We start from the raw sequence: 60,948 nt of genomic DNA on the forward strand, positions 1-60,948 counted from the left end.
ACTCAACGATTACTTTAATTGGATCAGCAAGTCCCATGCCACACATTTTCACTTAGATCTAGTCACTGTTCAGTGGAAAAGAGAGGAGAAGAGAAAGGTAGGAAAAGAGAGAGAGGAGAGGAGAAAGGGAGAAAAAGAGGGAGAGAGAAGAAAAGAAGTATCACCACCTGTGGATCTAGTGATGTCTCATTGGTCCTCTTCACCCAGGAGTATTGGTGGTGGTGGGAGCTCTCCCTCTGACCTGAGCCCTGCACTTTCATGTTCATGTTCTTTTGGGGTGTTATCCATGATCTGTATATGAAGAGTAGAGGGGCATTACTCTGATAATAATGCACATAGCTTAGTGAGCACATGTGCGGTTCCAAAGCTGGGCTTCCTCGAGGGTCCTCTGGGTGGTCCATGTCCCTCATATCCTGGTGTCTGCCTTTCCAACTCCATCCTCTGAGTCAGCTCATCCTTGAGTCATCCTTTCACGTATCTGTGGAGGCTCATCAGCTTCCAATAAAGGGGCAGAACAATCCTATCTACACTGTTGAGAGCCAACATCCTTGTTATTTGCTTCATTTATGCTCAGGGTCTCCATGGCCAAATGCAAACTGTGCTGGAGACAAGCTCAGTTTCCTGTCTCTGACTCACACTATGGAATGAGACAAGCTCAATGTCCAGTATTTCACAAGTGGCAAGAATAATCAAGAGATTGTAGGGTTGTAGTTTTGGTCTATCACATGCTGAGTTTGCTACACTCATTCAAAACTAGACTTACAGTTGTGAACTGAAACCTGAACTAAAATCCACTAAGAAATAGCAACTATCACTACAAACTCCTCCTTAAACTGCATTTTTGGGGAAAGAATTGTGTTGTACATTTGCTCTTTTGCACAGGCTACTAATTAGATTTTTAGATGAAGACATGCTTGCCTTTGATTTTAATCCCTAAACTGCCTTTGGACCTACCTGGAAATGAGTGAGATGGCTCAACCAAACAGTATTAAAAAACAATGTGTGACAGAAACCTTTGATGAAAGGGAGGATGACAGGGATGCTAAGTCTACCATTCCCACAAGGGAACAGGAAACAATAGGAAGCTGCAGTCCTCATACAGCCTCTAGTAGCAACGATGTCTGAAGCCTTATTGGGATGGAAGTGAGCAGTAGGGTCTGCAATCTCTCAGGGTTATACAGGGTTTCTGTAGGCCCCATGTCTCTGCCTGGAGGCAGTGACAGCAGGCACCAGGCTACATCCTTGGGCCTGGTCCAAACCTTCTATTTCACGTAGAGACTCTTGGATGATGCAGATAGCCACTAGGGCAGGAGATGGAAGTGCATGTCATGCTGTCACATCAAACTGCTTCTATTACTACTTCAAGACCTATCTGAGCTGCCAGTCTTTAGTTATCAGCTCTCCAGGACTTGGGAGCAATTCAGAGCAACCAGGTCTCTCAGCAACAGTAGGAGAGGGGGAAGCCATAGGTCTCCAACAGATGTCACCCACGTACACATGCAGGTGGCAGAGACTCCTTCAGTGTGTTAAAGTACAGTGCTGGCGGTGTTTCTGCAATTAGAGACCTTTTAATCCTTTTAACATTAACCACGGCAAGTGAGACTGGGCAGGTCTCGTGTCTTTCCGAGTCCAAGCAGTGCTTCACCACCTGGTGAAGTGTTTGCTCCAGATGTGAGGAACGCTCCAGATCGCAGTCTCACTGCTGGTGGTTTGTGCTTAACCGCCACTCCCGCAGAGCTGCAAGTCACACCCCACAAGCCTCAATCCCACAGGTAGCACAGAAACCCACCGGTGTAGCCTAGCCCTGCTCCACAGAAACGGGAGTCCCTGCAGACTCCTGATCCCTTCCCCACCCGCAGAGCAGTCGGGCTTCTTACCCCTGAGCCAGGAGCCCCCCTTGGCTAGGGGTGGCTCGCAGCAGGGTTCGGGCTGCCGCCGGAGTAACTGGCACAGCCCGCAACGAACACAAGCGGCGCCCCCGTATTTTACTCACACCCCAGCCCACCACCGACGGCCCTTCCGGAGCGCAGGGGGGCGGTGAAGGCATCTCATGCTTCCGCCTCTGCGGTCGCACAGCCTCTGCCGCTCCGGCCGCCGCCTCTCTGCCTGGGGCTGCCCCGCCCCGCCGGCTTTCAGGCTTCGCATGTAATCGGGGCAGAGGTGGAAGTCGGCAGGCAGACAGGCGGAGTTGGTTGAGGCTGCGTGGGTCTGTTCGGCTTAAGGTAAGCGGCGGTCCGCGGGGCGAACAGCGATCTCCGTCGGTCTCTTTCATCGGGGGTGCGCGGCGGTGGGGCTGACGGCTGTGCGGACGGCTCGGCTGTCTCCTTACTTCCGTCCCCCTGGGCCTCTCTGGGGCAGCTGCGCGGTGTGGGCCCTGGTAAGCAACGCTGCGGCGCGGTGGTGGCCCCGGCCGGGTTCGGTCTAGTCGCTCGCGGGCCGTTCTTCTGCCGGGCGGGGATCGCTGGGGTAGGAGAGGTGGGTCTGAGGGGACTGGCGGGTTGCGTGATGGCGGCCGCGGTGTGGATGATTCCCCCTTAGCCACCGATCGCGGTTGGCGGGTGTTCCAGGGCCGGCTGGCTGGCTTGTAGTCGGGAAACAAGGCGACGGGCCTTGAGTTTGTTAATCTCGGCATACGCGGGCAAAGGTCATAGTTTTCCCCTGTTGTGTGTGTACCTCTTGTGACTTCAGGCCAGCAAGAACCGCTTGATCCTGGTTTTGTCATGGGACGCTTCCACGGGTTTTTCACCGTGGAAATGGCTAGGGGGCAGGGGGAGACTGTGGGGAGATACATCGTCTCATTCAGGCTTCCTTAATGGTCTGTTGATGTCGTGCTGCAGATCTACATCATGCAGAAGCAAGTCCTTGAATCCTCTGAGGAGCGAACATTTCAGTACCAAGATTTTCTGCCTTCCCTGCCAGTACCTCCTCTTGATGAGTCTTTAAGTAAATACCTTGATTCAGGTAATGACTTAATATTGTAATAGTAGTGTGGTGTGTGCTGTTATAACCAGGCTAATCTGAAGGTGTTTGTGATTTGTAGCTGCAGGTTTTATCAACTGATGTGATTGGGGTGGGGGATCTGGACAAGTTTTAAGTGCCAAAGGTCTTTTTCAGGTTCAAAATGGGAAATGAAGTGTCCAGAGCAACCTGAGGAAGAGTTGCCATTTAATGCCTATTTGCCTTTCTTCAAGGGAATTGGTTGTCTAGGAAAGTTAATTTTTTGGTTTGATGGTTTTGGGTGTTTTTTAGGGTTTTGCATTTTGGTGTGGGTCCCATCCGTCCCATCCCCCCAGCTATATCAGCAGGTGTAATAAGAGATATTTATCCATCTGAAAATCATAATTTGCATAATAACTGCTTTGCTTGTCTATCAATGTGTTTGCCCAGGATCTCTGTAAAAAAAAAACAAAACCAAAAAAACCCCCAACAAAACAACAACCCCCAAAAAATTATTTAAAACTTTTTCATACTTACATGTTCTTATTTCTCACCAGTACTATTAACTATACAGTAGTAGGAGGAGGCAGTGGTGGGCTTTTTTGGATAATTTAACTTGAATATAATTTCTGCTTTAAAATGTTTGCTGTCTAAAGGTCAAAGTTTTGAAAACAGTATCACTGCACATGCGTCTAACTTTGTTTATAAAGCAGACATGACTGGTTAGTCCTTAATATCTTATCAGGCTTTGATATATTGGGATTGACAAAGATATATTACCTTTACTTTCCCATGTTTCTTTAATAGTCTTAAGAGTTTGTAGACATTGAGCTTTTTTCTGGAACGTGTTCTTCATATCTTACCTGTAACGCTAATAGAGTAAGACCTGGAGTTCTTTCCTTAGCAGAAATATATTGCAGCAAAATTTCCCTTTCTCAAAGTAGAAGCGAAGTTCACTCTTGAGTTCCCTTTTTCTTTTTTCTGAGTGTAATAGAAATGGCCCAGTAGACGGTAATAGGTTTTCTTTGGTGTTCCTTACGTCATCACTTTTTGATGTAATATGTCGAAATGGTGGTTTTAGAGGAAAAAAAATGCTGTGTGTGTCTGCACGTCAAAAAATATTTTCTTTTTGTTGTAATGCAGATTAACTAAAATTGTGCTGTGGTAGTGAACCTGCAATAACAGAATTTCTGTTTTTAACTTAGTTTTGTAAATCCTCACTCTCCAAGTTAAAAAATAACTCTCTCATGGAGTGATAAAGCCTAATAGTGAATTTGTTTTCTCATTCTGAGCTGTGTTTTCATAAATACCTTATCACACATCCTTTTTTTACCTGAGTTACTTAGTTGTACATAAGTCATTTTATAACTTCAGTGTTGATCTCCTTTAGTCTTGCTGGAGGTTGGAGGAAAGTTAGTCTGGTATTTGTTGTTCTGCCCCGTCTTCCCTTGTATAAATCACTTATAGCCAGAACATGTACAGTTTACTCTGTGATTCTCATTGCTTAAGCTTGTAATGTGTTTAGTCTGTGAAGGTGAGCGGAGGAAAGCAGATGCTTCTGAAGAACAGTTCAGAACCTCCAAATGACCCTTCATAGGTGCTGTGAATCATTCCCTGGAAGCTGCTGTCTTTCACTGGTGGAATGAGCACACCAGGCACTTAACATTAGTTAGTATACTTGTTGGTAAAGCACTTGTCCGTTTAAAGCTAATCAACTGGAAAAGCTGGACAGAATATGCTTCAGAAGGCACCTTGTTTAGGACTTTACAGTAGCTACCTCTGCATTGGATTCAGAATGACTAATCTTGTTTTAAAGGTAGGCCTTGAGCAGAGAAGTGGCCATAACCAAGTTATTTAGCCTTTCAGCTCACCCCAGAAGTTAAGACTTGGAAGCCTGGACTTGACTGAAGAGTATGAAACCCCAAAGTTCTAGCTTTTGAGAGGGTTCCTTAACTATGCAACTGAAGGTGTCTTTCATGGAATGCTTCCTGTTCATGGAGCTGATCTCTTATGCAGAAAGGAAGGCAAGGTCTGTGGAGGGGTCTGGAGAAAGTGGCAAGACAGAAGTTTCACTGAACTCTAGTGGGAAAAGGGCTGAGGTCTGCTCCTTCCTAATAGTGTTGCTGATCACGTAGTTGTTAAATGGAAAAGAGGCCCTGTAGTCATATAATCATGTAAATCATCTAAGCAGCCTTCCAGTATCTGAAGGCGGACCTACAAGGATGCTCTTCATGAGGGACTGCAGTGATAGAACAAGGGGCAATGGGGGCAAGTATAAACAGGTTTTCAGCAATTGCTTTCATCTGCTGTCATCTGTATTTATTTGAAAATATGTATTTGTTTCATTAGAAGACACTGATCTATTTGCAGATATTTGAAAAGGTGTTCTTCCTTCAGATACTTGTTTCAGAAAAATAAATTTTGAGTATTTTTATCCATTCTATAACCTGTGGATATCTGAATTTTGGAATAAATCTCAGTGTAAATGCAGCTTAAACCACAACATGTCTTTAAAATAAAAAACATTTCCTTCTTACAGTGAAGCCATTTCTTAATCAAGAAGAATATCAAAGAACTGAAGCTATAGTTAAAAAATTTAAAAATGGGATTGGGAAAGAGTTGCATGAAAAATTACTGGAAAGAGCTAAAACAAGAAGGAATTGGGTATGTATCTGGATAAGTAGGAAATCATAATTCAACTTTTGAAAGTTGGTTGTTCAGAATATAATTTAGGAAGTTCACTTTGCCTATGGATATGAACACATTCACTCGTATGTGTGATTTGTTTTTCCCAAAGTTGAGTGGCTAAGAGAACTCACTAACTGGAATGTTAAGTTACCTGCCAGCTTTTGAATGCTCTGTCTGTCAGTCTCCTTCTATCACTTCCATCCCTCTTCCCTCTACCCTGCCTCCCCACCCAAAAATAAAAAAAAATGGAATTTGGAGTTTGGTCCCTATCCATTTCTTTCTCAAAGAAAGCTACATGATAGCATTTTTAAAGTTGTCTTTCAACAAAGAAGGGGATACAAGGGGGATGTTGCCAATTCATGAATTGGTATTCATGAGAACTTTGTAAATCTTAACATGACACAGTCCAGAGTGGGGGTTTTCAGATAAAGATAGAAAAAAATACATTAGGAATTATCTGTCCCGAATCCTCTCAACACAAATCTCCTTTTGTTCTGTTCTTCATGGAGTAATCTCTCTGATGTGAATATCAGCCACAGCTGACATCTGCAAGAGTTTAATATTGGGCAAGAACTCTTTATCATAACTTACAGTTTAATAGTTTTAAGCCATACTTAATTTTATTTTAAGCTTGAAAATAGAGCAGCTAGATATGTTGTTACCCTCAGCAGTTAGTTTTGAACCACTATCCTCCCTTCTATTTTATAGAAACTACTATTGAAAATTAAAAAAAAAAAGTTAAAAAAGCACACAGTTGAATAATGAGGTGATTATTAAAGAATTAATGACTAAAACTTAATTCTGATGCTAGACATTTTTCACTTTTCAGCTGGAGGATTGGTGGCTGAATGTGGCTTATCTTGACCTTCGCATATCAACGCAAATACACTGTAATATGGGAGGCCCTTGTCCCTATATTGAACACTGCTGGCCACCAAAAGAGGGCACTCAGATAGAAAGAGCATGCATATATACATGGCACATCCTGAAATTCTGGGATCTGTTGCGAACGTAAGACTTTAAGAAAAAATAATTATTAGAATGCTAATGGTCTATGTGTGCTTTAGTTGCAAAAATGTTTATGTTCATGTTTTGAAGTAAAAGATGGGGTTTGCTTGCCTTGGTTTACTTGCATAATCTTTCTTGTTTAATTTTGGTTGGTTTGTTTACTACAGAGAGAAGGTGCCTGTCGAGAGATCTCTGGATGAGGTTCTGGACATGAGCCAATTCCGAATGCTCTTCTGCACTTGCAAAATTCCCGGAGTTACCAGGGACTCAATCAGCCATTATTTTAAAACTGGTAAACAAATGCTTTTGTATTAATAGGCTAATGGAGTGGTCATTTTAACCATAAAATACTCACTTCCTAACATCTAAGTGAGATATTCATGAGTGCTTATCTAAGGAAGCGAAGAAAATGTGCAATCTGTGGATGCCGTTTTTGGTCAATATTTAGTCCTTATACAATAGATTAAAAGAAAACTCTGCTTCAAATTGTATGTTACCAGTCTGACGCCTATAATAATTAAGCCAGCATTAAGAATTGAAAAAGGACAAATTCCATGGGTTTATAAATGCGGATGGGTTCCTTGTATTATATGGGCAGAATTTCAGCATCATTGCTAGTTGCATCTTTTTCCACAGAATGCATTCTTGAGTATGCTTTTTATACATCCTGTTGGAATAATTCTGATTTTCTGTCATTGTGATATTTCTTGACTTGGCCAGCTTCTTCTATTTTCAGTCTTGAAAGTACTCCTTAGTGCTTCTTGAAGTCATTCTCTTAAACTCCAGGTTTTCTGGGGTGTAGGCTCAAGAGCTAAAGTCTACTGTTATTATTCATCCTCCACTAACAAGTACTGTAGTATTGGTAATCAGCTAACTAAATCATAAGACCTCTCCCACATGCAGTCTGATGCGTCTGGAGTTGTTCAGCATTGTCACTCTAGATACGCATAGGAGATTTAAATTCCTATAGGACTCGGGAATTCAAGAAGGAGGTATTGTCTTGTTCCATTAGAAAATTTGAAAAGAAATCTCCATGCTGCAGGATATGATGAGAAAAAAATGCAAAGTTTAAATACCAAAACATAGAAACATTCAGATGGTGGAAATTCAGTTTGTTCTGTTACGATCACACTTAATACGCAAAGCTATTATCCTGTGGAGATACCATTTATGTCACTTGTGCCTTTTCTGGGTCGTTAAGGTGTGTGTGTGTCTTAACATAGACAGAAGGAATTGCCATCTGGAGAGGGATCTTGTTTTTCTTCTTTCGCTGTGGAGGGAGCTGATAAGGTCTAAACACTTGAAGTAGTATGCAGATTGCAGAATAGAGCACCTATTGACAGGTAGCATCAACTGGAGTCAGAGACCACACTGAAAGCCAAGAGAGCCTAATCGGTGGAACCTGGAGAGCTATTTGGTTCAGCCTGCAGCAGATGCTTTAACAAGAGCACGTGGAGAGGTCATTAGATGTTAAGTCTGTTTGGTAGATCTCTGCCAACTGTAGTGATCTCAGGCATTTAATTCAGCTATGTTAAGTTTCAAACTTAATTCTGTCTCTTGCTTCAGAGAGCTCGGGTTAGGAGGATGCTACCAAAAGTAACTGAATTTGATGTCATCCCTTCTGATTTATGTTAGAAATTAATTTAATGACCTATGATGATAAGGTTTGTATGAAATGACAAATCCTCACTCTAGAATGTCTTTAATACAGTGTCTATTGAATTGTGGTATCTCTTTAGACAGTAGGACCATAAAGATAAGTGTAAAAGCTTTATAGATTAAGACTTGTGTGGATGCCCATTCAGTTACATACTTGTGGGTAAAGTAGCATGTATTTCTTTGGTTTGGTTTGGTTTGGTTTTTTCCCCAGGGCAGACTCCTGGACTGGAAGAGCTGTACCACAGTGGCTCAATTTGAGAAAATGTAGCCACATTTCTTGGGGGTTTTAGTATCTGGACTTTGTCAGAATCATTTCCAGCTTTAGTCTTGTTTCCAGATAGATGGTGATGCTATGCAAATGTACCTGGCTAGTATGGGCTGGTGCTGTCTGCATTTTTGTATAGTGGTCAAATTGGTCTGTCAGTGTTCCCTTTTTACAGATTTGCATTTGCCCACCAGGTCTGATTGACATGGTAGTGCACCTTGGATCTTGAGACGGTTGCTCAAGATAACTGAAATTGATTGCATAAGCACTAACAACTGAAGGACCCAATCATTTGCAAAGTGTCTTAGCAGCAGGCTTGCTGCATTGTATTCACCCCTTTAAAAAAACACATAAACAAAACTCATGCAAGAGAGAAATGTTACTCCATCAGCTGTCATCAAGCAATGCTCATGTTGGCAGAGAGCATTCCTGCCTATGAGATACACAAATAAATGGCACTTGCTGCTAGGTAATGACAGTGACTTGAAGTAGTTAATAACAGTGAAAGTTGTTTTCTGTGTTTTCTCAGCTGGTTTTAAAAATGTCTTCAGATTTGCAGTTGAACTTCCGAAGTTACACTTTTCTTCTTTCCTGTTTTTAACTGTATGAAGTTTGCCTCCTTTTGAATGAAAAAAAAAAAAGTGGGTCTGCAGGACTTGCTTGTTTTTCCTGCCTCTCACTTTATCCCTGCAGGTGGATTTTCATGTTTTGGTTTTTGTTTATTTCAGAGACTGAAGGTGAATGCCCATCTCACTTAATAGTCCTGTGTCGAGGTCGAGTGTTTGCATTTGATGCTATACATGAAGGCAGTATGCTGACGCCTCCAGAAATTTTCAGGTTTTTGAACTACCTTGTTTCAAATGAGCTATCCTATTTAAGTTACTTAACAAAAGAGAGTCTTTCTGTTCCTTTTGCCCCGAAGAATTAAGTGTGAGAGAGGCTATAGCTTCTCTGAGGGTTCAGATTTGAGTAAATTTTTGTTTCATGGATGGCAACCTCTTGCCATGAGCCATGATGGTTATGTACTGTTATACACTCGTAGAACATCATGCAGAAAGTATGAATTGAGATATTTCAGCAGGAAACATCACTTATATGTGAAGTGTCTTGACATGGAATTCTTAGGATTGTAAGTAACATTATTCCTTTCAGGACCAATTCACAGTGATGATTGTCTCGTTGCTTTATTGCATTATTAACCAGGAAGTGCCACTATCAGATTAAAATCTGATACATGTGAGGTCAGTTTTCTGTAGAATAGAGGGGCTGGTGTTCCTGTTGGTGAGTGTAGCAGAGTCCAGAATCATAGTATACACTGACTGACTTCCTGCTAGCTACACAGCAGTACAGCAGCATTTCACTTACATTTCTTGTCTTTGCACCAGACCTGTGACAACCAGCCATGGTTGTGGCTCTTATCATGCTCCTGAGCTGTTGCAAAGGAACCGAGAGAAAGAATTTGATTCCTTAAATACTAAATTTCAGTACTAATTCAACTGGCAATGTTTAAAGCTTTTCCATGCTGTCCTTACATCCCAGCAGCATATGGAGGTGCTGGCTTTTCAAATTCTCAGTGCAGCTGAGGCCACAGGAGTTCGTATTCACATACAGAGGTAGTTTCAGCATAAGTCTCTTGTGATCAGTTTTAGCTTGGGATTTTGTGTGTTGGGTTATTTTGTTTTGGGGTTTGTTTGGGTTTTTTTTGTTTGTTTTTTTTCTCCTTATATCTCATTGTGGCTGTCTTATATTTTTGGTAACTGTAACTGCTGATCAGTAATGAAGTTTAATGGACAAGAGTGCCAGAACAAAGGACAGGCCACATTAAGCACTTGTACTTTGTGGAGTTTCTTTACCACCAAGAATAGCATGTGAAAAACTGAATTTGCAAACTAAGAATTAGCTGCTAATAGCTCTTCAAAGGGAAAATGTAAGGAAAGGGTAGAAAGAGAGGTATTCTTGTGTAGTTCAGTATCTACATCTAGGATGTACAGTAGCTACTGTTCTGATTTAAATTTAGGATTTATCCTGAGTGGAAGTTTTGTCCTTGTATCTGACTAGTTGCTATAAGAGCTGTAAAGCTGCAGTACTGCAGGTGTCTGCTGCTTGGGAAAGTTTTATCTGTACTGCTGAAGTCTTAAATCTAGTTTCAAATTAAGTGTGTAATAACACTTTAGGACAGTGATCGTTTACATACAGGTTTTTACTGGGCTGGTAGCTGTAATTTGCAGTAACCACTAATGACAGAACAGAACAAGTCTTCAACTGCTCATAGAGGCTGAGGGAGCTGATTCGTGCTCACTGAAGATTCACATTAGCTTGTGAATGTGAAGCAAAAATTGCAGTTTGGCAAAAAAGAGAGATTAAAAAGTGTGACTTTTACCTTCATATATTTTTTACTAACTTCAGTTATTGAAATCTTCTTAAAGGCAACTTACACATATACAGAAAACATGCCATAGTGAACCAGATGGACCAGGACTGGCAGCCTTAACAAGCTGTGAAAGGACAAAATGGGCAGAGGTGGGAGTATTTCAACAGTTGATTCCCGAGAAAAACATTGTGATTACTGGAAATGCATCATCTCACTTAGCTTTGTCTTCTTGTGCTTTGTAGTTACGTGACTATTTGATTAATCTTGATCCAAAGAACTTAACTCTTCTGGAAAAAATTCAGAGAAGTTTGTTTGCGATTTGCCTTGAAGATTCTAGTCCCCATGCGACGCCTGAAAACTACAGCGAGGTAGCTAAGGATTTTTGGTAATTCATATCTGGGGGTCTTTACATAAAAATTTCTTATGTATATGCAGCAGTAGCACTTCTTGCTCTTTCAGAACACAGACAATGAAGGAGATAAATATGCAAATAATGCTTCTTGTTGATCCATAGGAATAATTTAATAGTTTGAATGTTTAGGACATTGGAAATGCCTGAAATGTGCCCTCATTATGTTTTAGTCCTGTATGTCTCAGGGTCCTCAGAAATACAGTTGTCAACTTGTTATCACCCTGTAATTTAAAAACGTAGCATTATAATCATGTTTCATCTTCAACTGGATGAAAGTTTCATATCTCTTAGGAGGTCTCGCCATCTTAGTTAGTGTAGGCTTTGTTTAGCTGACAGAGGTTGGCAGTGTACGCCATGATTTTTAAAACCCACGGTGTGTAACTTCTGCTTTAGGTTACCAGGATGGGGCTAACAGGTGATCCAACTGTACGCTGGGGAGATAAATCCTACAGTAGCATATTCTTTTCCAATGGAACCTGTAGTGCGTTCTGTGATGTAAGTTGAATATTCCACTCCCCCTCATGAGCCTTTCAAGTATTTATTTACTCAATTTTCCCTTTCAGAGTATTATTTTAAATGTTTAATTTGTTCCTCTAGTATAGCCTGGTTTACCAGGCACCTTGTCTGGAAAGTTTCCAAAAGCTTTCACAGTATTTGGTATTACACAGTATATGAATTAAGAACATGAGATGTGAAATCATAATCTTATTTCTAAAAGTATTTAATGAGGGAGTTCCAAGGCACAAAGTACGTTGCATAAGCAGGTTTTAAATTAACTCTTTGTATGAAGTAGCTATTTGAACAACTTCGGGTTTTGAACTCAGATTTTTTTTAAAGTCATTTTTGAGTGGCCAGAAGATCTGCCCCAGGTCTGCTTTTCCACAACCAGTGGTATATTGTGCCTCCCTATCTGTCTGCAGAGCAGTTGAAACAGTGGGTGGACTTATAGTAGTTCTGTATGCATTGTAGAACTAGAAAAAGTCCAACACTATGCTCTAAAGCTTTGGTCTGCAGGAAAAAGTGGGCTGGGGAAAAAAGGAATCTAATTATGCAAATAATGTGGTATCTTGTTTTATATGATTCTAGCATTCTCCTTTTGATGCCATGGCTTTAATTTCCATGTCCCATTATACCGAAAAGAACATTCTTGAAAATGGGGGAAAATGGAAGGTATTTATTTTTTAAACTTTCAAGTTTATTAGTTGCTGTGCCTTTTCTTGTGGATAACATTTCTTGTTTTCTTTCTGTCTGTGTCCTTCCAGGGATCAGGTACAGTGAGGGATATTCCATGGCCAGAGGAACTTGTATTCACAGTGGATCAAAAAATCGTAAATGAAATCGGATATGCTAAAGAATCCTATTACAAAAAGGTGGAATTCCTTGCTGCTTTTCTTAACTGTCATTGATTTTTCTTTTTTTAATTTCCATGTATTTATGTATTTTTAGCTGGTCTTTTTGCTGGAGAACAGGGATTTGCTTCTTAATGATACTTGATGAATCGGGGGACTTAACGCCATGGTTAAATTTGTTACATTGTTGGTTTATGTTGTGTGCGTTTTATTTGCAGTGAACCAAGTTGTGATATTTCTTGACTTCTCTGGCTTTTCCTCCTTTGGTGTGACAGGTGTCTGACGTGCAGCTAGTGAGTTATGCCTTCACATCCTTTGGCAAAACATTGCTTAGAAAGCAGAAACTTCATCCTGATACATTTGTGCAGCTTGCCATTCAGCTTGCTTATTACAAATGCCATGGACGGTAAGAAAATTACCCAGATGAGGAATAAAAAACTAGTTTCTTGAGAAAAGGCGTGGATCTGGAGTTAAAGTCCCTCGCAATGCCAGTTTGTAATTTGCTGCAGTGATATAAGAAAGAAGAAGTGAGGTTTTATTAAAGTAACAGTTGCATAGAGTCTTAGTTTTTGCCATGGGGTTTGTACCCTTGGCTTCAGAAGAATTGTGTCTTTGTGCCTAAAGGGATCTTGCATGTACATGTTGTGGAATGGAGGGCAGAAGATAACTCATGAAAACATGAATTTGGACTGTACAAAGTAAATATTTGGGCAAATACCAAATGCACAATGGGTCAGGATTCTTTAATGTCAAATAGTTGCTCAGGGAGAGAAGAAAGCTTTAGCTGCAGCATGTGACAGCCATCAGTAAAATGGTTAGTTTTCCATGCCTGTAAAAAGCCTCACAAATGTCAGTGTCTGACTTTAGAAAGATTAGATGTGAAGTTCGGGCCAGAATAATAGAGATATGAATAGAGACCCTCCAAATGCCTGGTGCTGTATTTTTGGGTGTGTAATTTTTTTTCGTATTATTGGAAAAAGGCAGCGTTCTTTCTGGCATTGGTGTTTCCAAATTTCTCTTTGCTAACTAGCACTGACTGTAGCTTGTCTAAGTCATAACTAACCTGGCAAGTACTGTTTGCTTCCGAAAGAGAAGGGTTTTGTCATCTCATACTTAATCACTGGAGATGTGTATCTCATCATAAGAAAGGTTGGTAGATCTCAGTTTGCTGAACACTGGAATAGATTAATTGTCTGACTAAAGTAGCCTTCGTGAGGTCTGTTTTAAACACACAAATAAGTCTCATGTAAGTTGTGTATTAAATAGTAGACTATCACAGGGCTGGGGTTGCTCCAGGCAAAAGATGGATGGGTGTTAGCATGCAACAGAGAAGGACTTGATCACTGGGACACACTGCTTATTTCAAGTGCGTCTCTTAATTTTTGAGGTTTTGGATGGTGTAGATGGTTCCTTTAAGGAAATAAATAGTGGAACTGAAGCTTGCATAATACTTGTTTTTTTTTATACTAGAGGCTGGTAGATCTGTAGTCTGCAGAAAGCAGCCATGACAACACAATCTTTCTCAAGCTATAATTATAGCACTGGCACTTTTTCAGTTGTCTGGCTCATAAAAGCTTGTAGACTTCCTTTGTGGCTCTTTTTCAGACACACAATTTAAAGAAAATTAGTGTCTTACTGATACTTGTAACTGATCTAGGTGTGTGAGATACTTGGCAGGGCCTTTTTATTCTTTGAGAGAGCAAATAAGTTAATGAGATGCTCTTCCCTGATTTTTTCTTCTTAGCCCAGGCTGCTGTTACGAAACCGCCATGACTAGGCGTTTCTATCATGGCCGCACAGAGACTGTAAGATCATGTACTATGGAAGCAGTGGAATGGTGCAAGTCCATGCTGGATCCTTCTGAAAGTGTAAATACTGAAATCCTCCTTTAATCATCATGTATTTAGAAGGCCTGTCATTTGAGCTGCTTAACAAGAGAAAGGTTTTTATCTCATTAATGGGAGTAGGCCTGTTTCCACTGAGGGAGCTTTCAAATGTTGGGTTGCCTGAAGTCTGGCTCTGGTCCTTGTGTCTGAGGTGAGCTGTCATGTGTGGGTTTGCTTTTCTGTCCTGTTTACCTTTTGGTTGCAAGAATGTAAGTGTCATGAGTTACATTCACACTGACTTTTCTTTTTTTTTTTTTTTTTTCTTGCCACACCTCAAAAAGTAACTGCTTTGGAGTCAATGTACTCTGCCTGTGGAGTGGTTCTGTTGTTTAAATTTTCAAGGGAAATCAGGAAATGTTAATCTAATCATCGAGTCTGACAGCAAATTTAAATCTGTTTGTGTCCTAGTGGCAGAAGGGATGTGTTCCAGATTTTGTCTCTGAATAGCTGAACTGGTGACCTATTCCCAGCAACTGCCCTCTGGTGCTTGGCTGGCAAAGCATATTGTGCTTTATATGCCAAGCGAAAAGTATACTAAAGCTCTTTCAGTTGTCTTCACTGCACATTTCTTAGAGCCTGAGAAATGAGGCAAGGAGAAGATTTTTGGAACAAAGGGCTCCATATGTCTAGGAAATTAAAAGGTTCTATGTTATTAATGCATCTAAGAAACATACAGGAATACAGCCGTCAGGCAGTATGTGTGATCAGTAATTATAGTCTTCAAGAGCATATTTTCCTGGTCTTCACTGGCTTCTTTTGGCATGTGCTACAGCTGTAAAGCTCAGATTTCTGGCCATTATTCAAAATTGTTTTCCTATTGCAAATATGGATTCATTTTATTTCCCTGCACTTCAGTTATCTTCTAACCAATTACACACTTCTGTGAGTAATACACATAGAGGTTTGTTACTTCCAACACTTAACTGTAGCCTTTTTCTTTTTATCTTTGTAATTTTAACTAACATCTCCAATTGTCTTCCTGTTGCTATTTTCTTTTTTTATGATGAACTCTTGAGGCTTAAAGACAGTGTTAAATCTGTTCAATAGTATTGAAGTTAAGATGCTTAATAGTCTACCTTTAAGGTACTAGAAAATACCTAAAGTTAGGTACTTTGGAAAAAAGTCTGTCTGCCTCAACTTTTCTTTTGCCTCTTGTGACCTTAGTAGCTTGATTTTAGTCCAAATTGAGTGGCTGCTACCCTTGTTTCACATCCTCTGCTGCAGCCTCTCATATATAAAAGTGAAAGGGTGCTTTTTAATGAGTTAAAGAGCTAGTAAGATACAGGATCATAGAAGTCGAGGTCTTGGGTGTCTAGAGGTGTTTTGCTAGGTCTCCTTTCCTAAAACAAATATTTTTATTCTGTTCTCTCTGGTTTTATTATGTAAGTTTCAACATAAAATTGAAAAAAACCTCCATGACATTGGACAGAGCTGCTGTTGTGGAAGTAATATTTCAATCAGCAGAGAAAATCTGGGAATGCAGTTGTCATCTGTGTATTTTTTAGTTAGGGTCTTTTTTGTTTTCTGATTTTTTTGCATCACATTTTCTTAATTAGTTGAGGGGTTTTTGTTTTGCTTTTTGGTTTTGTCATGGAAAAAATGATAAAATAGAATGGAATATTTCAGTTGGAAAGGGACCTACAGTGATCATCTAGTCCAACCGCCTGACCAGTTCAGGGCATGGTGAATGGTATAAATGCGACTGCACCAGCTAAAAGCTAGTGTGCTTCTAAATAAGTGGTATTTCAGAAGGTTTTGGGGTTTGATTACTCTAGTTCTCAGTGGTTACTTGCAATTGTTTCTGCTTGTTTGGGAAGGAGCATGAGTTGTAGGATATTGTTCAGTGCAAAAGTGATCAGAGTAACAGAACACAGCCACAGGAAACAAATGAGCAAGTTCTCCTGGCAAAGAAACTTGGATGTGAAAGAAAGAGTTGCAGAGATGTTCTAATGTACCTTTTAAGTTTTTCCATTTTCTTCTATCTAAAATTGCTAGAAACTGTGAAGGGAAAAAGCTTGCTGATCTGTGATTCCTGGTGTGTTGCTCACCTGTGTTGCAGCTGTGGTTTTATTTTGTTTGAGTTTTGTGGTTTTAGTTGTTTGGTTTTTAATCCTGCCTCCCCTACTTTACAGACTTATCAACGACTGCAGCTGATGCATAAGGCATTTGTAAAGCACAATATAATGAGGAGAGACTGTGAGAGTGGAAAAGGTATTCTGGGATCAAAATCTGTTTTATGTTTTCTTCTGGGTGGAAAGGGAATACTGGTGTACGCGAATACATTTTCTTTGTCTCTTTGTTTTCAACCTTAGTAAAAACTACCCGTTAACACTTTATACTTCAGTTTTCATGAGAGAAACTCAAACCTAGTCCTTCTGCCCTAAATACAGGTTCTCTTTGAGTATTAATTCACTTTTTCTGCCCAGCTAAACATTATTTCAGCATACCTTCTGATCAAATACATGCTTGGCTGGAAAGTGGGAAATGTGGCCTTTAGAGGTGGAGGAGAGACTGGGGAATTGTGAAATTCTAGGCTGCCTATGTTAGTGTAGCAAGTTATTCTATGCATGAGAGAGTAGCTGGGAAATAACCACCCGATGAACCTTCATGCTCTTTTCATCCTACTTGGTGAGTTACCTAGGTAGTTGTGGCCCTAAAAGCTTTGTCACCTTGCCCATGTAGTTGCCATTGGGCCAGTTTTGCTGCATGGAACTCCTCATCCTTGGCTGAAATGGAAGTTTTCTTGGTTTTTGTTTTCCACAGGAACTGTGTTTGGTTTATGTTACTTAGTTCATTTGCATTTGGGCTCAGTGTTGCAAGCTGAAAAGCCTCTTAGATCAGGTATTTGGGAAGTGGTTTTGTATGCTACTTATCTATCCTTCCGATGGTATTTGAACTACCTAGACCACAAGAAGCAGAAAAACAGAAATGCTGCTGTTAATGATGCAGTGTTTGCATTTGTTTGACAGGTTTTGATCGTCATCTTCTGGGTCTCCAACTCATAGCACAGGAGCAAGGGCTGCCAGTGCCAGAGCTTTACAGGGATAATGCCTTCACAGCTAGGTAATTTGAAATCTTTTCCTGCAGGGAGTATCCTTTGATACTGAGGTCTTTGTTGCACTGGCTATACATGTGCTGATTTCTTGATCCCTAGGAAAAAATAACTTTTTTGTAAAACTTTCTTTGTTTGAAATTACCTTTTAAAGTGCTGCTTTTGTTTTGTGCTGTTTCACAGCGGAGGAGGTGGGAATTTTGTTCTTTCCACTAGTCTGACTGGCTACACGAGGTTTAGTGGATGTGCACTCCCTATGGTGGATCATGGCTATGGCTTTTTTTATTCCATCAGAGATGACAGGTAAAAATATAATTTTGTTTTGGGTATGGTTCTGTCTCTGTCACAAAGGGAAAAGGCAGCTAACAACGAGAACGAGGAAAGCAAAGGACAGAAGAAACATGGCTGAATGTGTCAGGAAAGGTTGAGAAGCGAGCTACATGACAGCAAAGATACTAACATTTTGGGAAGGCATGTGTGGGAGGAAGGATGAATGGTGGAGGTGAAGTGAGCACCAAGATACTGACAATAAGCAGAAAGAAAAGCATGGGGAAAGTGAAAGAAGGGAGGAGCAAAAGGGGTTAAGTTACTTTAAAATAAGCTTTAATTTTAGAGATAATTAAATGTAACATGCAAAGGTGTGTTTTAAAAAGTAGCAATTGACTAAGACCTGTTAGAGCACAGGTGAGCACACTGTCCCTGTTTCTTGCCAGTGACACACATCTCTTGGCTCAAACCCAGACCCCTCTGAGCAGCAAGGAGAAGCTAAAACATTTGGCTTCACTTCTTATAAAATTGGTAGGATTTTGAAAGATCCAGCCTTGATTTACTGGTCTTGTGGACAAAAATTACTGCTTCTTTATGAAATCTGATAAATTACTTTGATTATAAGGTGTTGAGGTAACTTGCTATTTTGTGGTTTAGATGTTTTTGAATGACTTCTTCCTAAAGCTATGTATGTATTGTGTGCAGATTTGATTCAGTCTGAGAATGCAAACCACTTATACTTTGATCAGTGGCTCTGTTAAGGAAATAGAACTAAAGAAAGATGTACCTTTTATTAGGTAAATAGAAAAAAAGTACTTTAAACCTTGAACTAGTTGCACAGAAGAAATATAATTTAGTCTTTTCAAATGTAAGTGGAAAAGTTCTGTCACTGTGTATGTAGAAATAGGTGTTTAAATCAAAGTGTCTAGTTTCAAGATCTTGTATGTAGAAATAGGTGTTTAAATCAAAGTGTCTAGTTTCAAGATCTTGTATGTAGAAATAGGTGTTTAAATCAAAGTGTCTAGTTTCAAGATCTTGTATGTAGAAATAGGTGTTTAAATCAAAGTGTCTAGTTTCAAGATCTTGTATGTAGAAATAGGTGTTTAAATCAAAGTGTCTAGTTTCAAGATCTTGTATGTAGAAATAGGTGTTTAAATCAAAGTGTCTAGTTTCAAGATCTATCAGCAGTGTTCCTTGCAGAAGACATGAGGTATCCGAGTCCTCTTTGAATGTTGAGACAGTATGTTTATGTGACAATTTGCTTCATGATTTATGTCCATAATAATTGCATTTCAGAGCAATTTGTTTGATTTTTATCCTAGACCTTAAAAACTAAGAGTGGTAACTTCCTTGTTTTCTTATTGATAGGATCCTTACTAACTGTTCTTCCTGGAAATCCTGTCCGGAGACTGATGCAGAAGTGCTGTGTAGAACTGTGTACCAGTGTTTTCAGGACATGATACAGTTAACAATTGCAGCTCAGCTGTAAGGTTGAAAATGATGTAAAAGCCTTTACAAGTTCGCAGGTTATATGTAATACAAGTTATATGTAGTTTGAAAGAAATGCTACTCAAGATTACCGTTACAGGAAAGTTAAGACATTTAACAATTTATGTGAAATCTACCTGTCTTTATGGGACTTCCTGTGGTGACAGTACCCATTTAAGAATAATGTAGCCATTTGCAAAAACAATGCAAGCAGTAGTACCTTACTTAGGTGAACTATGCAATATTAAAATATGCCTCAACAATGCAAACATATTTGGGATGTTGGAGAATTTATGGGAGATTTGGATTTGTGATCTTAGTAGTAACATGTAGAATACTTGGTAGTCTACTGATACTGTTTATGTCAGTGGAGCACTTAAATGTGTACTTAGGAGTAACCACACTATCCTCCTAGGTGATAATGCTTCTTAATGCCAATGGTTTATGAAATAGAAGGACTGCCTTCTATTGAAATGAAATTTATCTTTCATTTTTGCTATTGGGATTATACCAAATAGACATATCTGTAAGTGGGGAAATTCCCACTACATTTGAAGTAAGAAAGCACTACAATCTGAAGTATTTTGAAAAAGGAGCTCTCAATAATAACAACAGAAAGCAGCATATGAGTTCCAAATTCCTCAGAGTTTTCATCTTCTAGTGAACTGTGAACATCTGCTTTATACTAATGATACAACTAGGCACTGAATGCAGATTGATACAGTTCTCAGGATTTTTAAACTTGGTTCCTCTGAGCAGCTTTGTATTCCTGCTATAGAAATAAAATTATTCTAAAAATCAGCTTTTCGTTGATTGTTTCGTGGTGGACTGCTTAATGTGTAGCAAATCTCTTTGTGACAGAGGGATTATCTTGGGGACAGCTGAACTTGAGATTCTAAACTACCCATTGTTTCCTCTAGGTTTTGGAGTTTTGAGAGAGATCAGAGATTATTATTTGATTTACAGGAGCAACTGCCTCCTCAGATAACACTGAGACAGTCTCTTTGTCCTCTGTAAGTTCTGTTACTTTTTTTTTTTTTCCCACAGCAGCAAGAACAGAGTTTCCCTCTTTATTTCCTTTCTCAAAGCCTGACACTTCCTTGAGTAACAGGCCAGGATGTGTTACACTGTGTCTTGTTGCCTTGGAAAAGAGCCTTTGTCTTCCTTGCCTTTACTGGACTGCTTGTATGTCCCATCTCAAACCTGACAACCATTAATTGTTTAATGGTTTGAAGTCTTTATTTCTGTGAGATAGATGAGAATTTTGGACTAAGTTATGCTTGATGGGTTTGGGTTTTTGTTGTTTTTAAGTTCTGACAGTTACAACCTTTCACCCCTCAGCTGGGTTAGTAAACCTGGTTGCTACTGTGACAAGGACAGTTTGCTTTGAACACTCTCTTGAAACAGCCTGAAATCCGATGAGGGTTGTCAGAAGAGAGGCACAATTGGCTTCCAAGACATGAGACCAAAGGAAGGGATTCCAGGAATTGGCTGCACCTGTTTGTACATTGACAAGCTGAGAATAGGAGCTAGGGTTCTGCAGTGGTGGGATTGAGCCAGTTGCAGTCCCAACAGACTTCCTTCTCTCCCTGCTCTAGGTTGCATGTGCATTTATTTAGCAGTGCTTTGGGCCCATCTGTGCTGAGGAACACATCACTACCACCCTTCTGTCTCTGCATGCTGGTGTCTGTGCATAAGCAACAGCTACTCTCTTTCTGGCCAGTGACTGCTTTTCTGAAAAATTCTTTGGCCTCTTCCTGGCGTGCATCTTGTATGTCTTATAATCCTCATCACGCACCAGAGTTTAGAAAGAATGCAAAGTTAGAAGGTAATCATTAACCTGTGAAAACAACCCCCAAAACTTGAAGAGAGGAGCAAGGTCTCATCCTTTTTCACTAGGTCTTTACAGGAACAGCTTGCTGATGTGCTGGTGGAAGAAGAGGATTGGGTTCTCGAAGCAAATGTGCTTCAGTTATTTCTTAGTTATGAGGTTTAAGGGAGCTATTCACATTATTTTACCAAAACCAGAAGTAATGAAACTAGCGTCATCCAAAAGATAGAACCAGCTGTACAGATGCACTTCAGCAGCAGGTACTACCTGCTACCACACATTACACGACCCACTTTGAATGCTGACCAGAGAATAGTAGATGCCTTGCTCAGTCAGGAGCTGCTGATGTGTCCCTTGCTCTGCAATCTTGCCATTCTGGGCATAGTAATCTTGTCAGTGTTTTAGATGGTGGAGAGGTGGTGAGCTATCACAATACAGGTGCTACCTTCTCTAGCTCTATCTAGCACTTCCTGGGCAATCTATGCAATGAACAAACCAAAATGTGAATAAGAAACAAATACAGCAGCTGTTAGCACCTCTGATGCCCCTAGTCTGTTATCTGTGATAGAGCAATGACAGAGGTGATGTTTTTTGGCTTCAGAGGTGAAAACCTTATCCCTGATGACTGGTTCAGAGTGCGTGCTGGTATACATGTGTTCATATTTTCACTTGCCCCAGAAGTCAGGTCAAGCAGACATCTCCAGGGTTGCAGCCTGGCTCTTCCTCACTGCCACCGTGTTCCGGGTTCAGCAGTAGCAGTCATTTTTCTCCTTAGTAGCTGGTGCAGTGCTGTGTTTTTCACTTTCAGCCTGGGAACAGCGCTGATAACACCGATGTTTTTTAGTTGGTGTTCAGTAATGTTTAGTCTGGCCAAGGACTTTCTGAGTCTCATGTTCTGCCAGGGAGGAGGGGAAGCCAGGAGGAAGCAGAGACAGGACACCTGACCCTAAGCAGCTAAGGGCGTATTCCATACCACAGCATGTCATACCCACTATATAAACTGGGGCAGTTATCTGGAAGGGCTAGATCACTGCTAGGGTCGGGCTGGGTATCGGTCAGCTGGTGGTGAGTGGTTGTATTCTCTTCCCTTGTTATTTCCCTTATCATTATTATTGGTGGTAGCAGCAGTGGTTTGTGTTATACCTTAGTTACTGGGCTGTTCTTATCTCAACCTGTGGGAGTTACATTCTTTTGATTCTCCTCTGCATCCCTTCAGGAGTAGGGGGACGAAGCAGGGTGGGGGGAGTTGAGCAAGTGGCTGCGTGGCTGTGGGTTGCTGGCTGGGCTTAAACCACGACGTACAGGCAGGTCTTGGACAGTTTTAGATATTGTCCCCAGTGAACTGGCTTGGCTTCTTTGACAAGCCATGCACTTTTTCACTCACTTTCAGCAGCATGGAAAACTGCTCCAAATTTCAGTAACTCTGTAAATAATAATTAATTAATCCCCCAAATATTTCCATCATCCTATAATCCAATAACATGCCAGATAATGAGTTTTGTGTTCTGGTTTTAAGCAGTAGGTATGGGTACTTAGTACACACACTTTTAACACAACAACCCCCTCCCCCCCTTTCTTTTTTAATATTCTGACGGTTATGAATTCTTTAATGTCACCCAATGTTCTGGGCTCTGTGGCTACAACAATGCCAAATGTTGCAATAATTATTTTGAAAATTGGTAACTTTTGTGGGGGTGGGGGGGAGGGTATGTGTTTTTGTTTGTTTTTTTTTTACAATAAAAGAGCTTCCTGGTGCCATGACCAGCCAACTTGCAGACTCCCATTATAAATTCACTCTGTATCCAGAAGAAGCTTCATCGGTGTGATCCAGGGCTGCCATACAAGATTTGAGGCATTGCTTCTGACCACCGGAGAACTGGGTTCTTTTGTCTCCCACATGTGTGCTATATTCCTAGATACAGAAAGCAAGCACAAGTATAAACCTGGATTTGGACCTAATCTTGTGGAGTGTAACGAGTCTGGGGCAGTGCCTTTCCCAGTCACCGGTTAAGTGTTGGTGAAGAGACTACATACAGTAGCAGAGCTAAGAAACCCATTTCTGGGCTTATTTAACTGCAGCACAACCCCTTGATGGTGAGCAAGAGCAGCGTAACTTGTTTTGGGGCAAGGCACCAAGCTGCAGAGAAGCTGAGTGCAGGGTGCAAGAGGAAGGTTGTGACATTGCTGAGGGTGAACCTATGACTCGTCACCAAGCAGCCTGAGCAGTCAGCCCTTCTTTTACCACCATGGTTCATGGTTCTCCAAAAGAAAGAAAACTGAGACACCAAGAGTGATTTAGGATGAATGAGAAACCAGTCAAATAAAAACCTCTTCTGCCTCGCGCTGTATTTTAATGCTGACACAAATTTACTCAAGAGATTTTGTTCCAGCTCTCTGCTTCCCCTGCAAGCAAACTCACTAGAGAGGCACCAAACCTAATTCCCAGCAGAGTTGTCTTTTTGGGCTGCAAGCGCACACTGATGGCTTATGTTGAGCTTCTCAACCGACACCCCCAAGTCCTTCTCAGGACTGTTCATAGATTCACTTGTACCAATCAGTAGAGTGAAGAGTACCCTATAATTCAAAGGAATCCACAAGTCCTCAGTATTTTAAAGCTGACACAAATTTACTCAAGAAATCTGATTTCAGCTCTGTGCTTCCCCTGTTTTTTAACTTGCTATGTGAACGAAGGTTCATCTCTCATTTAAGGCATGATGCTTTGCAGGGAAAGCCCCCCAAGCTCCTAAGTCTGTGGGAATTTATTGACTGAGAACTATTTGCCCATGCCTGTATATTCCACAAAAGTGAGCTGACAAGCAGGTGTTAGCTTCAGCTGGTCAGTTAGAACACCATGAGGAAGGGCCTTTGCTTGCATTCACCTGCAAGCAAATTCACCTCCTGAGCAAACACTGCTCAGGAGGACGCAAACACATCGACTTCTGGGCTTTTTTCTTTTTTCTAGCATAATTATTCACAGCCGGTGTAGAAAACCTGAAACTGTTTTTCCCTCCAAGGTGCTGTTTATTTTGCAGCAAGAAGATCCACCACAGCAGAAACTTAGCTTGTCATAGATGCATCCAAGATGTAACAACCGGTACAAATAGGGAAAGGGAGAGAAGGAAACAGGAACAAGATCATAGACTCATGGAATGGTTTGGGTTGGAAAAGACCTTAAAGATCATCCTGTTCCACCCTGCCTGCCATGGGCAGGGACATCTTCCACTAGACCAGGTTGCTCCAAGCCCCGTCCAACCTGGCCTTGAACACTGCCAGGGATGGAACAGCCACAACTTCTCTGGATGACCTATGCCAGTGCCTCACCACCCTCACAGTGATGGTGGTTTCTGTCTGTTTCCAAGCCAGCTCTGTGTGTGTGACTTGACATACCTGGCTAATGAGATGCTGAAAAAAGAAGGGTGAGACCAGTGCTCCTCGGGCTGCCTCTGTACTCTGCTGTTGCTTTCATTTAACCTAAGGGAAGTGCCCAGCCACCTTTTCAGTACTTCCTGCATGTCTATTGCTCCATGCTCTTCCATCTGGAAGGACCTGCCTGAGTACCAATATCACACAGATTATTTTCTCAACAGAGACTTCTCCTGCAGAGATGAAGACACCCCCCCATCCAGGCATCTGCAAAATGATTGGGTTCGGTAGTCAAATGACACATCGTTGAATGTTCTATTTCTACCAAATATTTTCTGATTGAAACAGTAGAGTTAGGTCAGGTTTTTAGACTAATGTAACAGTTCATAAAAGACCATGAAGAGCATTAATGAGAGATCAGTGTGAGTTTTTCCAAAGGACCAGACTTTTTTTTTTTTTTTGCAGGAATTAATTGCACAATAGCCAAAGAAGCCATTGTGAAAACACGTATTCCCTCCTAAATATTCTACTCTGAAGGCATATTAAAATTCTGTTCTGTAACCACAGAGTTCGACAGCTTCTCTTACCCCATCTGTTAAAAAAGATTACGTTTTCAAAAGTAACAATAGCTCTAGGTGGCCGCTTTGCAAGGACCTCATTCACATTCTTGGCATGTTCTTTGCTGGGTTTGGGTTTTTTTCATTTTTGTCCTTTAAGATACTGAAAATAATCTGTTATTTCTGATCTGCACACTGAGTCAATCCTTCTACTTGAAAACCTTTTCTAATTGATTTACTATAAAATGTAATATGGTATGTGTAATATGGATATATGCCTACACAAGAAATATAGTTCATATGAATGAGTATATATAAAATGTAGATATAGACATATGCAAATGACCAATCAACATAATAGCTTGAATGTATGAAGTCGTAAGACTTCATAGCTATTTTCTTTTATTATGTGTGTATATACAGGTACATATGTTCACACATATACAATACACACATAATAAAAACAAGGTTTACAATATATGTGTTAGGTGTCTCAAATGTTCTGATCTCTTTGTTACATGGCAGACCACATGCATCCGTATGTTCATATACATTGCTGGTTACTAAAGTATGTGACAATCTATTACAGAAAACTTGCAAATAAGTTAGCCCTCAAAAATTTCTGGTTAAAAAGCAGAGGCCTGGTTATACGTTCAAGATCTGTGCTCAGGTAGCTTTGTGCAAGAAAACACTGAAAAATTATCTCTGCTGCATTAACTCTATTTCCACTGGCTCTTAAAGATGCTTTTCCAGAAGGCAGGTGAGGGTTTGGCAGGAGAAGACACTAAGCAAGGCTTAACCCCCCTTTGGCTGGATGAGTCATATGTGAATGGGCTCACACAGTGCTTCTTCTCAGTACCACTGATGTGGGTGGGATAAAAAAACAGAAAACCAGGCTTGAAATAAATTAGAGAAGAAGTATGCTATGCTGTGCATAACAGCAAGCTTGCTCACATGCTTGTCTCCTTCCTCACTGTGGCTATCTACGGAGGGTATTCTTTCAAACAACATGAGCAGGGGGGCAGCTGACATTTTGGCTTTGGCGTCGTCTGGAGTGAAAGAAAGAAGTGCTTTGTCCTAACACCACTGCACTGAACACAACAGCTGAAAAAACTCTGTTAAGATAAAAAGGAGAAAAATACCTAGACAGGTGGCAAAGGCAAGAAAAGCTGTTATGGGCAGATATGGGGCTTCAGATAAATATTGTTTATTAAGGCTGAGGTAGAGTAAGAGCTGTCATAATGAGTTTGTAGGGAGGTGAGCAGCACTCTAAGCTTCCCTTCCTTGCCCACTTTCTCTGGATTTATTAGAAATGGATGAGTTGATTTCTGTTTCTGTTCTTAACGCATAAGATGTAGTAGAATGTACAGTTCCTTGCAGCTCAGTTTCTTCATCTATAGAACTCAAGATGTTAATTATGGAGCGGTGTGGGAATTACGCAGAAATTTGCCATTCCACGTTTCCTTTGAATGGGCTAGTCTTCCAGCTGTGATCAAATCCTTAAGTTCAGGTGAAAAAGGGAAAAGGCAAATGGGAGATGAGAAGAAGGCGTGAAATCTGGGATGAGCAAAGGGCAGTAGGAGAGGAGATACATGAGAAGAAGGTATCCATTTGAATGCATAGGGGAAGGAAGGGTAATGCTGGTACTTGAAAAGGGGTTGGTATCATCAGGGTAAGAAGTTGCTTTAGCCTCAGCAGCAGCATGTTTTTTGCCAGAGTGTGTCAAGTGCCAGAAGTGATCATTGGATGCACATGGGAGACAAAGTGGCTCTTGACAAATACAGACAGGGATTTCAACTGCTGGGAGAAAAGCAAGAGCAAGACTCGGTTAAGTGCTGGAGACAAGGAGGGGAGAAAGGCAAGTCTGGAAAGGTGCCAGGTGGAAACATTCAGAGAAGCTTTTTTAGTTCTGGCTGGGCATTTTCTATACTGGGTGTTTGCCAAATCGTCCTCCTACTCCGCAGCTCTCTTGTCCCAGGGCTTATAATTTCCTTTCCTGAATTTCACTTGTTACTTCCTCCACTAATCTTTAACTCTTGTTCACCTACACTCCCTGCAATTAAGCCATGTGATTCTGTTATTAAAGAAATCTTGTTGGCCATGAAAACAAGGAATGGCTTTGCTTTGCCTGTCTTCATGTTACCTCCCTTTTACCCTGGGCATCCTGATTACATGGGAAACTGTAAGTAAGTAGCAAAACACATTATATAAGTGTCACTTATTTTGGATTTGTAATATTGGAAGGAAGGAGGGGAATGTAAGGGTGAACAATGGTAGAGGGAAGTATCTGTTGATTTTTTCAGTTCTATACTCCATGATTTCGTGATACCTACAGAAAAATCAAACCTATTATACCACATGGACAAAAAAGAACCTAACAAAGAGATACTTACAAAAGCATAGCTTTAAACCACACGTGTCCATTTCTCACTAGAGAGGCACCAATCCTAAACACCCAGCATAAGTAAAGTACGTAATAGCTTGTGTAAAGCCAAAAGTAAATCCAAAGGTATTATATGATCATAGAATGGTTTGGGCTGGAAGGGACCTTAAAGATCGTCCAGTTCCACCCCCCCTGCCATTGGCAGGGACACCTTCCACTAGACCAGGTTGTTCAAAGCCCCATCCAGCCTGGCCTTGAACACTGCAGGGATGGGGAACCCACAGCTTCTCTGGGCAACTTGTGCCAGTGTCTCATCACCCTCACAGTGAAGAATTTCTTCATAGTATCTAATCTAAATATACCCTCTTTCAGTTTAAAGCCATTCCCCTTGTTCTGCCACTACATGCCCTTGTAAAAAGTCCCTCTCCAGATGCCCCCTTTAGGCACTGGAAGCTGTTCTCATGTCTCCCTGGAGACTTCTCCAGGCTGAACAACCCCAACTCTCTCAGCTTGTCTTCATTGAGAGGTGCTCCAGCCCCTGATCATCTTTGTGGCCTCCTCTGCACTTGCTCCAGCGGGTCCCTCTTTTGTTGGGGGCTGCAGAGCTGGATGCAGTACTGCAGGTGAGGTCTCACAAAAGTGGAGTAGAAGGGGTAAATCACCTCCCTTGGCTTGCTTGTCATGCTCCTTTTGATGCAGCCCAGCACAAGGTTGGCTTTCTGGGATGCAAGTGCACACTACTCCCTCACGTTGAGCTTCTCGCCAACCAGCACCCCCAAGTCCTTCTCCTCAGGACTGCTCATACATTCATTTGTACCAATCTATAGTGTGAAGAGTATCCTTCTAATTCAAAGGAATCCACAAGTCCTCAGTATTTTAAAGTAAAATAATCTCCAGCTCTATTTCAAGATCCTAACCTAAGACATCATCATTCCTGTGCACTTCAGTTTCCTTTCTGTCTTAAAAAAACAATGACAATATTGGGATAGAAATATTTTGTGCATGTACAGTTTGTATTGTCATACATTCATTAAAATTATTTTCAAAGTTATACTACAACTGCAATTCAAATTTTCAGCCATCTGATACATGAGGAAAATCATCAAGGACTTCAGAACTTCTACAAAGCAGAAATCACTTCAATAGAACAAATCTTTCTGTTCATCTTACAGTGAACCAAAGCAAGTGACAATTCATGAGTTTTCACATGATCTGCAATAGTACTTTGATAAGATAACAGAGTTAACACAGAAGCTGCTATGCAGGTCCACCTTTCTGGTTCCTTCCTTGGGAAAATCCAGCTGATTTTTATAGGAATCTTACCCAAACATCCAGGTAAAAACCTGCCTTTGGTTTGTTAGACAATAGGATCCCTAAGGAGAAAGGGTTTGTGATTATAAGAATTAATAAAGGCTTCAATTTCCAGAATTAGAGCATCCTATAACAGCATCATGCAGACTTCGAAAGAAAACAGAAGGAATTCAGAACATGATCTTTAGAACACTACCTAAAATGTCAAGAACATTAGCTGGAGGGGAAAGATAATCTATATTTTTTATGTTAAACCTGATTTTGGAATGAAAGATTTTATGAGGCACTGATGCACTGACAGAGATAAATAATGATTCAGTTTATTTTGGTGTTAATTTATGTTCATTTTGAAAAAGGAATATTTCAATAGCTTTTTTAAAGAAACATTCTTTTACCTATATGTTGCTTGCAATCTTTGTCTATACATAAGGCCTTTTTTTTTTTTTTCTGAGTCAACCAACAGTGTGAGTATTTTCTATGGCTTCAGGAGAAATCTACATCAGAGAGCAGATATTCATCAGCAAAAAAACCCTATTATGTGGAAATTTTTAAACATAAAGCAACAAATCCAACTGCAATAGAGGTATGTCTACAATACTGTTGAAAGTGTAGTTTCAACATCTGTAGATATGCTGTTGCTAAATGTATGCAGTTAGCGTGGGTCATAGCAGTGAAGTTGAGACATTATACAGTTTAGCACAGGCAGGCATGTGGGGTTTATTTTCCAATGGGCTTGTGTAACCTGTCATGAGTATGATGTCAGGCAGCTGTCATCACTGCAGGGCCCCAGGCAGGATAAAGTGAACAAGCCTACATCACCTGCAAATGCATTTGGAACTGCAGGGTAAACATATGTCGACATTTTTAAAAGCAACTTGTAATTTTGAACTCACCCATAAGGAAAAGATCTTTCCCAAGGTGCATTCTCAGCATTTTTGGAAAACCAGAAATCTTTCAAGACTCCTAAACGAGGAACTCAAAACCCCGTGCCATTCCTGAAAGTAAAAAGACAGATTCTCCTGGCCCATATGGCAGCTTGGCACATGATTCCTGACAATTTTTTATCTTTGGAAATTCTTCCTGTTTTGTGACAGAAGAAGAAGTTTTCCAAAATGATCAGTGATGCCCAGTCTTGATTGAATCCATAGTGGAAACTCATGCCTTAATTTTCTTAATGCTCCCCAAATATTAAGGAGATTGACTTATAGTTAATTAATACCATCACCAAATTTTTAATAGCAACAGTTGATTTAGCCTTGGTCAAGAATCCGGCAAATAAAACCTCAAAATGTAAAGCACCTTGGAAACCAATTTTGTAAAGTGTATTCATGGAACACTATACTCGTTCCAGCTCATCATTTAGTTCCAATGTCCTCCTTTTATGGGAAAAGAAAAATAAAAATTATCCACTGTCTAGAAAGTCACCCATGATCTGTTACTCAAGCTCGATTTTTTCTCATATATTGTCATCCATGTAAGATTTGTACACTGTGGACTCCCACTTACCTTCACAGAAGCCCCCTGTAGTATCTGTACCACTCCAAACTGTGTGCTAAAGGATTGTACCGGGAGCTAATTGACTCCATTAGGTAAGTGCATGACAAATGCTGCTGCTCCTAAGAAAGGCATGAAGTACATTTACTCTCTTTTAGCTATGTTGTTTCTGCACTATCTTTCAATGAGAGTAGCTTGTTTTTATCTCTGGTGTGTGAAGATGGCATTGCTCCAGTTTTCCAGGAAGAACCCTTCTTTTAAAGGGAAGAGTAGATTTTTACCTGGAGCTAAAAATAGATGCTTGAGACTTGTGTTGCTTCAGGTTTGCTTGGTATGTTGAAAGTGAAACCTTTTGCTGAGTTACTATGGAAATACTTATGTTTTAAATTTTGCCAGAAACTGAGATCTGCAAAAATGGCTTTAATATAGTCTGCCAAAACCACATATTCAGGTCATCACCTGAACCACATAACAGGTCTTGCAAATAGGCTCCAAGGAAGCTGATGTGAGATAACAATAATCAGCTGTAAACAACTTCACTATCAGCTAACTTTAAAATATTTCAGTGCATAAAAATGGACTCAAGAAGTATTTTGAATTTTTTTCTTGATTACCCTATCACATAAAAAAGAACAGGTTTCTTTTTCTTAACATATATGTTCTTTTAAAACTAAATCTCTTTTAACTTGCTATTTTAATGTCTGACAGAACACTTCTAGGCTTGTGAATCATCAGCCTTTACTGCAAATGTAGAAAACAGCTTGGAAGCAAACATGACTCAGCCTTCAACTCAGTAAGAAAAAGCCTAGCAGCTCTAAACACGAGAGCTGATGTCTAAAAACTTAGCTGTACCTTTACACTTAGCAGACTCCTCTTTCTACGTCATTACTTCTACACAGTAAGTACAATAAATGCTTAGGCAATCTATAAATAAGAAACACAACAGACTAAGTAACATGATGGTAAGATAGATACTGAAATAATTAAATAACATGGAAAACCTAACATAAATACATGTAAATATTACCTGGCTCCCTGACAAAGATAAACATGTTTTCTTTATGTCTGTATTACTGTTAGGAATAGTTTTATACACAGGTAAAGTGATTTTTTTTTTCCTGCACAGCCAATTTAAACATATTTTGATGCTGAGAAGCTTTACATTTGTCTCTCTAACAACCTTTAATGCCTTTGCTCTTTTTAGAAGCAAGATCGATTTAGATTGCGTCTTTGTTTTCCTAACAGCCAACCTGTGGGCTCACAGAGATTTCCAAGTTTCACTTCTGGTACTGACATTACCCTCTCTTGCCTTTTCCCCATGCCTGTCGTCAGCCAAGGCTAATAAGTAGCCAGTGCGATCACTGCATGATCTGGAAAGAGGCATAGAAAATACTAACAATTTTAGCCACACTGTACAATGATTGCACTGGATACTTTTTTCAAAAGAGTGTTGTGAGACTTTGTATGTTAAATTCAGGTTGCGTTGTAAACCTCATCTGTAAACTGTTGTAAAATTCATGATAAATAAAAGATGGGTTAATTCCATTGAATTCTCTTGATGGTTGGTTACATTTTTAATGGATTTATAGATTTATACCAAAATGCCTGTCAGGCAAACCCAACAGAATGCACTTTTATTTTAGTGTGAGAAGGGCTAGGAGTAAACACCCAAAACCATTTTCTAATCAGCCTGGAGGCAGAAATGCCTTTGAGAAACTTCTCTAATACAGATCATGGAAAGAGAAAATAAGATTTGCTGTGCCTAGACACCTCTGCACAACTGACCATGGTACATTGGGAGGGAGGGAAAGGGTGTAAGAGAAGATCACACAGGTGCTGTGCTGCCTGGGGTGTGTCAAAACCCCAGTCCCCACAAAGCACACTCTGCCCTGAGACTTGGGAACTTCTTGAGAACTGATGAAACAATTCTCCTCAAAGTTATGAAATGAAGTAACATCCTCCTTTTCTGCTGCCACACTCATATTTTTCCTTTGAAGCTGATTCCCAGGCTTCTTCTCCCCTTTCTAGCTGAGAGGAAAAGCAATGAAAATCAGAGCAAGGGATTGATTGCAGGGCATGGTCAGCTACACTGTCACTGTGATATTTTCATGCACCTTGTTCCTGATGGTTTATGTACTGTGTCTTTTTATCCAGAGTGACAGACAAGTGCAAGGTGAGAGAAGGTGAAGATATGTGTCAGGTAGAAGAAAGGAGCTCCGAAAGAAAACAAGCTGAAAAGAAAAGAAGGAAAGGAAAAAAAAGCAGAGTGCCAGGAATAAATAGGGAACCCAAATGCAGACTTGGGACAGGTGTGAGAGACCCAGGACTTTTAAAATGCTTAGTATGCTCTGAATGCTACAAACTGAAAACATAAATTAATAACTTACCTTTTCAATTTTCAGATTCATATTTGCTACATCATCATTTTGTCAGAACAAATATATCTATTTGTAAATATTCTTATTCTATTACCAAAGTCCCTATTAAGCAACACCGTGTAGTACGAGATGAAACCAGATAAAAATGTCACTGAACCCACCTGTCCTGCGATTTCCAGTTCCTCTGTAACTTTTTCTGCATGTCCAGCAAGCATCTTCATTTGAATCATTCCTGTTACAGCAGGAATTGGCACAATGGCTAAACCAGAAGACTCAGCTGCCAGCCATGGATCAATGATGAACAATCCCAGTTCTAAGATTAACACATTTTGGGCAATTATGGCCAGTCTGGAACCTGTAGGATGGAAAAGAATGAAACCATTGTAAATTATTGTTTTATCTGAAAACTTTATTTGTTACCCAGAGAATGGAGATTTATTAACCAGAGACATTTGAAAGTGCTTAATTTGGTCTAAATATTCTGCAGAGTTAGATGTTTTATCTTTTGAAAAACCATTCTATTGTACAAATAGTTCCCTTGAGTCTTCTCTATCTTACCTAGTCTTCTTCTTCAGTTTTCATCTATTTACTCAGAATTACAGTCCTTGTTTTCAGATTTTGCCCAAAAAACCACAATGACATCTCATAGATATCATATCTTTTATACATAGAGCCATGACTTCAAACTTGCCAGGTGCCCTGAAACGTGACATTTCCTGACTTGGAGTCTGAGATTACTATTTTTTTCTCTCTGACCATTTTTATCTAAGCATGTAAGCAAATACAGTGCTGCAATGATAGTAATCCTCATTTACACTTAAGCATTTTGTTAATATTTGTAACATTTAACATGAAAACACAGTGCTCTCTAGACAACTAAGTAGATTGGATAAATAACATTAAATAAGCTGAGTCCCTTCAAGACTCATTTATGGTAGTGATAACAGGACCGAAAGCCAGTGTGAGCTAAAAGCAAAGTTATATATATCTATACCTATAAAAATACATATCTTACTATTATAATATTAGATTTTCTTGACACCAAAATAAATGTTATTTAATAACAGCTTCCAGATGACTGTGTGCAAGATTTCTACCTATCAAATCCAGTCTGTAACTTAGTCTATGCTAAACCACATATGAGAAAGGCCAATGCTTATTACTTACTCCTTTGATTTGTGAGACATCATTAGCAAGTCTCATAATTAATGGTCCAGTGATATTTTTAGGATCATCAAACCAACTGATCTCCTACAACATGAAATAAGAGTTGTTAAATCTTAAAAGCTTTAGTCTGCATATCACTTCATTAGGCTACACAAGAGAACTTGATTACTTCAGATTGCAACAGGGTGACACACATCATGTGTTGTTCTTTACATGTAACCATAAATATAATAGACATAAAAGTTTAAAAAAGATATGAGAAGACAAAATGCAAACCTAAGTTGTATTAACAGCCTGTATATCCTTTTTGCAATGGCACAAACATCACCACCTTATTTCTAATAAAATGTAGTTTACAAGAAATTCCTGCTTGTGAATTTAACATGATGATCAGATGTTCACTAAAGAGCAATACCAAGAACTATGCCATTTAGCAACAATTATTTGCATGCATAACATGCACCTGGAAAGACTACTAAACAATGTACTTTCTCCTGCTATAAACCTAAAACCCCACCTTAATTCTCTGTCAGTTGCACATACCCTGAAATCTGTAAGTCTGCTTTGAAGTGTTTCCAAAGTCTTGAGTGTTGCTGCAAAATCTCTGTGGCATCTGAGAAGACATATGCAAAATGATATGCAGCGCTGCGAGATTACTCAAGACTACCTCTTTCTCATCTGGAAGACTATTACAGTATCACAGTATCACAGTATGCTGGAGATTGGAAGGGACCTCAAAAGATCATCTAGTCCAATCCCCCTGCCAGAGCAGGAACACCTAGATAACGTTACACAGGAATGTGTCCAGGTGGGCTTTGAATGTCTCCAGGGAAGGAGACTCCACAACCTCCCTGGGCAGCCTGTTCCAGTGTTCCGTCACCCTCACTGAGAAGAAGTTCCTTCTCAAGTTTAAGTGGAACCTCTTGTGTTCCAGTTTGCACCCATTACCCCTTGTCCTATCATTGTTTGCCACTGAGTAGAGCCTGGCTCCATCCTCGTGACACTCCCCCTTTATATATTTATAGACACTTATAAGGTCACCCCTCAGTCTCCTCTTCTCTAAACTATAAAGACCCAGCTCCCTCAGTCTTTCCTCATAAGGGAGATGCTCCACTCCCTTAATCATCTTGGTTGCCCTGCGCTGGACTCTCTCCAGCAGCTCCCTGTCCTTCTTGAACTGAGGGGCCCAGAACTGGACACAATATTCCAGATGGGGTCTCACCAGGGCAGAGTAGAGGGGAAGGAGGACCTCTCTCGACCTACTAACCACCGCCCTTCTAATACATCCCAGGATGCCATTGGCCTTCTTAGCCACAAGGGCACAGTGTTGGCTCATGGTCATCCTGTCGTCCACTAGGACCCCCAGGTCCCTCTCCCCTACACTGCTCTCTAGCAGGTCGTTCCCCAACCTATACTGGAACCTGGGGTTGTTCCTGCCCAGATGCAGGACTCTACACTTTCCCTTGTTATATTTCATCCCGTTATTCCCTGCCCAACTCTCCAGCCTGTCCAGGTCTCGCTGGATGGCAGCACAGCCTTCTGGCGTGTCAGCCACTCCTCCCAGCTTAGTGTCATCAGCAAACTTGCTGATAGTACACTCAATTCCCTCATCTAAATCATTGATGAATATATTAAATAATACTGGTCCCAGTACTGACCCTTGAGGCACTCCACTAGTTACAGGCCTCCAACTAGACTCAGCCCCATAGACTACAACTCTCTGGCTTCTCTCCTTCAGCCAGTTCGCAGTCCACCTCACTACCTGGTCATCCAGTCCACACTTCCTCAATTTAGCCGTGAGGATGCTGTGGGAGACTGTGTCAAAGGCTTTGCTGAAGTCAAGGTAGACCACATCCACCGCTCTGCCATCATCCATCCACCGTGTTATTTCCTCATAAAAAAAAAAAAAATTTCGATCAGGGTCGTGTTGCCCACGAAGATGTCCAGGTCACTCGTCATGGCGACGCCGAAGCCGCCGCTGCGCTCCCGCTTCCGCCCCCTTCCTTTTTCAGAGGAAAAAATCTTGTGAGTCATATACTTTCATATCTCATCAACAATTCAGATTAATTGGTCTGAGGGATCAGTGACTCTAAAACACACATTCAAAAAACCAACAATTTGAAAAACAAAATGTCTGAATTTCATGCAAAACATTTGTCTTATTTAAACCCTGGAAGTAAAAATAAAATATTCACGCTATCTTTCCTCCAGATTCGCCAAATATCAAGTCCAAAAGATCAATACCAATAAACAATGTAAGAATTTTTATTACTTTATACATACATAATTCTTATCAACAATATCGTATTTTTGTGTAATAACTGTTCATAAGGTTAATGTAAGAGCTTTTATATTTCTTCCCATTAGTGTATAAATACATAACCTTTGGACATCAACAAACATGATACATTATTATTTCTTGGGGTTTTATTGAGGGTGAGGTATTATTTTTAAGTGCAGTAAAGTACTGTATTGTTAAAGAAAGAAAGAAAAAAACATGCAAAACAAACAGTTTCAATCTGGCTGTAAGCTCACATAGACAGATGACTGCTTTGGCATTACGTGAAACGGAGAGCGCACCATATGTGTTGGAGGTAATGCACAGAACACTCCCAGGTCCCCCTTTTGCAGTGTCTGACACTTGAACATGATGCCAGGTGGGCAGTGTTTTCACACCAGAGTGAGAAAAGTGAAGATAATGACATGAAAATCTCTCTGTTACCTTTAGGGTCTTTAAAGTACTTCCTCCAGGGATCTGTTAAGATTCAGCATGCTCTCAGAGATCTGGGCTAGTCAAAAAGTCTCATGGAATTTAATTCCCAAGGAAGTGACCTATAATCCCTTCCCATCTAAACCAGAAAGAAGGGTCATCTGGGTCCCTAATAAACAGGGTTAATGAGGGGGAAGCTGATGTGGCTGAGGTTGGCTCTGGAAATTTCTCAAGGAGGAAATGAATGGAAAGGAGAAAAGGAATATGGTCTCTGTGGAGACCACAAAAACTCCACTCAGCTGTATGGGCTGAAGAAGTGATGTGGTTGTGCCTGTTTGGAAACCTCCTCTTTGGTCCCAGACATGCTGTCATACTGGACATGTTTGGAATAGACCACTGTCTGCAGGGAGTGAAACACAAGGGAGTGATGTGTCTGGTCTCTCATTGCTTTGCTTTGCACTCACATGTGCAAAATCCTCAGGGATCACATGTATGCCTACAAGTGGGTCAGCTGGGAGTAAAATTTGACAGAAATTCAGGGAAGGACTGAATTGATAATGTAGATTGTCAGTAAGATACTGAATACCAACATGAAATATGTGCTGAGTTAAAATGCTCAGTAGAAAATCAACTGGTAAGGACAGGAGTGGCACCAAAAGAGGGACAAGATCACCTGAGTTAGGGCTGGCTGTGCTGGAAATGCTGGCAAGCATGCAGGGCAGGTACCAGTGCAGGCTGTACCAGTCTCCCAGACTGGGCTTACCAGTTTGCACTGGTACATGATACACATTGCAGCAAAGCAGGGACGCTGAGCAGCTGGCCACTGCACCAGCTCCAGGAAGCAGCTAATGCCAGCCATCAAATAATGGTGATAAGCCTCTTTAGGCACGGAGTTTGGATCCTTGCCGTCCTACTCACTGCTTAGCAAGTAGCGACTGCTGGGTTTGGATTTCAGGCTGATTATTTTAAACAGTTTTCCCTCTGCTGCTGAATGTACTTCTATTGACAGCAGAGCCTTGTTCATACCCTGGACCCCTACTGTGGCTGTCTTTGGCTTTGTGCCTGTTACGAAGGAGCAGCCACATTCAGTGAGTGCAGCTAGTCAGATATGCAGGTCCTGTAACTTTTGCTGGTAATTATTTGTGGACCTTGGCCACAAATAAAAATGGAGTTATCTGACCAGGAAGAGAGATCTGAATTTCACATTTAATCTTCTAGATTACAGCCTACTTTCTCTGGTCCTCAGTCCAAACGTGCTTTGGTTGTATTAAATAAGCTACATAAACACTACCATTACCTTTGAGCTTTCTTACGCTTGACCTACAGTTAAATCAATGAAAAGGTTTTAAAACCATTTAAAATATCTACCTGGACACGTTATGAAGATTTAGTCCAGTCAGTTTCTAAACTGAGCTGAAGAAATCAATGTGGCAACTTTACAGATATGATCTCAGCATGACTACTTAAATAAACACAAAGCCAATTCATGGCACGTAAAAAAAGAAGCATTTCTAAAGCTCCAAAAACCTAAATAATACAATGCTTTTACCTGTCTCAGAATTGCTCTAAATACCATGGATCGAAGCTTCATTGTAACGATTTATCCAGCTTTGTCAAATGTGAAACCCTTTCTGAGAAAGAAAACCGAGGTTTTTTATTACCTAATCACACTTTTTGTCTCTTTTCAGATAAATGAAGTGACTATCTGCATATAATATCAAAAAGAATATTACTAAGTAAAAAAAAATTCTACTTGCAACTGAGGTAATCAAAATGTTTAAAAGCTGAATTTAGCACCTGTAAGTGTAGAGCAGAGAATGAGACTTTTTTTAAAGAAACAAGTGTATACCCTGTAATAGTCTTCAGGCCCCATTAAACAGTGTTTTAATTGCAGGATTTTTTTTCTCACACCTGATCTCAAACAGAAACTGGTCACTTGAAAGTAAGAGGCTTGGTGCTTGGTCCAGTATTTAAAGGGTGGCTACAAAGAAGATGCAACTCCCTTTTTACAAGGAGTCAGATGGAAAAGACAAGGGCTAATGGGCACAAGTTACTCCTGGGGAGATTCTGGTTAGACACAAGAAGAAAACTTTTCACAATAAGAACAATCTGCCATTGAAATAATCTCCCAGAGAAGTGGTGGATTCCACAACATGGGACACTTTTAAGGTTCACCTGGACAGGGTGATGGGGCATCTTATCTGGCTGTCCTTTTGCCAAGAAGGTTGCTCCTGATGATCCTTGAGGTCCCTTCCAAACTTGTATTCTATGATTTAAAGATTCTATGATACTGAATATTCCATGCATTGACAAATATACATTCCCATATGAGCAATTATGTGTACATGAGAATTTAGACTGCATTTCAGAAATCGTGGTCAATACTATTTGATCCTATATAAACAGAAAGATGTACCCCATAGACTGAAGAGGTGATTTGAAATATTGCTCAACTTTCATGGTATGGAGCTGTGAGTAATCTTAAATTAAGCACATATAATGTGGTCTTTCTCAGTTACTTTTGGTATGCTTAGAAATCCAAGGAGTTGAATTCATGTAGGTATGTGTAGAATAGTTTCAGTACAGCCCCATCACATGCGGGCAGAAGTGTTGCAGAGAGCTCAGGGAAGGTGTTGAGGCACCACTTAAGAAGAAGATTCAAAACGTGATCTACACCTGTGCAGCTAGCAGTACTACCAGTACTATCAGTGCTGTCAGTATTGGGTTTTCCTACACAGGCTGTGACACAGTGTGGGCCTTTCATACAAAGGTTCCTTTGCTGGGGAGATGGGGCCAGCTTATAGCACAGAGAACATTTGGACCCTCTTACTATGTTTTGAACCTATCTGATAGTGAAAGTTTATCATAATTTTTCTTATATATTGCTTAACACTATAGTGCTGAGAACTTTGCACAGCTGACGATGTAGTGACTGACATCTCATGAGCAGTAAGGAAAACTTAGTTGAAGAAAAAGAAATGACAGAAGAAATTAGTCCAAAACCTAAGAACAGTAGTGCATGCATGCTGTTTGTCTCCTTGATGGCACCCTCTCCCTTTGCTATAAACTCCCATAGCAGAAAGATTTGGAAATTGGTTTACTTAAGTAACAGTACAATAATTTCTCCTGTTACTGTTACATGCATGTTGTATGCATTATATATATTTAGAGTTACAACAAGTCCATTCATTGTTGAACTAAACTGGTGTTTTTTCTTTGAAGTTTATAGATCTGAAGTGATTTTACATGTCTTGGGAATGAAGGCTTCCTTAGTATTTAAGCAAGATAAAATCAGTAACACGTGTCAGTGAATAACCTACGTCAGTAGGTATTATTGCAATTCACACTTGCAAAATGTTGAGGCATGTCTTAAGACTCTAGAATAGCATTTCTGGAGTCACTGGCTGAAGATTACTGCATGTGAAACAATGACTAGTTACTGAGAGAGAAACATGGAAATTGTTCTTAATATGATGTGTTATATTTTACAGACCCATTATTTTTTTTAGACTAAGACTCAGTAACTAACAGAGTTTTTGCTTTCTGTATGTTAACACAATCCAAAACTTTATGTTGTATGAAGAGTTTGCTTTGTTATGGAAATAATTTTCCATTTAAAGGTAAATTTAGATAACACAAATACATTTTATAAGGTTTGAGGTCTTCAAGGTCTCGAATTCTTTTAAAAAGATCTTTGAGAATGTACAGGGTTTCTTGTTGGATCTTGTTTGCATATTTTGAATGTTGAGTAACAGTCAAAATGTGGTTTTAATTTTTTTAATTAAATTTAGTTTGTCTTTGTAAAAATATACCTATTGCTTGCTTAAAGTGACTCCTGTTTGCCTCGTTTGGTCCATAGCAATAAAATTTACAGTGCAATTATCTGAATTTTCTAATGTAGATTTACTATATATCCTATCACGCCTGAAAAGATTTTAAAAAGTTTTTAGAGTAAATTAATGTTTTACAAAGGAAGGATTTTAATTCCAGGTTTTGCCAATATCTCTGTTCTGCTCTTTGTCAGTTATTTTCCATGTTGGACTGATCAGGGGACAACTCCTGAACGACTGCAACTGCACATCATGCTGCCCTTCCCTCAGGAATGTTTTCTGTTACTCTCTGCAATAAAGCTGAAGTATAACACCAACATAATACTCTTTCCTTATGCAGTTCTTTGGAAGATAACACCTCTTGTATGAGTACAAAAAATTTAAATAGGTTATTTCAGTATCTTTCATGTCGTATACTATATCTTGGCATGCTGTAAAAAGTGCTCCAGTAAATGCAGATTTTGCTGTGTTTTTATTTTTCCGTTTTGTGGTGAAGCTGTGAAGAAAAAAATAGAACCCAAGAAAAACCAAACCAAACCAAAAAAACCAAACCCTGAGGAAACAAGACCAAGAGCCTCATCCCAAAACATTCACATTCAAAACATGAACCTGAGGTTCAGCTTCCAGGGCTATATTTGTTTCTAAACTGATTCAGATTCTTGTAGCAGACAGATGAGATAATCTTTGTCTTCTACAACTCATGCAAGTAACACAACCATATATTCTTTCTTGTTATGGCATGTGACATAGGGGTACATAAACAAATACACTTGTACTCTCACACTGTGTCTCTCTGCTGCACTAACTATAATAATATCCCACACTGTATTGATATTAATACCTTTCCAACAAAACGGTGTGTTCTAACAGAAAGTGTTAGAAAATTCCCTCCAGTACAAATGAAGAATTGCTTCCTTGAGAATGTAACTTCATTTTCTAACACCATAAGTTCAGGTTTACAGAAATGCTCTCTATAATAAAAAGTCTACTGAGAAGCACTATATCAAATCCCTTTCATCTTGTTGCTTTTGCATTGCTTTGCATAACACATACTCTGAGCACACATAACGCAACACAGTGCAAGCGTCACCTTTCAGGCCTATACTGCTTGTGCTAACATATTGGTTTCCATAAAGAGGTAAGGGTGAAGGAGGTTCAGACAGATCACAGCACAACCTCTCCTCATTCCACACCAGTGAGCTGATCTGCTTGAGGATTTGCAATCTGCGTCACTTCTCTGGGAGACATTGAGCAGACATTTTGCCTTCTCTGTAAGCAAGGAGCTTTGCCTGTTCCTCACCTTTGCACTGCACGTTGAAAAACGTATCCATTTATTGTTTGATCATAACTGTAATTAGGAAACAATGACGAAAGACAAAGCACACAATGAAATATTTTTACTTCTTTGTTTTATACGCCTCCCTATAATGTCTGAAATGATGACTCAAAATACAGGCTGCAAGGCCCCATTGATAACTGCACATACATTTCCAATAACAAAGTATTGTTCCAATAACAAACTAACTGATCTTTAAATACTGTATTAATTAACTGCAGAAATTCTTACTGTTACTCAGTACCCAAGACTAATAACATGAAAGAAGGAAAAGACCAATGGATGCTACAAAAGCTCTCATTTCTTCTAGAAATAACAATTTGAGATTTTCCCTGAAAGTACTTCGCCTTCGTGGGACTATCCAGCAAAAGAAGTTGTCAATTTAAATGACTTTTTGCATTTGATGGCATTGAAGGTTAAAAGAATTGCTCCTTACATGTTGTGGAATATGTTCTCATGCAAGTGTAGGTTAATTATATATTAATTTTCAGGAATTTATTTGCTACCATTAAGCATGTCACTGATAATTCTATTTCAGAGCATTTCACAAATATTAAAAATTAATCACTTAACAATTTTACATGCTCTAAATTACTCATTTGACTTAGCTGAAAATATTTATCTAAAATTCTACTTAAAATCGCACTTCTACGCACATTGTTTTTCCGTATTTTTAATTACTCACAAATAATAAAATAAATCATAGAAGTATGTAGTTCAATGTAACAAAAATGTTTTTACAGGCAAATTGTGACCGTGTGTGCTGGAATAAAATTGTATTAATATTTAATGACCCTCCAAGTTTATATAATTCAGTTTACAAATCATATAGTCATATAGAATCATAGGAATGATCTGGGTTGGAAGGGACCTTAAAGATCACCCAGTTCCTACCCGCCTGCCAGGGGCAGGGACACCTTCCACTAGACCAGGTTCATTAAGGCCCTGTCCATCCTGACCTTGAACACTGCCAGGGGTAGGACAGCCACAACTTCTCTGGCCTTTGCTTAACATTTTGAACTGCTAGAATAATGGCTTAGTAAGTGTTTTACAACTAGGAAATAGACAACTGTAATGCTTGAAGTATTCTCAGTGAATTTCCAACTAAACCTGTTATCTTAATATTGTCACATTCTTTTAAGAACTGAAAATGACAGCCGTTCAAACCATCTTATAAAAAATGGTATGCAATTTCTTGTAGTCTGAGAGTTTCACTAAGTCTGAGATGATCTTTAAAAGTTCAAATCACATCAAAATGTTAAGGTCCTTCATTATAAAAAGCAGAACGCTCCATCCACATAAACAGTAAACAGAGATTCAGCAGAGGTTTGGTAAAGCTAGCAGTGAAAAGTGGTCTACTCTATATCTGATGTAAACCTTCTATAGAGCTATATGATCAGCACAGTGAGTAAAAAGTAGGCAAGAGGAGAACAAATGGATGCTTGGCACACAGCAGCTTAGCTTTGCCTTGCTTAACAGCAGTTAGAGCTAGTCTAGTCTAAGAAGTCTTTCTGGCATGCTCTGCCGGAGATGACAACAAGGAGATGCATCACGCTATAGGACATATATTAAAGATAGGTGGGGGATTTGAAAGGCTAACTAACTTGCTTAAACTACTTATATAAATTTTATATTGCAGCAGTTAGTTGGGAACCCACGAAATATATTTTAATCAGCAGTTCTATGCTCTCCTGTCTCTGGAATTCACTTTACAGGGCACTTCACAGGGCTGCGAGAAAGATCTCTCTGTATGCCAGCTAGCATAGTTTTAAAGTAGTGTGAACTATCAGGAATTAGGACTAGTGGACAAATAGTCTAACTGCTGCTGAAATTAGTGACAACTAGGAATCCAAGTGAGCATTAGGGACTAAAAGACCTCTGAATATGAGAACCTAGGTTCTCATGTTGGTGGTCATCTCATCTCATGTGGTCTGAGTCTTCCAGACACAACCATGCACAGTGGGTAGAGTAAGGTACTTCTGAGGCAGAATATCATCTGGTGAAAAAAATTTATTCTAAAGATATTGTTCATAGATAAACTGTGATCATTACTGAAAATGTTAATGCAATAGTGGGAATTTGTGTTTGCCCAGAGCATAAGCATAAATGCATAGTAAAAGAGAGAAACAGAGAAAGTGTAAAGCCAATAAATATAGTTGATACAGCCTAAGGAATAGGTGAAACTGTTTTGTAAACAGTTAATACATTTGCTTAAAGCAGACAACAAGAAATACAGGATTGGTTATTACTTTTCAATTGTCCGTATGATTTGTAAGTTATGTCTAGATGTCAGTCAACATGTAGCAGCTGCTCTTGAAGATGCCTCCAAGTTGGCTTTGAATTTCTTTGCTGGCTGTTAATAAGAACATAGCCCACACAGATCCCCAAAACTGACAGATAATATTTACCTCTTAGCCCACACTGAGCTCTCCATATTGAGCTCTCCAAAGAGAAAAGTGTTTTAGGAAAGCCTGTGGCACTTCAGTCCTACCCATATCATTAACTGAATTCTATGGGCACTTACAAGAACAGTTCACAACTGATCAATATTGACCTTGTCCAGTGCTGCCTGCGCAACTAATTCACTCTCAGTATCATCAAGCAGAAGAATTTTAGGATTGCAAACCAGAACTCTGGCAATTGCTATTCTTTTCTACTGGCCTCCACTCAGCTGTGCCCCTCTTTCTCCAACCATGGCTTCAAACTTCAAGACAACCACACACATTTCCAAAACACTCAGTGGCACAGTCCTTTCAACAGAGAAAGACAGTGTAAAGACAAGCGACATCAGTGGCAGGAGCCCCAGCAGCTTCTCCTTCCACTAAACCACAACTACTTGGGTATACCTGCCTAAGCTTTTGTGTCCCTGGAACTCTAATAGCTCTTCAAATGCTCACCAAGTCATGAATTAAAGATATAAAATGACCATTATTCTCAAAAGTTATGAGGAAGCTCTGGATAGCTCTGCATATTGAGAGCTCCATGGATAGCTTCCTCTATGAAGGAAGATTTATGAGAATCCCTTGAACTGCTTGGCACAAGAACATTTAGGAGAAATTATTTCAGCAGGACAGCTGTTTTGCTTACATTGGGTAGCTTCATCCTTCACTAAGCATTTTGGTTAAGGAATCTCTCTCCCCAGGATGGCACATGCCTTTTAGGGGAGACTTCACTGTGTCATTGGAACAAGGGCAGTGATTCCAGAGCTAGATGTGCAGACACACAGAGTCATCTCCTGGAGGTATCTTGACCTGCCTTCCTTGGGATCATAAAATCTCTGGATGAGCTGAACAGTTGTACTTTTCCCACAGCAGCTGCCACCAACCAGGGGCACTGCCAAGGCCACCTTGAGATTCAAGCCTTCAGTATCTCCATAGGTAAGAAAGGTGATGAAAAACATAACAGTATGTAAAAATGTCAGGGTAAATTTGAAGAAACTCTAAAAACTACAGTAAAAATTTGCAGAGCTCTAGCTATTAAAGAGGAAGAGGCTGATGTGGAGTTTGTGGAGTTTTACTGCACCATGAAAAGGTTTTTCCTTTGCTCATCCTTTCAAAATGTGGCATTCCACACTTACTGCAAAAGTAAGGTTTGCTTTCCATGCAAACTTACTGCTAAGTCTCAGAGAGGTGGTGAAGATGCCACACAGCAATTACTGCAGCTTCAGAGGAAAAGAACTTTTCTTTCCCTCTTAAATGGCTGTTGGCCTAGGGGAGATTTCCGCTGTAGCTTTCTCTAAAACCTCAAGAAGCAGAAAGACACAGAAGTGTAAACATCTGTGTAATGAGATGAAAGGAAACCTTGCCTTGGCTATTTCTTTTTTTTGTTTGTTTGTTTTTTTTTGTTACCAAGGAGAAACTATTCATAGATTTGTTTTTCCATGTTTATATAAAAAACTCACATTATTTCATTATGAGTAACGCAGTCGGCAGCCATCATGAGGACCTTCTTAGTTAAAAGAAGTGGGAGAGATGAGGTTCCATTAAATGTTTGCCAGGACTATTCTTGTTTCAGAACAACAGGATAAAGCAAGAATTATTTTATCTCAGTAATGCTAAAGCCTCTGAAGAGTTGCCATTTTTATCAAGATGTCATGGTTTAAACCCAGCCACGCAGCTCATTCACTCACTCCCCCACCTTCTTTCCCTCCCCCTGCTCCCGGAGGGATGGGGAGGAGAATCAGAAGAATGCAACTCCCACAGGTTGAGATAAGAACAGTTTAGTAACTAAGGTATAACACAAATCACTACTGCTACCACCAATAATAATAATGATAAAGGAAACAACAAGGGAAGAGAATACAACACCTCAGCACCAGCCAACCAATAACTCACCCCCCCAGCCTGACCAAGCACCGACTGATACCAACTCCAGCCCTGCAGTCTCCCAGCCCTTCTGGCTAACTCCCAGTTACATCCTGGGCATGAAGTGCTGTGGTATGGAATACCTCTTTGGTCAGTTTGGGTCAGATGTCCTGTCTCTGCTTCCTTCCGGCTTCCCCTCCTCCCTGGCAGAGCATGAGGCTCACAAAGTCCTTGCTCAGACTAAAACATTTGAGCGGTAGCTAAAAACATCGGTGTTATCAGCGCTGTTCCCAGACCGAAAGTCAAAAACACAGCACTGCACCAGCTACTAACAAGGAGAAAAAAATGACTGCTACTGCTGAACTCAGGACACAAGAATATTTTGAATTGTGAAATTCAGGTGATGTCAAAATGAGCAAATAAGAATTGAGACAATCTAGTTTACACCTTTAAGCTACCTCAGAACTCGTCACAGTTTAAACCCAGCCGGTAACTCAGTACCATGTAGCCGTTTGCTCACTCTACCCCAGCTGAAATCAAGACAAACTCAACTGAAGTCTTCGTTTTGCAAGTTTTTATAAGGTAATCTGTTTACTACGCTGTTAGATGTTTACATGGAAGTTAGACTGGGGAATTAGATAAAATCCAAGAGCCTAAGAGCCTAATCCAAACACTGAAGCAGCAAATAGAAACATTGCACTGTTTCAATCTGGTTTCAAACTGATTTCAATCAGGTTTGGGCCAAATACTTCGTCCTTCACTGAAGTGAGAATAAAGTCTCTTCACAGTATATTCTTACACATAAACATGTAAGGTAAAAAGTGCTAAAAGGTAGAATGGGCCTATCTGAGGGCATTATTTATGTGTTACCTCCATCTTCCCACAAGCTAATATGAGAAAAGCAGCATAGCCTTTTCAAACCCTGCTAAAATGTAGCTGTGATGACAGCAAGTTTGGCACAGACATTGCACACAAGCACTTGCTTAGTGTCTTGGGCAGGTTTTGCAGCCCTTGTGGTGGAAGTGTTCCTGCAGCTATCACATGGGATTAATTCCCAGCTATTGATGTCACATAGATCTGCATCACACAGAAGTGCAGAGTGAAGTCTTCTGTTACAAACTACCCTCTTAGATCTCACTGTTGTCGGTAGACAAAAGCAACTTAACAATATGCAAGCGTGTTTCCATTGATACATTATGTTTCCTTTCATTCTCTAGTTTGCTCATCATTCTTGTTTTCATTTGCTATGCAACATGCTTCACCCTTTCTTGCCATGATTAAGAGCTAAAAAGGTGACCTCTGTAATAGATAGAGGAAGAAGTGAGAAACAAAGCCCCTCCCTAATACTAGATAATGTGATAAACATTTTAGAAACTTGATGCAGAACTTGTTAAAGAGTCTTCATATTGATTAAAATGGCAAAGTGCCAAATGATTTCAACAGATCTCTTTAGAAACTGATAAAATGATTATTTTATTTGTCTATTCCTTTAAAAGCTGCCTAAGAAAGCCCTGCTCCTCTCTGTCTTCATATTCTACCTGAACAAAATGGGAATCGGTCTCCTGTTATAGATGGGTAAAATGAGAGTTACTTCATATTGGAAAAGAAAATTTTCCAATACATTCTTAATAAATGTATTTTCAGAAATCATTCAAACCTTTCCCCCAGTTAATTCCATCAAGAATTAACTTGTCAAGAGCTCTTGAACAAAACAATCTCTTCCTTCAAAGGGACGGCTTTTGCATTGTAAGTGCAATAAAGTAGGTGTTGGATCTGTTGCCAGTTTCTCAGAGAAATATTTTTACCAGACTTATACTGTAGAAAATTTGAGAGATCAGTACACTACTGTAATATTTTTCTGTATTAAAATGAATATTATAACAATTAGAGTTTTTCATTATATTGGGCATCTACAAGGACCTTCTAGCTCTTACTGGAAATTTCTTGTAGCTGCATTTTACTTCAAAAGGTGGGCTCTTAATTTAGTTAACTAACCAGTTCCAGCTAAAATGTGTTATTAGTTCTACACAAAAGCAAAGGTCTCCATTATCTCCTGAACACCATTTTTTAGCTATAGTAACCATTTTTCTGTAAGGCAATTAAGTTATCTTGAAAAAAATCTGTATCACCTCTATGCATAATACCTTAATATCTGGCTTAGCAGGATAATTGAAGTAAATACTTTGGAATTCCAAATTCCCCTTAACATGGTTTGTTTTATAGCTAGCAAGCATCAGGTGCACTGTCAGTTTCAGATTCCTAGGCAGAACACGTCAAGAAAAGGGGAAAAGCCTTTTTTTATATTTCTAATGACATTTTAGCATGATACAAGGCTGTGAAATCCTAGAAGCTAATGTTACCATGCAATATGGCATAGCAGGTCTCATTGCAAAGTAGCTGCAATTACTCACAAATGCATGCAGCCATCAGTCCAGGTCAAAACAGGAGCCTGCTTAGTATGGTTCCATGGGATATAGCCCTAGAGGGACGGGTGGCTTAAGACTGCTGGTTGGTGTTCAAGGATCACCTGCTCTAAGCTCAGGAGTATTGTGTCCCAACTAGAAGGAAATGCAGCAGGAGGGCCAGGAAACCTCCATGGCTGGATAAGGAGCTGCCCAGAAAACTTCGAGGAGAAAAAGGAAGCTTATAAAAGGTGGAAGTGAGGACAGGCAGCCTGGGAAGAATACAGGGATGTTGTCCAGGAAATCTAAGGCCCAGTTAGAGTTAAATCTGGCAAGGAAAGGCTTCTATAGGTACGTAGCAAACAAAAGATAAACTAGGGATAACATGGGCCCTCTCTGGAAACTATCAGGAGAGCTGGCTACCCTTGGTTTGGAGAAGGCTGAGGTTCTGAATGACTTCTTTGCCTCAGTCTTCACCAGCAAGTGCTCTGACCAAACTGCCCAAGTCTTGGAAGGCAGAAGCAGGGACTGTGAGAATGATGATCTTGGGCCCACTGTAGGAGAGGATCTGGTTTGAGACCATCTTAAAAACCTGAATGTGCACAAGTCCATGGGACCTGATGAAATCCATCTGCAGGTCCTGAAGGAGCTGGTGAATGAAGTTGCTAAGCCACTGGCCATCATATTTGAAAAATCCTGGCAGTCAGGTGAAGTTCCCAATGACTGGAAAAAGGGAAATATAACCCCCATTGTCAAGAAGGGAAAAATGGAAGACCCAGGGAATTACAGACCAGTCAGTCTCACCTCTGTACAAGGATGCTGGAGAGGGACTCTTCATCAGGGACTGTAGTGATAGGAAAAGTGGTAGTAGGTTTAAATCTCAAAAGGGGAAGTTTAGATTGGATATAAGGAGGAAGTTCTTTACTGTGAGGGTGGTGAGGCACTGGAACAGGTTGCCCAAGGAAGTGGTGAATGCTCCCTCCCTGGCAGTGTTGAAGGCCAGGTTGGACAGAGCCTTGGGGGACATGGTTTAGCGCAATGTGTCCCTGCTCATGGCAGGGGGGATGGAACTAGATGATCTTAAGGTCTTTTCCAACCCTAACTGTTCTATGATTCTATACAAATACTTTAATATTGATTCACGACTTGAAAGTAGACATTACATTGCCGAATTACTACAGATGTAGTCACTGTAAAAACAGTCTTTTAAATATTGATAGCTGAAAAAATATTATCAATAAAGTGAGCATAGTTACACAAGGTCTAGCATCCTCTCTCAGTTGTTGAATTGCGTTTTTTTAATCATGAAGATTGAAGTATGTTTATTCAGGCAAGCTTTGCAATAACTTCTTTTTCTTCTTTAACCTGGTTTTCTAAACTACCAGATAAAATAACAACTGGTAGAAATTTGCAACTTCCAAATTTATTGGCTCATATTCCACTACTTAGATGTTTGTCCTATATCCAAAATTGTGTTGGGTGGAATTTTTAAATGTTATGATATCGTACGCACAGTTGATAATTTTAATTCAGAAAGAAAGTCAGATATTCAACACTTTTGGATGACAGGCATGACAAAGATACTGTCTTATTTACTAATAATACTAATCTATAGTATTATTTTCTATAATACTATAGATTGCATAGGCAGCTCCTATGTGTCCAACACTAAAAACTCCAAGTAATATAGAAAGAAAAGACTTAAAAAAGGAAACAAACAAAACCCAAACTAAACACCAAGCCCCATACCACATAATGCTCATTAGATAGCTTTACTTATCTGACAATATTAATTATCATTGCTTCAAGCGGTTCCATGCATCCTGTGCAGTATGAGGAAGCTTAGAATCAAATCAGCATCGATTCTAGGCTTCAAACAGTGACAATCCTTTAAACGAAAGGTGAACATTGATAGGAAATTTCCATTAGTAGGTCAAATTTCCTTCCTCCATACCTGGATTATAAGAAGGACATTGCGAGGGCTGATAGCTGGGATCCTTCTTCAGAGTGACTATAGAGAATAGAAGGACATTTCTGATTCCACCTGAAAAAAAAATAGCCACAATTTAATCACTTCTGTGATTAAATACAGAAAAAAATAGTTTCAATAACATGAAAACAGGAGTAATTCAACCCAAAAGATAAAGGCACATTAATCCTCTCTGTTGTAATGCTAGCAAGGACAGAACCAAATGTTTGAGGAAAGTGGAAACTTCTTTGTGTGAAACTATAATCCTTTGTCAGGCCAAAAGCAGACTCTAATTTCTAATTAATTTTTTCAGCCTTGAGTCTGACATTTATGTGTGTGTGTGTTTTCTTTGAACACATGCAACTCTGCCACTCATTTCAGATGTTGGAAATAAAGGCTTGTTTGCACTTTTATTCCAATAAAAACCAAGCTTACGTTACAGTGTCAATTGCTAGTGGCCTGGAAGAGGGGACAGCGAGTCAGACTGCTGCAGGGATCAGCAATAAGCCCTGCTCTGCAGTCATGTGCTGCATGCCAGGCAAGGAAGAAATCCAGCTGCAGGTGCTCCTGTTTTTCTTGCTCCACCAGTGGCTTTCACTGGGAACATGAGGGCAAAGCCCCTTCCCATCTACTTTCTGCAGTGTGTTGGTAATACAAACTCACATATGTGGCTTTGCCCTGGAGTGGATAAAATGGGCTTACCCGCTTGGTCACAAATGGGATTTCAGAATCACTTCAGTATTTTTCATAATCATTGTTCAGCTACTCTTGAATACTTACTGTAAAGACTTTTCTGGCTGTACAGTCATCGAAGACTATCAGATCAGTTCCATACTGAAAGGCCGAGATGCATATATAAGAAAGAAAGCAATAACCATAGAAATGTTGGCTGAAAGAGACGTTTTTGATAGCAGTGTGTTTGGCATCTTCTCTTTTTTTGGTATCTATTTGGTATTTATTTGGTAACTCCCCCCCAAGAACCCAAAATGTACAGGAAATGACTCTTTCTTTCATTATGTGTATTTATAAATTTCCCATAAAATACACTGAAGAGATATAAAATATTTTTTGTTAACAGTAATCCAATCCAGAGGAAGATCTTGATAAGAGTAGAAGAAAATGTATTGACTGCCTTGTCAGTATATCTTGTGATGTACTGAGCTGATCAATTTTATCTGGAACAAGTCCTGGGTGAGTGGAAAACACTGTGTCAATCTGTTGAACAGCTTTAACCTTGTGATTTTCAGTGGAATCTTCCAACTGTGAGCAAGTATTACTGATGCTAAAAGAACAAGTAAGCAGTGGCCAGCCACAGGAAGGACTCGCAGAATCATTAGGGTTGGAAGGCACCTCTGGAGATCACCTAGTCCAACACCCCTGCAAGGCAAGGTCACCAAGAACAGGTTGCACAGGAATGTGCTCAGGTGGGTTTTGAACGTCTCCAGGGCTGCCCCCAACCTTTATGTCTTCAACCAGTCCCTCCTGGTCTATTAGTACAAGATTCAGCAACACAGCTTTCCTCATTGGCTCCTCCACCACTTCTAACAAAAAGTTTTCTTCAACAGTCTGCAGGAACTTCCTGGAGTTTGTGTTCTGGGCCATGTTATCCCTCCAACAATTATCTGCGTGGTTGAAGTTTCACCAGAAGAACCAGGGCCTGTGACCACAAGGCTATATCCAGCTGCCCATAGAAAGCCTCATCAACTTCCTCCTCCTGATCAGATGGCCTATAGTAAACACTCAGCACAGTGTTACCCATAATCACCTGTCCCTTAATTATCACCCATAGACTCTCAAATTGTTCATCTGGGTAGAGCTCAATACAGTCTTTCACATAACTCCACCACCTCACCTCTCTGACCTGTCCTTTCTAAGAAGCACATAGCTGTCCATGACAACATTCCAGTCATGTGAGCTCTCCCACCATGTCTCAATAATTGCAGTGAGATCATGCCCTGTGACCACACATAGATTTCCAGTTCATCCTGTTTATTCACCACTCTGCATGTGTTTGTATACAGGCACTTCAGAGCTAAGTTCTCTTGAAAAGATGTAAGAGGATTCACCATAACCTTAAACACCCTTTATGTGGTTAGACCTTTGATCCTCATCTTGAGAGGCAGTCAAGGAACATCTGTCACTGCACTGGTTGCTATGACCTACTCCCCAGGAGGAAGCAATGACGTGAGCACTGCCATGCTGAATCCCAGCCCCTAGCCACTTTGGACACCACCCCTGCAGGCTGAATGATGCCTCCTCCTAATATACAGACTCCATCTGGGTACCTTGCAGTAGGTGTCTAGGATTGAGGGTAAACTTCCTGAAGGAAGTGTAAAAGTTGGGAGAGACTTGGAAAAATCCTAGAATCAATTCTGATGTATAGGAAGATCCATGAAAGTACAGTGATTCAAGGGAGTAGAAGAATCAATAATGGAAGAAAATACTGGCATTGGATCAGAAGGACAACAAGGATGGAATAACTGTTGCATGAGTGTTTCAGGATATTTTAAAAGAGAAATGGTGATATGGAGAAAATGGGATGAAATTATGTCAAAATATCTCTCCAGAATGACTGTAAAAGATATTATTGGGCTAGTGTTTGTATCAGAAAGTCTAGATTGGGTTTGGACATGAACGGAGAGAGTAATTTGGTCAGAAGTGTGTGAAAGTATGAGGCGCATCATAACGTAATAAATACAGATTAAAGAATCAAATGCCAGCAACAGCTGAATGGCCCATGTGCTCTGGGAAGTGATAGCTGAGATTTTTATTTTTTAAATAGTCTCTGAACAAAAACAAGGACCTTTTTTAAAAAATTAATTCAAGGCTATTAAGATAAAGCTGGATACAGACAAAAATCAAGGATAAAATGATTGAATTAGTTAATGTAATTACAGATGAATCTCCACAAAAAAGGTCTGCAGCAGTGGTTTTCCATTTACTGGGTCTTAGAAATTAAAAAGCATTGAGATGATAATTTCACCAGTGTTAGCTTTGAAACTGCAATTCAGCATCAACTTTCAGTAGAAAAATACCACAAAAGTGCATGGTGCCAAAAGCAGGATGACCAATGTGAATTAGGATATTTTAATCACTATGTCTGACCTGACAGGGAAAACAGTAAGGAAGAAATGTGCTTCTCATGGTGGTCATGTGCTCTTTATTCTAGAGTATTGAATAAACTGGCACACGTAACAGTGGTCCAGTAGCAAAGGCTTCTAGTGATTATTTTCAAATTGCGGATAGAGCCACAGGACTGAAGCATTGTAACAGAAACAGTAACCTGAGAAAGTGCAGACTTTTATCTTGACAAAAACAGCACATAAAGCTTGCAAATAAATCCTGAAGAAAATAATCAGAAGTAAACAGAAATGAAACAAAATGAAATCCTAAAAAGTTTCCTTAAATTAAGAATGTCCTGAGTTATGAATGCAAAGGATTAAAACCCAATTACTTTTCTTTAATACTGTCTTTTCTAAAGGGGCTAGACACAATAGAACTAATCCATTGGGAGTTCATTAATGCTGTCTGATGCCAATTTATTCTAAAGCCATAGGATAAATTACTAATTAAGCAGTAGTTTTAAAGTAGCAGAAGAATGGTAGGGTAAGAAACTGTTCAAAGGAAGACAGCAGCATTCAGCAGGGAGATGTAATACCCAAGGTATTTGAGAACATGAATTCTTCAGTCAGCCTTGGGATTTATTGTTTTTACTTATATTAGTGATTTGGGCATGCAAGCAATACTCATGATAATGAAATTTCCTGATGGTACAAAACTGAGAGAATGAGTACAGAGGACCAGCGGCAAAAGAATACCAAAATATCTTCCAGAATTAGATACACTATGTTGGAGGGTAGCAAGAAGAGAATTAGATGAACTGTAATTATGTGAAATAAAAGATGACAACATTAAAGAAAAAAGATGACCAGTGAAATGGCAAGCGTATACTGCATAACTAAAGAAACTTAATATGATTGGTCTAGCAAAATGCCACCTGAGAAAATCTATGATTTATTTCTTAAGCAGCACAGGAAAGTAAGCTTATGAGTGGAAACTACTAAAGCGAAGGTTCAGTGCTGGTACAGGAACAAATTCATATGTAGTAACTGCATATAATTTGCTGGAAAAAGATGTCCAATCTTCAAACAGCCGAACAGCAGAATATCCTCCATGCAGTAGTGTAGCTAAAAAGTCTACCTGGTTTTAGGGTGGAGCTTTTACACTTATTAGCAGGGGGATTAGATGATACATTGGTTTTCTACAATAGCAGGAATAGGTTGCAGTAACATGGAAAGTCCTTCTCAATTCTGAGTCATGCAGGAAGAGCTATATCACATTATTGCACACATGGCAGGAAACAGCTGGCAAACTGTGCTTTAAGGATGAGTCTGAAAAGAGGTGATGAGAAGTGATGAGGATGGCGAACAGCACTGGTTAACTAAAGGGGTATGCTGGACTGAACTGGGAAGCCAGGCGCAGTTACCAAAGGCCTTATTTTAGCTGCCTGAGGTGGGGAGATGTGGTGGCTGAAGCATAAAGGGAAAAGTAGGTCAGGGGATGGTATGTGTTTTCTGTGGACGACATAATTGTTACTGAACTTTAAGTTTTTAAAACTCCTGTCAGTTTTTGTGATCATGCTGGTTACCTTTAGATAAAAGATCAAAAAGATAGCAAGAATGAGGTCCCATAGTATAACACAACTAAATACATGTGCATGTATTGGTTTGTGGCCTTAGTGTTACACTTGTCTTTTCTTGCCACATTCCTGTCATTTTGGCTTACGACTCTTACTGGATTCAGGAGGTCTGCAAGAATACATTCTCTTCGGGAAAGGGACTGCATCTTTGCATATTTGAAGATGCTTTTCAAAACTAACAAAAAGGAAGCAAAAGGAAAAAAAAAATCAGCAGCAAAGATATAAATAAATGTAAACCCTCTTTAGCAACTGTTACAGAAACAGCCAACATATGGAAACTTTATTCTCACCTTTCATTTCTTTTCTCTGCCCTCCAAATGCTGCCAGTTGAATTGCTGCCAGGACTTCACCTGCAATAGCTCCTGCTCTTGCATATGCAGTTAACTCCTTGTTGGTGAATACAGAAATTATCTGTGTAGAAGCAAAATATTTTAACACTCCCATTCAAATAAAACCAGAACTACCTCAAGTGTTGTTCTGATGTCTATGAATTCTTAACTCATTGTACTGAATTTGCTATTTTTGCTTTGTCTTAATTATATAGCCTTATAAAAGATCCCATGTTTAATTTACAAGGCAGAAATTTGAAGGGCATCATGACAATGTTTGCATTGCATAAAATGTATTAACTACACAAATGCATGTTGCCTTCTGCCAAAAAAAATGAGGTCGTATTTTCAGTTCTTCTATACTTTCACTATGGAAAGTCAGAGGAGCTGACTAAGATCCCTTACAGTTAGAAATACTTGCACCACTATAGTGTCTGGGGGAGAGAGATTAACAGCCAGGAAGGGTGTTTTTTTGTCAGGACAATCGATTGCCCAAAAAGCATGGGAACATTCATGTTCTTGATACACAGTAGGTTGCAGATGAAGCTATAGCAGGGTACTCGTGCTATGAAGCATTAACAACTGCACATTTTAAATAGGGTTGGGATTTTCATCTTGTCTGAAAGGGCAAAGCTGGCCAGTGTCACTGAAATTCAGTACCTGTTTGGTACTTGACACCCTGATACTCTTTTGCAAGTCGTAGCCGAAAGCAGTTTATGCTCCTATAGTTTCTATTTCTCTCTCAGAGGTCTAGATCCACTTTGTGTGAAACGTAACTGTTTTCAGTAAGTTACTGGGAGCAAAAGGACAATGTGGAGCAGAGTTCACAGTGTGCCTGATGCCTGGCTGTGTCTGCCTGTATCCTTGTGCGGTCCCCAGGGATAATGTCCTCCTTGCCTTGGGGTCAGAGCCCACAAATGGGCCTTGTCACAGGGAACCTGCTTCACAGCTGGTTCCTGCCAGAACTTCCTGTCAGTTACCTGTGATGACCACAGCTCTGCTGTTTTATTTCATTTCTGCATTTATTTTACTGTCAGTACTCATTATTTTGGTGTAGTTGTCATGAAGTCCAGTGAAAAAGACAAAGGTACTGCTTATCTACCCTCTCATATGAGGGTATGTTATACTTACATAAATTCCGCAGAGGTATAGCTGAGTGTATGTTGGAGGCACCACACTTCTTCAGCTGTACCAGTGTCATCATGCACCTGCTCACACCTTTCTATATGTTGCCAAGGTTTAAACTCAGTAAGGGCCAGACTGTATTTTTAAGTCTTACGGATACCAAATAGGACTACAGAAGTTCATTGAAAACTCTCACTTCTTGCCTACTTTTGACCAGAGAGCTGAAGAGAATCACAGAACCGGACAGAGTGCCCGAATAACAAATGTTAATGTCCAGCCTTTTGGAAAACCAGTTGTAAATCCATTGAAAAAGATAGTCACTGCCTGCAAGAACATTGCCATTTCTCCCCTATTGCTTTATTAATCTTAGATATGTCACTGAAAAAAACCCCGCAAAACAAACAAAATACATTCAAACAAATAAGAAAGTGAGGAAAAGACAGAAATTAACTCTTTGGATGCAGTACACTTTTCAGTGCTCCACCACGTTTGTAACACCTGCCATTCAATACACCTACAAGTCTGCAGCCACAGGGGGCATGGAGCAGCATTCCCCAACATCTCTGTCCCTCAGGCTCCATTTAAATGATCTGCTCTTCAGCCTGGAGAAGAGAAAGCTGCATGGTGACCTCATAGCAGCCTTCCAATATTTGAAGGGGGCCTACAAAGATACTGGAGCAGGACTGTTCATCAGGGACTCTAAGGACAGGACAAGGGATAATGGGTTCAAACTTAAAGAGGGGGAGTTCAGGTTAGATATAAAAAAAGGAATATAGATATATTTTTTACTGTTAGGGTGGTGAGGCACTGGAATGTGTTGCCCAAGGAAGCTGTGAATGCTCCATCCCTGGCAGTGCTCAAGACCAGGTTGAACAGAGCCTTGGATGACATGGTCTAGTGTGAGGTGTCCTGCCCATGGCAGGGGAGGTGGAGCTAGATGATCTTAAGATCCTTTCGAACCCAAATCGTTCTATGATTCTATGACTCTATAATACAGATCTCAGGATCCGTATAAATAATAGCATAACCTACAGAGGAGTTTAATAAGATAAAATAACACTGCTCTGAGGGAAGTATTACAACTGAATTTCAGTTGTTAGAACTAATACTCTGTTGGCAATGAACCGGTATTTAATACTTACTCTACAAGTCTAGCATTATGTTTGCCTATATCATTTACCATCAAGCCATCCGATCTCCTGTCTCAATACAGCATGAAAAAATTCTTGTCAGATTGTTTTTATTTGCTGGCAAGTAGCCAGCGTCCAAAGTGCAACTTGAATGTAGGCAGCAAAAAGAACGTCAGCTCCTATTCCTGGATAAAAATTTGCACATCTAAAAGGGAACAGAAAGATTGAAAATAATTCTAATCCAAAAAGGGCTAGCTGCCATTTCTCTTTCTTCACTGTAACAAATATTTTTGAAGTTGTTCCAGAATCAGATTTCAGTTGTTATCTTTTGCAATTTTCACAAAATAAAAACAAAAAATAAAATTAAAAAGCATTGTCTCAGAATCCATGAAGACAGATTAAAAAAACAAGCTTAGAATAAATGTCATATTTACCCTTAGAAACACTTACCTTAATGAATGAAAATTAAGACAGGGATTTTAAAAATGTTCTAGAGATATAAAAACAAAGTAAGTTAGGTTTCAGGATATCCACTTTCATTTCATGAAGTAAAGTTGGAGACCTCGGATTTCAATTGTTTGCATGCTGTCATCATGTAACTGTTTTGTTTAATCATCTTTGAAAAACATTGATTTTAAAACTTGTGTTCATTCTTATGGAAGCATAAACATGTCAGTGGTTTAGGTCCTGTTCATGCAATTACAACAAAATAAGGCTCCGCACATACAAAAAAAGAGGGCAATAAGGAAAGCCATTCTAAGTGCATTTGTTACAAATGAATGTGAATGGTGTTTTAGTCATGATTTATTTAAAATCAAATTAAAAATATGTTCATATTTAAACTGAAAAAGACTAGCACATTAATGAATAACTTAAAATTAAGTCATTAAAATAATTTTAAGCAGTAGTTGAATGTTGTTCTTAATCATTGCATGCATAATAAAAAAGCTACAGAAAGCAACAAAACTAGGAAAAGCAACCCAGAATTTATGCATTTGTTCGAGTATTCAGTTTATGCCAAAACGCAACAGAATGAATTTAATTTTGGTTCAAAATCTCTATTAATTAGGGTTATTTTATAATATCATTAGTAACAATTAATTGGAAAATAAAAATATGTGGCATTGTGACTTATTTGTTCAATGAGAATTGTTAAGAAACGTGTAGCTCTGATGTGGCTAGATCAGACAGAACTGGTAAATCACACAGATTTGTGGCTTTTGCATCACAAATATACCCAATGTTTATGTTCTATTCCAGTTCCAGAATTGAATCATATAATTTTTATGTCAATAATTCCTAATTCTTACCCTACACAGTGGGGTTTGTACAGCAAGAGTAGAATTTGCCATTTGTAACTTCATACTCCCTTCAAGGAGCAGACCATCCTGGCTTACTTACAAACCAAACACCCTTCTCTGAGGCTGAACAAGAAGTCTAGGGTTTACTTTTCAGAAAGAGAAAAAGAAACAACCCCCCTCCAACCATAAACCTGGAAATCACTCAGATGATGATGTCATGTGTCCCCACAGCGTGTCTCTGAAAATAACTGGTTAACACCTTAGAAGACTGTGAGAAAAACATTATTAGACTAATATGAAACAGCTTGACAGATAGTTTAATCAGACCACCTGTTGCATCTCAGTCCCTATTTCAATTTTATTCAATCAGAAAATGTTAAAAATACATAGTAAATTCTTGGTCTAATTTATATTTTTTTAGTTCTGAGCTATGCAGATTTGTTTGGTATTATATAAAAATGTTTTCTTTTATCAATTTTAGATTTGGTGTCTCTCAACTACACTGTCTGTTCTTTGTCCTTCTAGAAGAAAAGAGTACCAATGAATACTTGATTTACCTTCCCAATATCAACTTGATTTACCTTCCCAATAGCAATCATTATTATTATTTGGCTGATGTTTAGATGGATATTCCTCTGTGTTTGTAGTGCCAAAGACTAATTGAAAACTGAAAACTTCATACAGCTACTAGGGTTTCCTAAGTATTATCCTTTAAACAGTTTATAAACTAACAGAAAATAGATGGTTCAAAGATATAAGTAATTAGCTGACTGATATGGGGCCATTTAATCATGGGTAAAACAAAGTAGTTCTGGGGCTTTGCATGTGACCAGTTCCAACATTTTAGGAAATTTGTTAGGCATCAGTCAAAACATTCATGATTTTGATGAAAATGAGAAAACCAAAGAGCAGGAAATGGGGAATCTCTGTAGAAGCTCTTGCAGAGCTGGCACAGCTGCAAGAGATCCCCTATACTCCCAGGACCTCCCTCAGAACCAGCTGGGAGGCAGCCATTCATGCATTGAACTGTGCCTTACTCTCTTATAGTTGGTACCTACTAAGAGAGGGAGAAAAGCAGCAGAGTAAAGGAAAAAGGATGAACAGGGAAGTTGTGGCAGAGAGAAGCCAGCTTGCCAGGCAGGCAGGACTGGCAGCAAAATGAGAGCTGTGTAGGGCGAGGAGGAGGAGTGGAGGATGTGGGCAAGGAGGAACAGCAAGAGCAAGAGAACGCATTGAAGGAAAGGCATGAGAACTGGCATAGGAATAGAATAAGGTATCCTGACACATAAGAAGAGGTAGAACCCTCCCTCTGAGTTTCTGGCATAAAGGTTGTAGGTTTGCAGGAGCATCTGGCACAGATTGAGATTAGAGTGGGAAAATGCAAGGTACTCCTGTCTCAAACGATGTTAGTTTAGAGACATAACAAGACTTGATTTTTTTTTTCAGTTCCATGGAACAATTATAAAATTATTCTTGGGCTAAATATCAGAATCATCTTTAGAGGACAATTGCAAGAGTCCTCTATTACAAGGAAAGAATAGGCATGAAATGAATGAAAACTTTCCTATTACCTGGTCATTTATTTCTCCAACTTTCCCATCAGAGCATGAGAAAAAAAAATCTATAGAAAAATTCACTGATGTATGGTTCAATAAAGAAATATTTGCTAGAGAGAAAATTAGAGAAAAGCTTGTTAATGATTTTTATTTAATTGCATTATAATGATTTCCTTCTGTAAGTGCCTATCGCAACAATGCTGAATGAAGATTAAGAGCAGTCAGCTATGGAACACCTTACCCAGCCCTTGAATGTGTTTAAGGGAAATAGAGCTATGCAACTCATTACATAGCATTTTCTGAAGGAGAAGGGAACATTTGACCTCTAATACAATGAACAGTTAAAAAAAACCCTAGTTAAATTCAGCTACTGTACAATCAGTAGCCTGAG

The 60,948-nt window shown here is 39.7% G+C and overlaps 1 protein-coding gene and 1 pseudogene across 4 annotated transcripts; one reads left to right on the plus strand and one right to left on the minus strand.

The window, feature by feature from the left end:
- Positions 1-2,798: 2,798 nt before the first annotated feature.
- On the plus strand, positions 2,799-20,183 carry CROT (carnitine O-octanoyltransferase). 4 transcript variants are annotated; one of them, XM_062623652.1, is made up of 16 exons: positions 2,799-2,961; positions 5,477-5,601; positions 6,455-6,636; positions 6,801-6,925; positions 9,286-9,394; positions 10,984-11,077; positions 11,171-11,296; positions 11,734-11,835; positions 12,427-12,510; positions 12,603-12,710; positions 12,965-13,095; positions 14,434-14,557; positions 16,708-16,786; positions 17,545-17,638; positions 17,811-17,930; positions 19,263-20,183. In XM_062623652.1, the coding sequence occupies exons 1-16, from the start codon at positions 2,847-2,849 to the stop codon at positions 19,381-19,383; spliced, it is 1,839 nt and encodes a 612-aa protein (XP_062479636.1). In that variant the 5' UTR covers positions 2,799-2,846; the 3' UTR covers positions 19,384-20,183. The 4 variants fall into 4 exon arrangements, with proteins under 4 accessions (XP_062479636.1, XP_062479637.1, XP_062479639.1 ...); XM_062623653.1 differs by lacking the exon at positions 11,171-11,296; XM_062623655.1 differs by lacking the exons at positions 9,286-9,394; positions 11,171-11,296; positions 12,427-12,510; ... (5 more) ...; positions 17,811-17,930; positions 19,263-20,183.
- Positions 20,184-24,570: 4,387 nt separating this feature from the next.
- On the minus strand, positions 24,571-60,692 carry LOC134166212 (phosphatidylcholine translocator ABCB4-like; annotated as a pseudogene).
- Positions 60,693-60,948: the final 256 nt, after the last annotated feature.

This window comes from Pezoporus occidentalis, unplaced genomic scaffold (genome assembly GCF_034315485.1).
Source record: "Pezoporus occidentalis ecotype Australia unplaced genomic scaffold, CSIRO_AGI_Poc_V1 ctg257, whole genome shotgun sequence".
Classification (NCBI taxonomy): Eukaryota; Metazoa; Chordata; class Aves; order Psittaciformes; family Psittacidae; genus Pezoporus; species Pezoporus occidentalis.

Bases quoted from the DNA above. Each gene is read 5' to 3' on its own strand.
- CROT (XM_062623652.1), top strand. From the start codon at position 2,847: ATGCAGAAGCAAGTCCTTGAATCCTCTGAGGAGCGAACATTTCAGTAC. The intron at 11,297-11,733 runs GTAGCTAAGGAT...CTTCTGCTTTAG, and splicing joins CGCCTGAAAACTACAGCGAG to GTTACCAGGATGGGGCTAAC. The intron at 17,931-19,262 runs GTAAAAATATAA...TCTTATTGATAG, and splicing joins TATTCCATCAGAGATGACAG to GATCCTTACTAACTGTTCTT.